We start from the raw sequence: 72089 nt of genomic DNA, 5'->3' as shown, positions 1-72089 counted from the left end.
GAACAATCTCTCCAGGGTCGAATTGATTGACAAGGCTTTCATCAAATACTCCCTCCTATCCTGTCTGGGCAGAATTGCAGACACTTTCAAATTTAACCCTAACTCGTGACTTTTTTTCAACAATGACCTGTACTTGCCAAGTGAATCTGCAGATCTCTTACTCTTAAGTTCATTAGTGCCAACATGTACAACAATATCACCTTTTGTGCCCTTAAAAGATGATCTCTGCTCTACATCATCAACTTTAGTCCCTGGCAGACATACCCTGGTCCCGTTCTACTATATTTTTGCATAATATATTCCCCGTCTCCCTGACAATAGTCACCGACAATAACTAGCTCCTGTCAGGCCAGTGCATTCTGTCTTGGATATTACCACTGTGTGTTGCCTGATGCACAGGAGTGGGCTCTGGCATTGAGTTGGGCAGCTGAGAGTTTGATGGGCCCTCATTAATTTCTTCGAGGGCATCTATCCTACACCCCAAACTCTCATAGATGCCCATCAGAACGCTGAGTTGGTGCCTATTTTCTTCACCTAGCACACACACACAAAGACATCTTCCTTGGCTAGATCATGTTCTGTTCCAGAAATATCCGCAAACATTTCACAATTTGCAGATTATTTTTTAAACTGTGATATCAGATACGAAGTTTTCTGAGCAGTACACACAGGCGGCAGAGTAGGTCATGGGTCTTGTCAATGATATACAGGAATTTTGCAAGCAGGGATAAGGAGGTGATTATCCCCTTATATAAGGCAATGATCAGGCCAAAACTTCAATGCGTACGGGTCCGGAAGCCTTACTTTAGGAAGGATGTAGAGTTGCTAGAATGAGTACAGAGAAGGGCAACAAGACTGGTGAAGGGAAGCTTAAGTTCTGCAAATTGCAGCTTCTGGAGACTAGGCACTTGCGAGGCAATCTGGTTGAGGTGTATAAGGCCTTGAATGGATTAAGCAAGCAGGCTCAATGCTGATGGGATTCTTCCTCTTGCTCAGATTACAAACCCGAGGGGGCATAGATTCAAACTGAGGAAAGACAGTTGTGGAATAGAACTGCAGAAGTTTGCCTTTAGTCAGCGGGTAGTTGATTGCTGGAACAAACTTCCATCTGTTTGTTTTGGAAGTTGATAGCTTAAATAAATTCAAGGCAGAACTAGACAAACATTTGGAACGAATGGATCAGCGAAATGGGCTTTTTTTTTTTTTTTTTTTGGCTGATGCTGTATAAGCTTACTTTCTTGCATCATGTGCCTCTACTAATGCTAATGCGTTGAGAATCGCCCCCTTTGGTTCTCCCCTGAGCCACAGCACTCCCGCTACTTTGTGCCTTTTGCTTTGCTGCTCTAGTCTGGGTCATGATTCTGTTTAAGTACAATTTAATTAACAATGAAATTTAATAAGATTAATAAATTTTATTGATTAATTGATAATACTAAACTAACAGATTCCTAATACAGTGCTGCATATTAAGCCATCTAGTTTTATGTTATCTATTAAGTTTGGGATATACGTTATGCTATTCTGTTATATCACATTCTGTTATATGACATTGCTATATCAATATGTTACACTATATCAATCTAATATACTATAACAATGCAGCAAAGTTATGAACGGAGGCTCTACAGACACTAACGAAAATCACTATCTAAATTCAAAACAAACTAAGCATGACTAGGACTATAAGCTATTTCTAGATAATAAATTAATATGACAATGAAATCAATAAAACAGCTATATATTTATCAAAAATTTAGTGTTTGCCGGAAAATCTTGCTCATAATAGGGATAAACTATAGCCACTGCTGCAAAATCTTGTCCAGCCATTGAGCTAATAGGCCTGATGTAGCCCAGTGGTCAGGAGCAAGAGTGCATAGCACGCGTTCCTTGAGTGGACCGGGGTTCAAGCCCGTGACTACTAATATTTGTATTGACGATTTATTGTAAACTCTACTGACTTGGTTGTTGTGCCAGAGTACAAACAGAAAATTTTTTAATTTTAATTTTTAGATTAAAAATTATGATGCCATCGTAAAAGTGAACAATTCTGAATTATTTGATGCCTTTATTCCAAGAATAATAATGCTGAAAAAAGTTCACCCCGCACCTGCTGAAGTTATACTTTTCACATACCTGGTAAAGGGCTGCGAATTCCTCTAGCCTCCAATGTCATTTGAATTCTGATCTTTCCAAACAAGTGACAAAAACATTATAACCCCAGGGGCTCACATCTGGTGAGTATGGGTTTGGCACACCCAGGGTCCCGAGCTGGATATCATCATTTTCTCTTTCTTGGTGGTGCAGCATAAGCCTCAGGCTTCCTTGCACTATACGGCTAATAATAATAATAATGCCATGGATGACATTTTTCAAATAAATACATTGCAACTAGAACTGAAAATGGACATTGCCTTTGTTGCTATAGTATATTTTTGCATTGCATCCCTAAACATATGAACTGAGAGAATACAAATATTGATTGAATCAAGAATAAGTACCACAAGAATCCAGAATACTGAAGTAGTCTTGGTCAGCAAACTTCTTGGCTCAACAGAATGACTTGGATTGTACCACATAAATAAACAATTTCAAGGATGATACAGAGAAAGAAAAGCTTCATTTTTTATGTACTTAACGTAAAAGTAGTATTTTATAATTCACCTTTTTCAGAAGCAATTTTTATAACAGAAGAAAATGAGAGATACAAATGATACCCATAAAACAGATCTTTTTCCTATATTATTTTCTAATACTGGAACAAAATCACTTTGAAATCATTATACGAAAATAAGTATATGAACATATTGTGCTGATGTATGTGTGTGTGTTTTTTTAAGGAGAATCTGTGTAATGCAAAGGCAGAATAATGAATTCATTGCCCCAAAGTGTTTACACAATATGCCTGCCACCAACCCTCTGAAGAAAAAATAAAAAATAATATATATAATATTTTTTTGGGGCAAACACAGCCACAGGTTTAGAAATATTTTTTCTTATTTAGAAGTACAGTCATCTTGAATTTTAGAGGGCGGTAAGTTCAGTAAAATTCAAGTTAACTGTTCTTTTAAATGAGAATTTCTTTATTAACAAAAAAAGGTACTTTGTTTTTCTGCAATTTAAAAGTATACAACGGTAGAATGATAAGTATTTGCATAAAATACTTATTAATGCTTTCTGAAAAATTATAAAGCATCTCAGCAAAAATTTCTTTCTTATTTTAACTGTCAGACTTTAAATTGTTTGTGTAATCATTTTCAATAGTATAGCTATTTTTCTTTTTTGCCAATTTTCTGTTATTCATTATGACCCTTCCTTTTCCTGTCACCCATCTCAAGTAATACTAAAAAGCAAAAACATTCACATTATTGTAAAATGTACAATAAATATAAAGAAAAAGAAACCTGATGATAAAGATAATTCAGATAAATATGCCCCTTTCTCATTCATTATTACAAAATGATTACCACTTGCACAATGAAATCTGTTTCTCTCTCTCATTGAGAAATGTATATATATAACTAAATACTACTGGACTAATATGGTATATTTTAAATGTATATAATATTAGAGTATAACAGGAGGTGAAATTAAATGATATATTACAGACTGTATCACCTAAGTAGTTTTGTCATAAGTGCTATTGTAGCTACCATTCAAATTAATGGGTGATTTTTCAACCTTTCTGGGTCGACATACCAGTGGCTAAACTACCATACTATCATGGGGGGGGGGGGCGAACAGTCAGCTCCATTCAGAGCAGTAATATGCCACTCCTGGAATGGTGCTGCTAAAAGCAATTGCTTTTATTTTGCTTTATGGAAAATCCACCACTGGTGTAGTATATGAAATCCTTTAAAATGACACGAATGTCTAATCCTTAAATCATGGCATTCCAACAAGATTTTGCACAGCAAAAAACCTATGCTTGGGGTGAGGAGGAGGAGGAGGATGTAATGTTATTTATTTTCTAAATTTGATTGTTCTTTATCGATTCATTTCTTTACAAACAGGGCTGGTGCTAGGGGTGCACAAGTGAGACAGTTACCATAGGCATCACCTAAAACAGGCACCACACTATTAATAAAATAAGTTTTACATTTAACATTCAATATCAAATTTCTACTTAAAAAATAGAAAATATCTTTTCTTATTTACTGTATTGTTAGGTTTTCACCATCTACAATTATACAAATATACCACAGTGATAGGTACAGTAATCCCTTAATGACACTGAGTGCGGAAATACATGCTGGCGTAGCGTAAAACCATAAAATTTTAGTAATCACTCTTGTAATGCAATATAGGTATTGATTATTCAATTAAAAGTATCAAGGCTTAAAATTTAATTACAGTAAACATTTACACCTCACCCTCTTGCATTTAAGGGCAATTATTTAAGAAAGAAATATAGTTAGGGAAGGACATTACATGGTTGTTTTCCATTAAGATTATTACTATAATTAATACCTTTAATACATTTGCATCTCTAATTGCATGGTCTGATACTCATCAGACCATGCAATTAGAGGACAGAAAATAGTTCAGATATCCAGCTCACACACACACACAACCTCCCTCCAGACAACAACCCTGATGTTCAGAGTATGAGAGCAAAGATCACCCCAGGCTTTCACCCACTACAAGAACCACTGGATCAAGGGCAGAAAACTTGGCACCATTCCATTGGCTAATGGTCTTAATCCACCTATAAATTAACTGCTGGCAGCAGTTAATTTATAGGTGAATTAAGGTGAACAATACCTGAATATCTGATGTACACTTCTTGCACATCAGGTAAGAATGTAATCTTTTATGTATTTGGTGTCACTTAATTCAATATCTGTTTTCTGTTATAATGGTAAGTCACACTTAATACCTTAGACTTATAATAATTCACAATTAATTATCTTATGTAATTGTAACATTAATTGTAATATTGGTAATTGTTATTGTAATATATTCAGATTTGTAGCCCTTTATATTTTTCTGCCTCTCAACAGCATGGTCTGATGATGATATTGGTAAGATGCCTGAAACGTCACCTTAAATACAGAGGTTTAAGCAATTAGCTTAATAAACTATATTACTAATTTCATGTGGTATATGAGTGGTATTAATTACAGTAATAACCTTAAGAAAGAAAATAATTTATTCCTTTCATTTCACTTAAGTGTCTGTCGAACTGCGAATATATTTTTATCAATGTGCAAAGTGTGATTAACCACTTCTTTGATTTAAAGGTAAGGTCTTTACTTATGTTGTAATAGTTAAAAATCTTAAATGCGTTCCAGAGGACATTTTAGATTACTCCGTTTTATTTACATATAGTATTTGCTTATGTTTGTAAAAATTAAGTGCTAAATTGTATTACATTTTAGTTTGTTTGTTCATTGAAGAACCTTCATTTAAATTTATTAACTTTTATTTTTTTTACCGTACTGAATTTTGCCATGGATTTATTTTATAAATTTGAAATTGTCATGGATTAAATAATTAATTAATTTCAATATTATTTTTGTGTAATTTTGCCAAAATGTGTTTGTCAATGTTTTTGTTAGCTGGTCGAAACTTTTCAAAAAGTACCTACTCTGAAATAATGGGTGGGAGCATGAAAAACTGAGTGGCTGGGAGAACATCAAAAAAAAAAAAAAAAAAAAATTAAAAAACGAGCAGAATGAAAAACAATCAGAAGCTATGGATCACTTTATATAAGAGCCAGAACTAGGGTGGGGCAAGCAGGGTGTCAGCCCCAGGTGCAGCATTTTAAGGGTGTATTCGACCAGTTATATATTTTAAAATTGCTTCATTTTTGATTTAATTACAGTCGGACTTGTGTTTAACGAAATTCTTTATAGTGAATTTTTTGAATTCCTTTTGGTAATTACATTTAAAAGTGTCTGTAGAATGAAGAAAATTTCCATATAAAGAACAGATTACGAGAGACTTAACTTTGTATGCTTTGTTTCCACTTCTGGCTTTTAGGCAATTTAAGCAGTTAGAAAGCGCAAATTAAGGGTTAAAGGGATTACCGTTGCCACAATGCAGGTGGAACATAAGACATATGCAGCCACTTATCCCACACATCAAGAAGTCATGCTAGTCAGCTGCTTTCTATAGCCAGTCAAAAGATTACGCCGTATTCCCGACACGGATAATAGCTTCTGGTCAAATTGTCTTGGTTCAAAATAAAAATAAAATTTTTATTAAAAGAAATACTGCATTATCCTTGTATGTGCTACTTATGATTCCAGAAATTGTGATTTTGTGAGAGTTAAAAAAAAATAGGGAGGAACAGTGTTTTACAAATTTCGAAAATAACAGAGAAATCCAATTATAAACTTCTATAAAGTATGGCCCGTTTTGTGATGTCACACCTCTTAATTTTCAAATATTTGTTGATATTTGAAAAATCAGGATATAAAATCTGTAATCCATTTATATTTCCAATTCGTTCATGAGTATTGTCTAAATTATCTAAATATAGAAATAGCACTATGAATTTTTCTTACCCTGCCTGTAATAGCTTCTTGTGAAAAGTCCTTCAAAGCGAGGAAAATTCAATTAAAATAATACACCATAATTGCATATTTTTAGTTTATGTTATAATGTTAAAAGTACTATATTTTGCAATATTTTGTTTCTATGATTTTATACTAGATATATAAACATAAACTATCTGGTTTTCTAATTTTTTTTGTAGTTTATATAGAATTAAATTCTCTGTAGATATAAACGAATATTTGTAAGTTTCTTTTTCTTTGATATTTTTGTTTTGTTATATTCATTGTATTATTTAAATTATTTTATTAATAAATGTATGCAAATTGTAGACTGCTGGAATGGTAATTTTTATAAATTCATAAAGATTGCAGAGGCATAGCAAGGGGGTGCAGTAGGGGAATTCCCTGGGCACCAAGCTTCAGGGGCACACACTGAAGGAATTATCTATCACAATCAGGGGAGCCAGGAAGACATGTTGCCCCTGGGTGCTGACGACCCTAGCTACAGTACTGAAAGATTGACTACCCGTATATAATAAGGTTATTTATTGTTATTATTATTTTTGGTGCAAGGGGCTGCTCAGGCCATATTGTGCCTATCAGTGATGTGGAAGGTACTCATGTATATAATTAGTGTTATAAGTACTATAACACTTTTGTCCCAGGAGTAGGATTGCTTAGTTCTGGCTCTGCTTTATATTGAAGAAAATTTCTACAATAAATAAAACTTCTTGTGGAACTGACGTTCCCCCTTCATCTTCAACTTCTCCCTTGCATACTTGCGAGAATAAAGAAAACAAATCTCCAATATGTTGCATGCAAGATGCAGAAAAAGATGTATTGGTAATTATTAATAGTGTTACTACACAAATTTGTAATGATCCATTTTTGTAGCCAAATGTTTTAAATGATAATAGACAACTTATTAAAAAAAAAAAGGATCTGTGAAAGTGTCTGATTCAGATTTTAAGTTCCCTCAAAGTGATGGTCGGTGGTTTCAACAAATTTTTATAAGAGTCCTAAGTAATAATGAAGTGATTGAAAGATTTTGGCTTGTTTACTCCATAACAAACAATGCAGTTTATTGTTTTTGTTGTAAATTATTTTTCTCTGACAGGTGCACTTGGCCAAGCAAAGTGCTTTTCAAAGTGGAAAAATCTAGGTTGCACATTAGAAATGCACAGAAAAAATAAAGAAATAGCAAATCTTTTAAAATTTGGAAAAAGTTAGCATTGTGTCTTAGTACAAAAAAAACTATAGATTCTGAAAACCAAAGTTAATCGATGCTGAAAAAAGGCATCGGAATGTTGTTTTAGAGGGACTAATTAGTGTTGTGCAATTTTTGGCATGTCGATCACTAGCATTTCAAGGAAAATCGGATAAATTATTCCATCATGATAATGGGAACTTTTTAAAATTAGTGGAAACTATGGGAAAATTTGATAGTGTGATGTCAGAACATTTACTAAAAATAAAAGACAATACCACATGTACTCATTATCTTGGTAAAGCCATACAAAATGAACTAATTAATTTATTGTCTAAATCAGTGCAGACTAAAATCTGAAAAATAGTATTAGAAGCCAAATATTACTCAATTATTTTAGATTGCACGCTTGATAAAAATCATACTGAACTGATGACTATTATTATTAGATTTATTTTAAATAAAGAAAGAAATAAATTTGAAATTAGGGGGCACATTTTGGGTTTCATACCAGTATCTGATACCACTGGTTTTGGAATGGTATTAGCAGGAGTGGTATTAAAACAATTAGAAGGTTTTGGGTGATCAATGTGGGCATGGATATGATAACAAGGGCATTCATTAAATTCAATTTGTTTAATTAAATGAAATAGCTTTATTTAATACCATCCAAGAGCTTTATTTATACTTATCTGGTTCTAATTCTAGGTGGGCTATACATTACTAAAACATGTTCCAGGAGTAACTTTAAAATCTGAAACATGTTGGTCAAGTCACATAGATGCTCTTGAACTATTGCAATATCATTTAGATGGTACATATGATGGGCTGTTGGAGTTATAAGAAAATAATGAAAAAGACACTGTCTCGTCATTTAGCAGAGTCACTAGCAAGAAAAATATTAACTTTCAAATTTATATGCTCAGCTGTGATATGGTATCCTAAAAAAAAAACCAATGTAGTTTGCAAGATTTTGCAGAACCCATGTTTAAATCTTATAGGATGTTTAAGACTCCTTAAAGAAGCTAACATAGCATAAGCCAAAAAAAAAAAAAAAAAAAAAAACCAACCCACATTACCTGTCCATTCTCTCTAACAATCTATCTAAGCCTTTCTTAAATTTATTCCAACTAATCATTTTACAACACAATGAAAATGGAAGTTTGTTACAAAAATCAAGTACCCTCTGGCTGAAAGCAACCATTCTGCACATCTGTCCTGCAACCATCCTTCCTCAATTTAAATGTGCTCCCTTACATGTTTTGTCTGAAATAGAGTAAGGATGCCTTCAATATTTAGTTTACTCAATCAATTGAGAGCCTTAAATGCCTCAATCATATCTCCTCACACAGGCACCTACTTTCAAGTGCTGAAATTTACAGAACTGAAGTCTTTCTTGGTAGCAGTATTCTTCTGTTCCTCTCACTCATTTCATCACTGTTTTCTGTGCCCATTCCAACAGATCCACATCCTCCTAAAACAAGACTTCCAGACTTGTATGCAACGTTTAGTCTCTAGAGCAAAGTTTCCGACATTCCCCCCCCCATACTTCTCCTTCAACCCATGCACGGTACTAAGTACTATAGGTTTTGATACCTTTCGTGTTTGGGGTTTTCATAAAAAAAAAATAATAAATAATCAAAGTGGTGCCTAATCAATGCCTTATACAATGGAATATTCACCTCCTCTCTGCTGGTAAAATTATTGATATATCATTGATAAAATCCCCTCAGCTCTACTAGCAACTTGTCTGCACTTCTCAGAGAACTTTCTACCTGACTTCAAAATTCCTCCCCAAGGTCTTTTTCATTCTCCACTACCTTCAGCAGAGTAACACACAGTTCATAATTTAGGGATTACTGCTATTCATATGCAGTACGTTGCATCTGTCAATGTTAAACTTTAATTGCCATTTCTCAGCTCATCTGAATAATATATTTCTAGATCTTGTCTGTGTAGCATACCCTGATTACTATTATTAATCACCCTGCCAACCTTTGTATCATCTACAAACTTAGACAATAACCGTGACATTAAATGTGCAAATTAATAATTAAGTGTGTAAATTCATTGAAATTATATGTGCAAATTAATTTGCACAAGTAATGATATGCATTAATCAGTATCATTAAGAAATATTGTAAACAGTTAGACTAATAACATTAATCCAAGGACAGCAATGCCCATTTATAACCATCCTGTCATCTACCACTCAACCATCCCTTTAACCATAGCTGTAACTTGCCCCTAATACCAAAGTGCTCCAATTTGTATAGCTGTCTTTATATATGCAACAGTATCAAAAGCTTTTCTGAAATCTAAGTATGTGATGTCAGAATTATTGTTTGCATCCAGTCCCATTGTTATTGCAACACAATATCCAATCAGATTGGTCAGACAAGATAATCGGTTAACAAATCCATGATGTGATATTTGCATAACTGTATTTCTCTCTAGATTGTCCCTACATTACTTCTGTAACCAGTGGCTCCATTATTTATCATAGAGCAGAATTCAAGCTTACAGGTATGTAAACCCCAAGGGCTCACATCTGGTGAGTATGGGCTTGGCACACCCAGGGTCCTGAGCTGAATATCATCATTCTTCTCTTTCTCGGTGATTCCCTTTTACTTCTCTCTCTCTCTCAGGGTAACTCAGAAATTTTTTTTTTTTTTTTTTTTTGGCTGGTGCAGCAAAAACCTCAGGCTTCCTTGCACCATATGGCTAATAATAATAATTACTCACTTCACCCTTTGATACTCCCCACTTGTGAACTGGAGAGAAATTTGCACAATCCAATGCAAAGGGTCCCTGATAAATTCAAGAACACTCTCATAATTATGTTCAAGAATTTGCTTATCACTTTTGCAGCTTCCTTTAATATAATTGGATAATTCCATCAGCTTCAGATGCCTTATTTACTTTTAGCTTCAACAATTTCTTTTCCATTTTTTTCTGGGCTATCACAAAATCATTTAGCTACAAGTTATAACTCAGTGTGCTTCTGGTATACAGAGTTATAACTTGAAGGTTTTTAGATATGGGAATATTTCTGGTATTCTCATTCCTAAAAACTTAATTGCAGGTTAATGTATATGCAAAATACTGATTCAGTTTGTATGCAACCTGAACAGGATTACCAATACTATTTATATTGGTCAATGTGGTTCTTCTCTTTCCTTCTAGTGCTAAAATAAGCAAAGAATTCTTTGCTACTTTTCTTTGCATTCTTAGCCAAGAAGTCCTTGGCTAAGAATGTGCCTTAATCCCCTTAGTCACCTGACTGCAGACTAGTCTGTACTTCTTGTAGGAATCCATGTCCTCTGCTAATTTATAATAATTTGACATCCATTTAAGTATAAACCTTGAACAGAATTGGTATAAAAAAGCTTAGTAGCTTCTAAGATTACTTCCCCGAATGACCTGTCATTTAGCATTTTCAGTTGGTAACATCACCAGCTGGTCCGATGGAAAGGAATTTAAAACTCTCTAAGACCACTGTAGTCATCTTTACAAAAGCAAAATCCTTTCCCGTTATCCTTGACATTATATCTTTAAGTAGATCCCACATTAATATATTATGATCACTGTCACCTAGTCATTCCTGTATCTGGATATTCTTAATGTATGAGTGGTCAGGTCACTGTTGATATTTTGATCAAGAATACTGCTTTCTCGTTGCCTCTAACATGCTGCTGTAGAAAATAGTCATCCAATAAACCCAAAACTTTCTGCTACTGTGTGAATGACCAATTCACAAGTTCAGTCAGTATTTGTGGAGGAGTAAATCTCCCACTTTGTCCAATCCTCAACAATCTTGGTAGCCTACAAAGATTCTTCCTCTCAAATACAGCAAAAATATTTAACTCTCTGCAAATAGATGCAGAAAAACTCTGTGATGATGCAACAACCCCAGGGGCTCACATCTGGTGAGTATGGGATTGGCACACCCAGGGTCCTGAGCTGGATATCACCATTCTTCTCTTTCTTGGTGATTCCCTTCTACTTTTGTCTCTCTCTCTCTCTTAGGGTAACTCGGGAATTTTTTTTTGGCTGGTGGTGCAGCATAAGCTTCAGGCTTCCTTGCACCATATAGCTAATAATAATAATAATAATAATAATAATAATAATAATACCAAAGAGTTGCAACTAAATGAAACTGTTTCATGTAACATAAGTGAACTTTCTACTTTAAGAAAAATAATATTTGGTAAGCTATTGATTGGAAAAATATGTCCTCTTTAACAATTGTTTAAATAAATAATTAATAATTTGTGTATATGGAATTACTGATTTGTATAATTTATATACAGAATTATTAATGTATAAATATATATTAAATATAAAATGTATACAGGCACTCCTCTACTTATGTACAAAGCACAAAGCTTCTCAAAATTAATAAAAATACTGTATATCGAAAATACGTCAACAGTATTGAACCACACGCACAAAGTGCCAAAATCAACTGCCATGTACAGTGGACCCCCACTTTACGATATTAATCCGTTCCAGAGACACAACCTTATCATAAAAATCTTATCTTAATCTTGAAAATATCATAACCCAATAATACATTGTTTTTTTGATAATTTGTTCCAAGACCTCGGATGTTGAAATTTTTGGTATATAACTAAGCTCTTTATCTCTCCAAAAGGTCATTTTTATAATGGGAATTGTATTAGTTTTATATAAATTTATGCCAAATAAGCACAACACAAAAATCATTTTTAACTAAAGGATGCAAAAACAAAACAAACAGTCAACATATTTACAAATGCTGCTACTGGCTGAGAGGAAGGACTATGTGGTCTGGTCAGAGACAATCGTTAGCCCTGAAATAAGTAGGTGCAGGTTAACATGATCATTAGAATCAGCTGCTTTATAGAATCAAATTTAAAAAAAACCAATCCAAACCATTAAAATGCAGTACACTTTCACCGTTTATTGTCCTGGAAATTTGGGTTTTTTCATCTAGCAAACAGAAAATCAACCACAGAACACACACACACACCACAATTTATAAACAGTATAAATGGAGCAATATGGCTTTAGTCACTGATGCTTCTAAAGAAACCCTACTCCAACACCTTTTATTGCTATATTTGGTTATAAGAATCAATTTTGAACTCTGTGATATTTTTCTAAACCATATTTCTGTAGGTCACTAACATAAAACAAAAACAATTTGCAGTTTCTGGTTTATTGGGCTGTTCTGGCAATCTATTATAAACAGGTAGTAAACTCAATCTTATTGCATTTGCATTAATATCGATAGCTGGAATTCTGTGGGTTTTTACATTATGGTGAAATGTGTTATTTCGCTTGCACATATCGTGTTAGTTGCAATTTGTGCATGTTATTAATTGCTTATCTTTTTTTTTACTGTTTTAAATTTAACAACCCAAAAAAAAAAAAAAAACCCTCTTGTTTATGGCTCTACATTATTATTCATTGTGTGTTTTTTCAGCCTCATTTAACTTTATAATGCTGTAAACAATACTGTACATAGGTTTGGTGAAGTTTGTTGGGGGTTATGATCTCGGTGAGTTGTAATATATTGTACTTGTATTTAGTATCTATAAGACTGAAGCTGGACTTACATACATGAAAAAAAAAAAAAAAAAAAAAACCACAATTAAGTATGTAAGTTGAGGAGTGGCTGTATACAGTATTTTGGGATGAGACTATGTGCTCAGTTTACGTAGCCCACTGCCCAAAGCATCTTGTACCCTGCTATGTAATTAGCACCCTCCTGGGACTTACCAGTCCTGGGGTGGTTCCTGTTGTGAAATAAACAGAAAATAATAATTTGGAAAGTTAAAGTCCACCTCCCTATCATAAGACATTTCCATCTACTGTCTCTCACTCTACCTGTGTGTGTGTGTGTGTGTGTGTGTGTGTGTGTGTGTGTGTGTGTGTGTGTGTGTGTGTGTGTGTGTGTGTGTGCAGTTGTTCGTTATACTCATCACAGGCATTTATTTGTACTATAGCAGACTAATTCCCATTTTGGTTTTCCAGTTTTATGTCACACCAAACTGCCTCAACATTGCACTGTCGCCCACATCACCTAGGTGTACATTAGACTCCTTGGTTAAGAAACCAAGAGCATTACTCCTCACCCCCAATCTCTCCTGTCCTTCCTATACACATTGTACTCACAATATTCAAATTCTACATTGCTTAGGTCTGAGTGGTACCAGGTTTCCAATATCCCTACTATGTGTTTAATTATTGACTTAACCAGTACTTCAAATTCATCAAATTAGTTTACTATACTCCTTGCATTAGTGTACAAGCATACAAAGTGTGGCAATAAAATGAACACAAGGTAGGGAGCTCAAAAATGGTTTTATTTTTATTCAAAGTAATCACCACCTGATTGAATGAATGAATGTCCTTATTATACCATTCTAAAAGTTACTGAAATCAGTCAGTGAGGGCATCCAAAGAGATGATGTTCAGTTCAGCAGTTGCATTTTTCTTTTGTCCTCAACATCCTGAAATCTCTTTCCTCTGAAGGCAATTTTCACCTTGGGAAAGAGGAAGTAGTAATAGTATTCGCCATACAGTGCAAGGAAGCCACAACTTATTCGGCACTGGCAAAAAAGGAAACCAAGTAGATAAGAAACACAAATTATATGCTTACCCCACACACACACACAGGTAAGTATCCAGTTGACCTTCGAATTTATTCAAACTGTCAGCCTTAACTACCTATGAGGGCAACTAAAAGAAAACTTCCCACAATCTAAGCTAAATCTCAAGCCCTGTAATTTGAATTTATGACCCCTAGTTCTGGAATTCTTTAAAAGGAATTTCTCTGAGGTGCTTGGTTGGCAAGCTATGTAATCCACATAACTGGAGTCTTTTCTCATACAGTTGTCCTTCTGCTGATCTCACCATTTGAGCTGCCCATGTATGGACCCTTTCAAGAAGCTCGATGTTTTTTTTTTTTTTTCAGATGAGGTCTCCACACTCGAAAACAATATTCCAAATGTGGTCTTAAAATTGCCTTATACAGTAGAATTATGTCCTTCCTATCTCTACAGGATAGTGTTTGATAAATCATTGATAGGACACCATGGGTTTTTCTGGGTGCCTGTTTACAATGTTCAGAAAACTTCATATCTGTCTGTATTGTAATTTCCAGATCCCTTTCTTCCTCCACTGTTTTTAATTCAACCCCCACCAAGTATATAATTTATTTGTGAGTTGCTATTCCCAAAGTGTAAGATCTTGCATTTAGCAGCATTAAAACATAGTTGCCACTTCTATGACTATCTCTGAAGTCTGTTCAAGTCATTCTGAAGGAGCTCTGCTTGGCACTGATCATGATTTTGCCAATCTTTACTTCATCTGCAAATTTTGACATCACACCTTCTATCCCTTGATCTATGCCATTTATGAAAATGAGACACAACAGTGGTCCAAGAACAGATCCTTGAGGGACCGCACTCCTGATATTACACCAATCTAAAGTAACCCCAGGGGCTCACATCTGGTGAGTATGGGCTTGGCAAACCCAGGGTCCTGAGCCGGATATCATCATTCTTCCCTTTCTTGGTGATTCCTCTCTCTCTCTCAGGGTAACTCGGGAAATTTTTTGGCTGGTGCAGCATAAGCCTCAGGCTTCCTTGCATCATATGTCTAATAATAATAATAAACTCCAGCAACTATTCTTGATCACCGAAGAATTCAGCAATAATATTAAGATGAAATTTGGTCTACACAAATGCAAGACCCATGGATTGCACCAGAGTAAATTAGCCAACTGAAACTACCAGCTGCAGACTGGTAAAGAGATCGAAGCAATGGCAAAGGGAGAGGCCTACAAATACTTGGGGATGATGGAGGCTCAGCAATTACAGCACAAGGAAATTAAGGCCTGCCTGACTGAAAAATACCATCAGAGACTCAGAAGCCTGCTTCTGAGATTGCTTCTTCCTTGCTATCAGCAAAGCTGAACGGAAGGAACACAATTAAAGCCATAAACACCTATGCAGTCCCAGTGCTAACATACTCTTTCAGGGACATAGACTGGACTAAAACTGAGCTGGAGGATATCATGACAAGGACAATGATGACCAAGAGCCACCAACACCACCCGAAGTCAGCTGTGGACAGACTGACCATTGCTCGGAAAGGAGGAGGAAGGGGCATGATAGCCCTAACTGAGCAACAGAAAACAGCGATTGCTAATCTGAAGGATTACTTCCAGAAACACACAGAGGCACTCCACCCATCAGGCCATAAGACAGACAAGTGGTATACCCTACTCAACCTTAGCGAGGGATTCTCCCAACCAGGAGACAAAAATGAAGCTAGAAAGATGGGCAGAGAAGACACTCCATGGTAAACACTACAATGATCTCCATCAAGATCACATAGATAAAACTGATTCCAATGCATGGCTCACGAGGGGGACGCTCTTCCCCAAGACTGAAGGATTCATGCTCACCATCCAAGACCAGGTAATCAACACCAGAAACTATAGAAAAAACATCACCAAGGAGTCCGGAGTGTCCAATGACACATGTCGACAATGCCACCTAGCCTCAGAAACGATCCAACACATCACCATGGGATGCAAGGTGATCACCCAGACTGAGTACGCTCATAGACATGACCAGGTAGCCAGGATAATACATCAGAAGCTATCAAGGAAATACCAGTTGATCGAAGAAAGTGTGCCATACTACAAGTACGAACCCCAGGCAGCTAGAGACCCCAATGCACAAGCTGTACTGGGACTGTGCCATAATAATGGATAAGACAATACCACACAACAGACTAGACATAACCCTTGTGGACAAGAAGGAAAAGGCTACCTATCTGATTGACACAGTGGTACCCAACACTGGCAACCTGCAGAAAACCCATGGGAGAAAAAAATCAGGAAGTACACAAATCTAAGACAGGAGATCAAAGAGATGCAGCATATGCAACAAGTAAGACCATCCTGATCATGTCAACCACAGGTATGGTGCCAAAGACACTACATAACAGCCTAGCAGCAATAGGTCTCCCAGCGAACACATACAAGGAACTCCAGAGAGTTGCAATCCTGAACACCTGTAGGATAGTCAGAGATTTCCTCAACCAACAGTAACACCAGACATAACATCAACCACCCCGTGTACGTGGCAGTAATGCCCGTCGTGAGGTGGAATCCCCAATCAGGGAGAAGGAATATAAGAGTAATAATATCCATTAATCACAACCCTCTGCCTTCCGCCCTGCAGCCACCCAGCAATCAATCTTAGAATCTTACCATAATCCCAACCTGTTCAAGCTTATACAGTAACCTCTCATGAGAGACCGATTCAAATGCTTTGCTAAAATCAAATAAACTATGCTAAAATTATTCCCTAAATTCAGCTCATGAGTAACTGTGTCAAAATAATCTACTAAGTTAATTAATGAAAAAAAGCCATGCTATTTGTGTCCTTCAGAATGACATATCTATCTAATGCCCCTGGATTGCTTTTTAATCACTGCCTCTAAGGTTTTTCCTATTAACCAGTCTGTAGTTACCAACCTCACTTTTAGAATCGCTTTTATGTATTGGCAATACATTGTCACTTGTCCAAACCTGAATCCAGAGCTGCCCTCATAATTAACCTCAATGGTTCAATACACTCCCATGTGCTCTCCCTCAAATCTACGTGATATATGACATCAACTCTAGGAGCCTTACTTGCCTTTATGCTCAAAGGTTTTTCCAATAAACAATCGTCTGTTATTACGACATCACTAATTTCATATGGCTCTGCCTCATTTGAACAGCCTCTTCTCAGCATGAAGGGTCTTTCATCAGTAAAGACAGATGCAAAGTTCCTGTTCAATTCATCCGCAACATCAGCTATGTTGTCCAAGACATTCTGACACGCAGTGCACAAGGGTCCAGTTTGATTAGCTTTTTTCTTCCTCGTATTTACAATACATGAAAAATTCCTTGTCTTCATTCTTTGCTCTCTTAGAAAATGCTTTCTTATACACAGCCTTGGTCTCCCTGACTTTATTTGTGGTACTATTATGGATCAACTTTTACCTATTGTAGGCTTCAGTACTTTTCATCGCTCTGTAACTGTCCCATATCTTTTTCTGCTCTATTTGACAAGCCAGCTCCGCAGGCATCCATTTCGGCATCCACCTCTTCCAGCAATATTTTCTTAAAGGCATGTATGTGTTCACGGCTTCTGTGAGTTTTGCTTTAAAGGTATTCCATAATTTAAATGTATTCGCTCTCACTCGGCAATCTGCCCAATTAATAGATGCGATATAGTGCCAAACTGTATGTAACTGTCCCATATACTGTCAAAGCCTACTCTTCTGAAGTTTTCACATCTAGTGAGTATGGACTTGGCAAACCCAGGGTCCTGAGCTGGATATCATCATTCTTCTCTTTCTTGCTGTCTTGGTGATTCCCTTCTACTTCTCTCTCTCTCTCTCAGGGTAACACAGGATTTTTTTTTTTTTTTGGCTGGTGCACCATATGGCTAATAATAATAATACTGCAACATCTTTCATCTTCAAGCTGAAGATTGCATGATCGCTTCCTGACAATGGTTCCTGTACTTTAAGCCCTATGATTCATCAGTAATGATGACGTCAAGAATATTCTTGCCCCTAGTATTTTCTTTAACATGTTGGTACAAATAATCATTAAGTTTATTTTAAAAAGTTTTTTCCCATTGCAAGTTTCCCTTCCCCTTATTCCAATCAATCTGGGGGCAGATTAAAGTCACTCATAATAAGACAGTCATGCTTGCTTGCCATTCCATTTGCATGTAAAGATTCTCGCCATATTCTTCACAATCTTCTGGTCTGTAGATTATTCCTACACTCATTGTTCCTTTGCTTCTGACTAACTCGCACTACACAGATTCTATGCTGGCAGATGTAACTTCAAGGTCAGCAAAAGCTCTTTTCACGCTCAGTCTGCCTTTGATAAGAAGCACGACCCCTCCACCCCTCCTATCTTCCTTAAATGCATTATACGTACCATAATGGAACTCGTCATCACCAATTTCCAGGTGGTGTCACATTTCTGTTAGTCTCATTACATCATCATTAGTTGTCTCGTTTGTTTGTTTATTTGGTTTTTTAGGAGCATTAGCAACTAAGGCCATATTGCTCCGGGAATATGCGGTGGTCATTCCCTGACCTTTCTGCATCCTCCGTATTTGGTGGTGACGGGATCGAACCCCGGTCTAATCAAGTCTAATCAAGAAGCATGTGTTACGCACTGCTGCTCCTTTCCACCTGGCTACGGAGGCGCCTTTTATTTTGTACACTTGCTTCAGAGTAACTGTCGGCGAAGTCAAAGAAAGCCAACACGAGAACGACGAGAAACGTCGGATAACTTATCCGTAAATTAGTTTCCAGATATGGCACTCTAGTGCTGCTTGCTCGGTAAACAGACGGTAGGTGTTATCGGTCTGGAGTAAAGTCAAGAATGATATATTGATTGACAGGTAGACAAGGCAAACAATGTGCTGATTGGTGTGCGGACACAACACACGATAACATCGGATTAGTATCATTTTAGAAGCACTAATGGTAACTTGCCTTAAGGAATGCTTTCCATAATGGTGAAAAAAGGTCAGGTTACCTCCACTTGAATCCCAGGAGCTTAAACCCCTCCTGAAATGGAGGAGGTAACATAACCTTTTTTCTTTAGAACCATGTGGACTAGCACATAAATTGTTTATTAACAAAATATTATTTTTTTTATTACTGTACTTTTATTTTTAAAGACACTCGTGTGGATACACATGTATCATAACGTCAATCAACACTTCAACAGCTATTCACTATATATATAGAATCTTTCTTTCTTTCTTTCTTTTCTTATATTATTTCCTAACCTAACGTTTAAGGTTAGGTCACTAAATATAAGGAAACTGTTTCTATTATTTCCTAACCTACCATTTAAGGCCAGGTTACAAAATATAACGAAAAATAAAGAAACCTTTTCCTTTTTTTATAACCAAACCTAAATCAACAGTATAGTAAAAACACTCATGAACTCCAAAAATCTGCTTTTAATAATGAGAAAAAAAAAACATAATGAAGAACATAAAAATGAACAGAACGAAACTTTTATTAATTTAGTTTTCATCAAAAAATCAACCGTTTTATTTTCCTTACAAATTTCTTCCATTTTTAAAAGATTTATCACTACTATTACCTGTTTACCGTTCATTATAAAACTATTATGCACTGTTCTTTACTCATACACATTATAATGCCAATAAATGACTACACAGTAGCTTGTCCTCTGTCGCGCCCACCACCAATATATCCTTCTCTCAATCAATATATCCTTCTCGATTTCGGCTCTAGACCGATAACACCTACCGTCTGTTTACCGAGAGAGCAGCACTAGAGTCCGGTGTCAGAAAGCTAATTTTCCACGTAAGTTATCCGACATTTCTCATTGTTCTCGTGTTGGCTTTCTTTACCTTAGCCTAACTGTCTTTTGGTCACGCATTTTTCAGTGGGAAACCAGAAAAACGTTATGTAAATAAAAAAATAAATAAATAAACTGATCTTTTTTATTATTTTATACTCACAGCCAAAAGTGCAACTTTTAATCAGCATTACGCCAACTTAACACTCCAGCAGATATGCTGTGGCATCCTAGCAAAAAAAAAAAAAAAAACCCCAATAAATTATAAGAGTATGATAGTATTTGTCCAGTCTGGCCTTCAGTTTCATCTGCATTGATTATTTTTTTTAATTGAAGAAGCATATCCAAAAAAAAAAAAAAAAAAAAAAAATTAAATTAAATAAAAAATCATTTACATCTCCATGTTTGTGCTGCACATGTAATGTCCACCCAATCCTCTGTTAATTTTGGTGAGCTTTTTTTTTCCCTCATTTATTTTCCCTTCAGTTTTGTATGCTGAACTATTAACAAATTTAGCTGTACGTCAGTTGGAAATATGTTTTTTTTGGAGTTAATAAATTGCTGTTACTAAAGATATTTGTTCTTATGATCCAATGTAGTGTCAGAATTAATAATAAAATTTTAAAGTGTACTGTCTTAAACTTTTTCGTGCCTATTTTCCAAAAAACCTGAATAATTCTGGTCACCACTGTACCACAATGTGCCTATTGGTAAAATATTTTCTGTGCTGGCCAAACAGCTAATACTAACTACTAACCAGTAAGTTAAAACTTGGTAGTTGTCCATATATTGCATTGAATTTATGAGGGTTTGACATTGCATGCACATAACCTACTGGAATGTTATATTTTTGACAACTGGTACTGCCTAACCAGTCCTCCATAAAGAAATCCAATGATCTAATCTTCACATTCAACAGATTCAAATCTACCCCTAAGATTCCTTTGATGTCAACTCCATGTTCACATCAGTACTGTTAGACCAAGCAAAAATCTGCCTTAGGGAGAAGACAGATTGAGAAATAAACTTGAGATGCATATGTTCTATAAACACAGAAGACATTTTTCAGATAATAGATATTTTGTTTGGAGTCTTCCTAGACTCTTAACAAAATAATTTATTGAACATGTTCAATAAATTCTTCCACAAACTTAATGGCCTTCACTCTAACATTGTATTTACAATTGAAATACAAGTAGTATAAGAAAAACTTTTCCTTTTTTGGTCATAGTCTTGATCAGACAGGGCCATGTCTTAAACGAACAGAAAAACTGGTGAACACAAATGCCATTCCATCCAGAGTTTTCCGTCTTAAAATACATTATACAAAGATGCCATTAGGTCCTTTATTCTTTAAGAGCATTGCAAGTATGCTCAAGTTAACAGAGGAAATTCAATATGTAACATCCTTAGCCAGAAGTAATGTGTATCCTGAGAGTGTTATGTCTAAAATCACTGAAAGAGAAATGAAGAATTTTGGAGATAAAATACCCAAACCACCTACAGCATTCAAACTGTTCTACATGAAAAACTGCCGTACAAATTGGAGCAGTGTGGCATTAGGGGCAAGTTAACTGCTATGGATAAAGGGATGGTTGAGCTGCAGAAGACAGTGTGATTCAAAATGGATACTGCTCTTCCTGGAATACTGTTATTAGCTGCAATCAGTGCAACTAATAACAGTAATCCATTGTTTTCAGTATTTATTAAGGATACTGATGAGATAATACGAAGCTTACTGTCTGAAATTTGAAGTGATACAAATGGTTCGGTAGGGTGGTTAATACAGGGAGCAAGGTATACTACTGCAACAAGACCTAGAAATATTATAGAGATGGGATGAGAAGTGGCAGTTGAGGTTTAATACTAATCAATGCAAGGTACTGTCATATGGGTAGTAGTAATCTGAGGATAACACAGAAGTTCAGTGGTACCACACTCAAGGGTGAATGAAAGAGAGCTACTTGTACAGTCCATGAAATTGTCTGAGCAGTATAGACAGTCTATTAGAACTGCTCATGGCATTCTAACAATATACAGGAATTTTGCTGGCAAGAATAAGGTGATTATCTCATTGTATAAGGCAGAGGTTAGCCTGTACCTTGAATACTGCATATGGGTCTGAAAGCCTCATTTTAAGGCTATGGAATTGTTGCAGAGAAGAGCAACTAGATTAGTAAAGAAAACAAATGTTGATTGACTGACTGATTTCAATTTTAATGGTGCATTAGCAGTTTAGGTCATAGTGTGCCAAGTCGAAATAAAAACACAGTAATAAATATGTTTGGTAACCTATAAACAGGTTATCACATCAAGATGGTAAATACAGGGTCTCCTTGAAATCAGCACTGATATTTATTGAGGGAATGATTCATTAAAATACAAGAAGTCTACACTCAGTTTGAAGTAGGGGCAACAGGTTTTGAGTTAGAGGGTTAAACAGATTAGTGATGTCATTTCTGCTTCTAGTGTTTTGCAAACATCACGAAGTGGGATTTGCAAATCAGATTATGGCACAAAATGTTATATAAATTGTCGTATTGTATTTTTTCATAAAACGCATGATGAAAATATAAGGGCTGCAATGAATGGATTGTTGCTGTGGTGCAGTAACTTTATTATGTGTATGGTGATTAGAAGAGCACTAACGTTAGCAGAATATGTAGACATTCACTTTGTGTATGCTCTATATGAAGAAAATACTAGGGCTGCAGCCACTGAATACCAGCATCATTTTCCAACAAGGTAACACCCTAATTGGCTTGTGTTTACCACCGTAATTCGAGGGAATGGCGTACAGTGAAAGCACATTACGATTGAGGTTGGCCCCAATCATATTTTACACAAGCAGAGGAAGAGGTGCTGGATATCATCACAGATCCCTCCATCAGCACACAAAGAATTTCTGCAAGAATGGATCATCCCAAGACCTTTGCTTAGTACACACTACATGAATGTGGGCCTTACACATACCATATGCAGAGAGTTCCAGCACTGCAAGCAGAAGATTCACTTGTATGTGAACAATTTTGTTTATGGATACCTAATCGTATAAATAATAGCCCTGACTTTTGTGTAAGTATCCTGTGAAGGCAACATTTACATGAGATACGATATTCAACGTGCACAATCTCCATACATGGTCAGTGTAAAATCCATCCTCACACCATTGACCAATCCCATTTCCAAGTGGGATTTAGCATTAATACATGGGCTGGCATTGTAGGAGATAACTTTTATTCATCATGAGTTCCCCGTTTGCCTAAACGTTGATCATTACTTAGTTTTTGCAGAGGACATTACACTTAAAGGAATATCTGGAAGATATTCCTTTAAGTGTGATGTCCTTAATTGCTTTAAGTGTACGTGCTAATGTGTTTTCAGCATTAGCATTAGTAAAGGCACACGATGCAAGAAAGCAAGCTTATATAGCATCAGCCAAAAAAAAAAAAAAAACACCACCACCAAAATCTAATTTCACCCATCCACTTGCTCCAGATGTTTGTTTAGTTCTGCCTTGAATCTATTTAAGCTATCAACTACTACAACGACAGATGGAAGTTTGTTCCAGCTATCAACCACCTGCTGGCTAAAGGCAAACTTCCACACATCTATTCTACAACTGTCTTTCCTCAATTTGAATTTATGTCCTCTCAGGCGCTTATTCTGAGCAAGAGAAAGAATCCCATCAGCATTGAGCTTGCTGAATCTGTTCAAGGCCTTATACACCTCAATCAGATTACCTCGCAGGTGCCTAAGTCTCCAGACACTAATTTGCAAAACTTAAGCCCTGCGTCGTAAGGGCAACCCTTTGTTCCATTCACTAATCTTGTTGCCCTTCTCTGTACTCATTCCAGCAGCTCTACAGCATGACGGAGTGTCTCCACATTTTGGGTAACACGCAAGAACATTAAATGATTGTTACATGAATCACTGGATTGGTCACAGTTTCTTGGCTGACATGCTCTCCTGACCTTAGCCCACTGGATTTGGATGTGTGGGAAACAAACTGTTTACATTATAGAGGTTAACAACCGAGATGATTTGTTTAATTGCATCCATGAAGCTGTAACCGCTATTCAGATACTTAGTAATAATTAAAATAAAAACATTTGTGCATAAAAAAAATGTTTCTAATTAAAGTAAGCTTTAATTAGAAATCACAAATATACATATATTACAGCTGTATCAGCTAATTCATTTCCCATGATTCCAATGTGGCATAGGATCCAGCAGAAGTGGACGTCAAATTCTGATTCAATGAAAGAAAAAAGCATCTGACAAATCTAGGAATGGACTGGATGAAGACTATACCTCACTGATAATAAAGCCTGTAATATGCCTTACCAATCAGTATATATCAAATATCTTTGGTAATGGATATCTTTGATATGATCAAGGGCTACTTCTATTGCATACAACTCTGTTAATCTATGCTAGTTTTTTTGTGGAATCTAATTGGATACTATTTTATGTGGGAGGACAACAGCTGGCATATGATTCTGACTTCAAGTCATCTGCATAGAATGGCATGGGTATCTTTGATATGATCAAGGGCTACTTGTAGTGCATGCAACTCAGCTTATCTATACTTATTTTGTTTGGGAGGATAACAGCTGATCCCACATATGTGATTCTAACTTTAAGCTATCTGTGTAGACCGGCAGATCAGAATACTGCCCTAAATTGAATGCAGAGACAGACAGTGGAGCAGCAGCCTTCTCCCAGACCTTGAGAGTGAAGTCTCAGGATGGAAGCTGAGCATGTCAGGGAGGAAGAAGTTGCCTTAGTCATTGAGCAATGTTGTCTACTGTAATATTTAGTTAATTTAACAGCCCTTGGATTCAAATACCAAAGGCTCAGTTGGCGGTCTGTCAGGTTTTATACAGATTTTCCCATCATGGCTCAAAAACTGATGTCCACATTGGGTTCTTGGGCAGCGATTTCAATTTAAAAACATACTGCAAGAACAAATACTTATATCAAAGAGACAGACACGGCTCATTTGCTTCAACATAAAGGCTTTGGAGAGGAGATTGCAAAATGCTCCAATGGCAGTCCAGATGGCCTGGATCTACACTCGGTACACTAACTCTAGCAGAAGAGGAAACCTGAGAACCATAATCACGTTCAGAAAAGATGAGCTGAGTAGAGATGAAGAAGGGTATAGCAATCTGTACCCCAGAAAAAGTTGATGAAAGGGACAACAGAATATTAAGTCCCTAGCACACCTTGTCCTTAATTGACAAATATGCAGAGAAGTTTGCTTTAAAAAATTATTCCTAGGAATTTAGTTTCTGCCACCACTTGGATGATGTTTTGTCTTAATTCAATTTATGACGAGGTTCCATTTGTGACAAAAGTGTTGCAAACGGAATCTGCATACTGGTCTTGCGTGATGAAAATCTGAACCCACTTAGTCAATGTCCCAGGAAACCAGATAATGCACTACGGGAAGCCAATTACCGAGGTTTTACGGACTGCCTAAGATACATAAAGTGGGTGTTCCTCTCAGACCCATTGTTTCATTTATAGGCAGTCCCACATATGCATTATCTGGTTTCCTGGCCAAATTGTTGGCACCGATAGTGGGGCTCTCTGAGTTTAGTGTTAGGGACAGCAAGAATTTTGTACATTTTATAAGAGAATAATCTATAGAAGAAAATGAAACCATGATATCTTTTGATGTGACATCTCTGTTTACATATATTCCAATTAACCATGGGGTATGTTGTGCAACATAGCCTTACAGAAAGATGTCACCTTAAGTAGTAGGACCCAACTAGATGTGGAGGACATTTGTAAAGGTATAGAATTGTGTTTTATCAAGCACCACTATGGTGTCTTGTAACACTATGTATAAGCAGCTTCACGGGGCAGCAATGGGCTGCCCCCCATTAGTGCGATTATTGCTAATTTGGCGATGGAGAAGCTCAAGGCTAGAATATTTAGTGATATGATTCTCCCTATGCGTCCGTGGAAAAGATATGTAGATGATACGTTCTCAATTATTTGAAAAGAGAGTGAAGATGAGGTTTTGAATTTTCTTAATAGCTTCTCCCCATTTATAGTTTATCTCGGAGGTGGAAGAAGGAGGGGTTTTACCGTTCTTGGATGCGTTGGTCTACAGAGAAGGCCCGTGTTTAAAGACTAGGGTTTACAGAAAGCCGATGTGTAAAGGTCAGTATTCACACTATAATCCAGCTCAGACCAACCATCACAAGAACAGTGTGATTAGAGCACTAATAGACAGGGCTAAATCACATTGTAGCACCTCCGAGGATAAAAAGAAGGAGTTTGAGCACGTCACGGCGGATCTCCTGAGGTGTGGCTACCCCCACAGGATCATAAATAAGTACAGTAAACCCCCGCGAATAGCGGGGGTTACGTTCCTGAGAAATGTCGCGAATACCGAAAACGCGAATACTGAGTTATGGCTCCCATAGTAATAAAGGGGTTCCGTTCCAAAGTATGAAATATATAAGAAAAACTAGTCTAAAACTTTGTCTATGTATGTATTATATGTACCTTCATAATATGACTATGTACATAGACAGTACATAGTGAAATGCAAGCATATGGCATCGAAATGAAAATAAGAAACAATTAAATATTAAATGTAATAAAATGATTTTGCTAGCAAAAAAATTTATCCCGCCAGTGCTATCACCAGTTTCGCTAAAGTGTTGATAAAGGAGTTTTGCCTTTTCACGAATGATGAGTGAACTTAACGGAATTTTATTTTGAGTTCGGTCTTTTATCCACAGATTTTAAGCTTTTTCCATTCTTTCTAATTTAACATCACGAGTTACAGAGCAAATTTTTGAAGCAATTAGCGTGTTTTCACGGATGCTACGGCGGATTTTTTCTTCCGATTTTTTGATTGATCGTACCGTTGACTCGTTGATTTTATAATGTTTTGCCACTGAGGAGACACTTTCACCGTTAGAAATTTTGTCTAATAACTCAATTTTATTCGCTAATGTCATCACCTTCTTTGATCTTTTCACATTTCCCTTGTTATTCGTAGCCATATTTTTGTACGGGTTAGAAAGAACTTGTCCACAATAAAGTCACTTTCTTCCGTTAACACACTGGAAAAGTCTGTTTTACACTGCAAAACGGTAGAGTTATCATTTTTGTAAGCATATCAATTTATAAATTGATAAATTTTTAATTTATAAATTAAAAGCAAATGACGAAACCTTCCATGACAAGCGCATACCACATACTGAACAAGGATTAGCGAGAAACATCCACGCTAGCGATTTTGTCACCCCTCTCCCCCCACCCACTGAGCGCTGTTTTGACCGGGAAAGATAATTTTAGCCACGCCCATGCGTTTTTAGGGCGGAAAATATTCACGGCGCTTTAAAATTCACATTTTTTTTTAGTTTCATTTTATATTAAATCGGCGATCGTGAAACCGCGAATACAGATACCACGAATAGCGGGGGTTTACTGTATATCAAAGAAGAACAGAGGAGAGGTGAGATATTTACGTCGATAGCCACCGCATATATTCCCTATTATCCGGGTCTAACCGAGCGAATAGCCCGTGTATTACAGGATCATCAGACATGCTGTGTGCAGCTACCAGGACGTAAGTTGCACACTGTTGTCACAAATGAAAGATCCCATTCCAAAAGAAAGTGTAAGTGGGGTCGTTTATAGCATTGTCTCCGGATTGTGGGGGAAACAAAACAGCGTCTAAAGGATCGTCTTGGGGAGCACACAAAGGCGATAAGGAATGCAGATTATGCAAAATCAGCCGTGGGGGAGCATTATTAGGAAAAGCAACATCAAATTTCCCCGGACGAAGCTATTATCATCGACCGGGAGCATAGGTTTTGGGACTGCAAGTGGCTTGAGAGCTTGCGGATTAGTTCCATTGGGAGCAACATTAATAGAGAAAGGGGTAAGCGGATTCATCCCCTCTTTGAGACAGTGATCTTTGGAGGGGATGAAAGATTCCACCTGACCCACTCCCGAGCCACTTCCGGTTCCGTTACGTATGAGAACAATGCACGTATTATTGAATCACTTGACATGGGCCGTGAACCTGCAGGTAAAACATCCCCACTCGCAAGTGCCAGCTTAAAATATCAAAATTACAGACTTTCAAAGCTTTTGTATATTTTCCTAATAGTCCTGTGTGCACAGTATTAAGACTGCACTGCAAAAATAAAGTGTACTGTTGAGAAAGAAGGCAGAGCCTTTGAAAGCTTCAGATTTTAGCGCTTTTAATTCTGTATATTTTATTGTATTTTCTTCTTTTTGTTTTATATACCTATTGTAAATAGTAATTTATTGTAAATTAGTAATACCAGTTTAATTTTATTAAACTATTAATTTTGTTTTTGTTTTATTATTTCAACGCATGGTTGGTGTAAACTACTAAAAATTTATATTACTTGATTTTCTGTTTGTCTTTTATGCAATCTCGATAGTCTTTTTCATTCTCGCGCACTTGTTGCTACCCCCGTTTTTTATTTTCTTAGGTTGGCTTGCTCGATAGTCTTGACAGTGCTCTGCATTTGAATTTGGCATCGTTGACCACTCAGCTATAGCAGTGTGGCATTCATTCCCTTTCGCTAATCAGAAAATTATTGATGTGAAAACATCTATAGCGGCACCTAACAATGGAATGTAACGATGCAAATTGCAACAATACAAGTATTTGTATTGTTGCAATCATACTAGTCAACAAATGGCTACAATCAAATAGGTAATTAAGCTGTTGGTTTGGATTTCGCTTACCTCTTCCAAATGTTGATTCGGTAGAGAAAGTTACAGGCGTGAGCATAAAATGTTACATCGTTCATAACTTTGGTTCTAGCTGTTCGATTTCAAAATGGTCCTGATTTTCGTGAAAGATGTTTTATGTGAAAACATCTTTCACGTGTATAGGGTACACATGCCTTTTTTTTGCTAATGTGTGCCAAAAACCAGTAAAACATTCCTAAGTCTTTTGCTCGCAAGTGCCAGCTTAAAATATTAAAATTACAGAAAGCTTTTGTATATTTTCTAAATAGTCCTGTGTGTACAGTATATGTTAAATAAACAAATAACAAAATTTTACAAAACAATACCATATTTCAGCATATTGTATTGTATAAATATCAGTAAGGCATCTGTAGTTGAGTGGTTACGAGCAGGAGTGCAATAGCACATGACCTTTGAGTAGACTGGGGTTTAAGCCCCTGACTACTAAATAAGGTTGATCTGCCAACCTACACTAGCCCAGCATGGCAGATTATGGTCCATTTCCTTCAACACAACTTGTTGAGGAGGACTCCATCCTGGCAATAAAATCTTCAACAATGGCTGAAGATTTATTTTATTTATATATCAATAGTGGTTTGTTACAAGTTGCAGGTTGCAGGTTCACAGTCAGGTAGACTGTGAACTGCAACCTCTGCCCAATCGGGCAATGAGCTAAATGCTCATTTAGACCATAGTTACATTACCTATAATAACAATTACAGATGATGATTTTTGAAACTAGAAATTTTAAAAAGACCTAATGGAGCCTGAAGAGGGTTTGAAATGTTAAAGTAAGACAAGATTAACTGGTTATTTGGAAAAATTATTTTGTAGTACTACACACAAGAACAAGAAAACTCAAATATCTTATAGTTGGCACACTGGTAACCTAGGGCTTGCAGTTATTCTATGGCTTTAAGGTTTTCAGGGGTGGGGGATACAATGTGATTATTGTCAAGTCTTAGAGGCCCCCATTACCTTATTTTCAAGCACTCAAAAAATGTGTGCGCTAGTGCATCGCTAATAGTAATTTATGTTATTTTTGCTAATAGCAATTAAATAACAGATGTTATTTAATTGCTAATGGCTAAGCTTTTTTGAACACCAGTAAATAATTTATGTGAACATGGTTTTTTTTTTTTTTTTTTTTTTTTTAAACACTTTTTACTATCGGGATAATGGCAGCCTCATGTTTTCTTTCTGGCCATCATGCAAACATCAATAAACCATTTCCCTCGATGACTGATCATTTTATGGATAATAAAAGTAATAATTACCAAAGAGCTAAGTACAGTTTTTATTTGTTTAACTCTTAAATTGAAAGTGTTCAAAGCGTCTTTCTGCCTGTTTTATCACATGCTTTGGCAGGGAATACTTATGACTGTCAAATTAATTCAATAATACATTTTCAAGCCAAGGTACATGACATCAAAGGCAACTTGAACTTGTCTCAAGTTTGTCAACTGATCATCTTGCCATGAAAACAGCACCCTTCAAATGGCTCTCCAGAAATAAGTCAATGGGAGCGCAGAATCACCAATAAAGGGACCATGCAGTAGAATCTCCTTTCTCGATCCACCATCAAAGATATTTTGTGATAAAAACTCTAACAGTCTTGTTAAAATGTGTTGAAATCCAGAGTGCATAGCTCAAGTGTGTTTTTTAATTGTTAATGGCGAAGCATCCCAACTCCTCCCTGAATTCAATAGGAATTTCAGAATATATTTACCTGCTTCCTAAAGCGTTTTTGGTCTTAAATTGGACTGAGAAAAACCATTTCTTTGTTTTGGCAGTTCTACAAATACAGAAACTAGGAAGTAATTGAGTTTCTTAAAGGTGGTAAAATAATATTTTCTTTAGATTACATGAAAAAACAAATTTTTGGAATGATGTTTATATGATAGTCAGATAAACACTATTACACAGAATTCAGTCTTCAAATATCAATCTGTCAAAAAAAAAAAAAAAAAAGCTCAGTGAGAAGGTAAATCAAAACACTATATCAAAGACTCAATTTGATTTCTGTGTGTTCATTGAAGTGCAACAATATTTGGCTGAAAATAACTAATAAAATGTTAGGGCTAAACTATGAAAAATTTAAACTACTCAGACAGCACTGTTTCAAGACTATTCTGGTCTCTCATCATTGGATGTGTGTAGATGCTGAAGGTGTAGGAGCTGATAACAATATGAGAGATGCTGACAGGTGTATATCTTAAACTGATAAAATTTTTGGGCTAAAAGCATCAAACTATAACACAGTTTTGTTCAAATTCATTATTTGTTCATAACAGAGTTTTAAAACAAACTGAAGTCTGCATGTTAGGCATCATTACCATAACATCTCATATTGTGAAATTCATAATGGGTTGTCTATCTCTAATGCTTCGAATAACTAAGATGTCCCCAACAGAAAAGTCTACTGTTACTTTCTCTAATTCTCAACCGAGTACCACCACTCGTTCTTTTAGGGGATGTCTTTTTCTTCTTCCCCTGTTTTCTATCTCTATCCTCACCCCCAGATGGCACAGTTTGGCTTCTCATCTATGGTCAGATAGGTAACCAAGGTATAAGAACTGATAACCCAGTTGCAATTTATTTACACAATATGAGAGATGCTAAAAGGCGTGTCTTAGACTACTAAAATTTTTGGACTAAAAGCCTCAAACCATGACACAGTTTTGTGCAAATGCATCATTTGTTCATAATCGAATTAAGCATTGTTATTATAACTTCTCATATTGTTAAATATTTCACAACAAGTTGACTATCTCTTATATTTTGAATAAGTAGCACTTCCCCAATAGAGAGGTCTACTGTTACTTATTCTCAGTTCAGTACCACCAACCAGATGGCACCATTTAAAGACTATTTAACCTACCATCAGTGGACAGGTAGATATGCAAGGTATAGGAGATGGCAACCCAGTTGTGATTTTTCACACAATAAGAGAGATGCCAAAAGGTGTAAGTCTTAGTAATTTTAATAGTGAAAAAATATTTTTGAATAAAGTAGAAAGCAAAACACAACTAAATTGTGTCTGATTACTCCATATAAGTTTTCTTCAGTTGGTTTGGCACTCAGAGGCAGAATAAATGGCAAGAGTTCCATCATCTTTGTTTTCTTCAACTTCGTGATCGGTTGTTTTGTTGGGAATAATTTCTTGTTTGCAATAAATGACAATTTTTTTAGCTTTTAAATTAAAAATTTGAAAATCCATAATCTTATAGGGTCTCCTTATAAGAAATTTCAAGAGAACGACTTTTCCCGTACTGAATCCACTGCATGTTTAATCAGGTGACTTGCAAATTTTTCAGATTTTCCCCCATCTAGTGATGCTCTTTTCTAAGGGTGTTGCAGAAAAAAATTCTTCAGACTGCATTCTGATACCACGTCCTTTATTTTAATACTTTATGTTCATACATGCCCAGAACAGTAAAATTACACTTGAAAAATATGAATATTACCAATCTCAAGGTTATCCAAAACAGTTCCTTAGTAGTAATTTAAATATGATCTCAGTTAGTTTACTAAAATTTTAGTTTTAAAATGACTTAATTTGCTTGCAAAATAAAAGGAGGAAGGAATAAGGAACATATATGTGGGTGTAAGTCATGCATTTAAAATTTATGACTTGAATCACATTGATTCTCACTAGCTCATAATATACATTTATAGGAACTTTTCTCCTTATTTTTAGCTTTAGAATATGCTCCTACATTTGTTCCATGTAATTCTGAAATACTTGGTATGATAGAGAGAGAGAAAAAAAAAAAATATATATATATTTAATAATTTTTTTATTTATATATATATATTTTTTATAAATATACAAAAATATACATTTTCGTATATTTTTGTATATTGGTGATTATTGGTAATTACTTTCTACTTCTGACTCTCACTTTCTCTCTCTCTCTCTCTCTCTGGGTAACTCAGGAATTTTTTGTTTTGGCTGGTGCAGCATAAACCTAATGCTTCCTTGCACTATATGGCTAATAATAATAGTAACATCGGTTATTTTATCTATAAAAATATTTTGAATGAGCAACATGGTTATAAAATAGTATAATTTTAGGCCAAGATTGATGCTTATTAATTTATGGCGAGCTACAATATGGACACAGAGTCTTATGGATATGTATCAGAACAGTTAAATACATCTCACCTTACAAAGACTATCTCCCATTCTGGAACAAAACAAAACAAGTACATTTAAAATTAACACCAACAGAACTGTCCGTTATGAACCCTTTAGCACAAAATCCAATGTAATAAATGATTAAACTAGATAAATAAATTAAATATAAAATTACAACTGAAATTATAAATAAGGCAAACTTATTTATACAAGGTGTGGCTATTAAATAACAAGACTGTGCATGCAGCCACTACATACCAAGCACCACCTGTGAAAGTCATGTCCCAACACACCCATTTGATTTGCAATGAGAGACAGGTTTTCATTACTTTGTGTTTTTGTAGTTTGCTAGAAAAATGACAGACGAAAGAATCGAACAACGAATCAAACTCAAATTTTTAACAAAACTAAAGAAAATGCCAACTGAAAGTTATGAGTTGTTACATCAAGTTTATGGGAAAGATACTATGTCAACAACACACATGTTTAAATGGCATAAAAGAGTTTTAGAAAGAAGAGAAAGCATGTGGAAGACAATGAATGACCAGGCCATCCAGTATCCAAGAAAACTGATGAAAATGTGGGCCAGGTAAGGACACTGATTAAAAGTGATCATTGTTTAATATTCAACTGGAATGGTTTCATCAGAACTCAATATAGACAAAGAAACAGTTTGACAGATTTTAACAGAAAATATAGGTATGAGAAAAGTGCAGGCCAAGATGGTGCCATAAAATTTTGAATGAAGATCAGAGAATTAGAAGACTCCAAGTCTGTGAAGATGTTTTGAAAAAAAATTAAGAAAATCCAGACTTTCTGAGTACTGTAATTACTTGCAATGAAAGTTAGCTGTTCCAGTATGACCCAGAAACTAAAAGATACTCAATACAATGGGAGACTAAACAATCCCCCAGACCAAAAAAACAAATTACTGTGTGTGAACACGAACCTGACTCACCAGACCTAGCCCCCTGTGACTTTTTTCTCTTCCCTAAGCTGAAAGGGAACCCATTTTTGGTCCATTGAAGACATTCATCAAAAACCAACCAAAAGTGTTAAAAGGCTTACAGGAGATGATTTCCGGAAAGGTTTCTATGTTTGAAGAAATGCATGGAACAGTGTGTGCAAGCCCAAGGCAATTATTTTGAAGGAGATAACTTGCAGAGGTACAAAATATTTCATTATATTTATTTTATTGTAACAGCCTCATTATTTAATACCTACACTTCATAATTTGATCATAAAATTATAATTTGTTTATTATTATTTTTACCTATCTCTGCCTAGTTATTGTCTATTGACTAGATGGATAGAGGTAAAAAACAGTCTAACCATCCAACCTAAGCTAAACAGAATAATAATACATACAACCTCCAATAAAGTACAAGTCTGCAGACAACACTTAAGGAAATTACTTATTTATCTCAAAATAGCTAGTAGTACCCAGGATTAAATATCCTTTGAATAAATTATTATAGTATCCAAAAAAAAACTGATGAAAATGTGGACTGGGTAAGGACACTGATTTCTATTTTTATATACACCAATTGTTATAGGTTCCAGGTGAGTAAATCACATTCTCAGTGTGGCAAGACATGTATGCTGTCTTAGAACACAGAAACCATACAGAAGAAATGTGGCAAAAGTGTGGTGGAGCAGAGGTAGTAATTTGGAATATGACCCCCCCCCCCCCGAACTAATTGGTAAAGTAATATTATTACACCATGTCAGTTGAATTTTTTTTTTTTTTTATTTAAATTTGAAATTTGTTGTATGAGATGTAGTGCCAGCATAATATGACAGGAAGCCTTCTCTGATTGTAGAGAAATTAAAATTTGGTGCTAATGCTTCTAATTGCATGTTACGTATCGATACATTCTTAAAAACACTATCAAGATTTATAATAGTCTTTAAGTCTATTTTTTTAAGTCTTTAAGTTTATAATAGTCTTTAAGTCTATTTTTTTTAAGTCTTTAAGTTTATAATCATCTTTAAGGCTATTATAATAGTCTATTAGTGTTTGCCATTTTTGAAATGCAGATCTAATTGCTATATTCATATGGTATTTATAAAACATACTGGCATGTTATTCATAATTAATTTATTTCTAAAAACAGATAATGCTTTCACTATATTCTGGCATACTGCAAATATGTTCTCCTGTAGGAATGTGTTCTAATTACATTGCTGTGAACTGTTGTCCCTCCCATTTTTTTGATTTATTAGAATTCCAATTTGTATGTTTGATAGGCATAATGATTCCATATATACTTTGCTAGAATCAAGTTTTTATTTCTAAATCTAGTAACCTGGATATAGCATTGTTGATACATTCAACCTTAAGATCTAGTAGGTATGTGCCTTTGTAGTTTCTTCATAACTGATATAGCATGAACTAATGGCTCCCACTGCTATACATATACTTTGCATGTAAGTATTATCAGTATTCTTTATATAACTGTTGAATACGTAAAATGATAGTGGAATGTTCCAGAATCTGCTACTACAAACTAGTACATCATGGAATTCAACATAATTATTTAGTACTGCTCTGAAGGTCAGGAGATATTTGTAAACCGATTTTGAAAGCAGAAAGTATAATACAATCAAAGCTTTTTATGGCGACTCCTTTTTTGACATATATGTGGTAAGTTCTGGCCGATTTACCATAAATCTAATGTTATTTTATATTCATTTTATTGATCTTGAGAAATAAACAAATTCTCTATAATGATCCAAAAATTCCACTTATTTTATATTTTGCTTTTTTTATTTATTTTCTTAATTTTTTTAAAGACTAAGTGCACAAGGCATAATTCCATATGGGTTTAAATTAACTATATAATATCGGTATAAATACACCATAGTTAACCCGTAAAATTAAACTACATACGCAGTGTAAAGGCATCGTTTTAATTATAACTCATTGTGGCTACCTTCATCAGAATGAGATCCCAGACATTGCACTACTTCGAATAAGTCACTACCACCACTCAGATGGCATCGTTTCAAGGCTTCTTGGCCTATCACTGGTTCAGGTACCCTGGCATGCCATCACAGTTTGGAAGTTAATTCCACAATATGAGAGATGCCAAATGGTGAACAAAATAATACTGTATTTAAAGACTAAATGCACAAGGCATAATTCCATATGGGTTTAAATTAGCTACATATCGTTGTAAATACACCATAGTTAACCCATAAAATTAAACTACATACATAGTGTAAAGGCATCATTTTAGTTGTATCTCATCATATGAGATATAATTAAAACGATGCTTTTACACTACGTATGTAGTTTAATTTTATGGGTTAGCTATGGTGTATTTACACCGATATTATATAGTTATTTTCTTAATTACAATATTCGCATATCAAAATGAAAGAATGCTCAATGGTGAATTCTAATTTGAAGTTCATTTCATTATACAGTAGGTATAGAGCGTATTTTCATCTATGTGGCTCCTAACAATCAAGAAGCCTCGCTAATCTCAGAAAAAATTAAGATTTTACAAGTTGTAGATAATGGCATGTCGAGAAATCTGCTGAACCATGTTAGATTAGAGCATGAAAGATGAAGTATCTTTATCTTGAAAAGGTACTTTCAGAATAGCTAATAGTGGAAATCTTTTAAAAACTAAGGCTGAATATTGATGATTCCCAAAATTTAAGACTCATCATTGGCTCTCTCTCAAAAAATTGTGTGGCAAAAGTGCAGTCATTGACACTGAAGCTATGAATAGAGGAATACAGGCAGTGCTCGCTTTATGTGTTCCCAGGTTTACGAGTTTTTTTTTCTTCAAAGTATCAACGAAATCGAAAATATGAACATTAATTGCAAAAAATGAATGTTAAACATTCATAAATACTGCATTTCAAACCACGCGCATAGCTATACAATACAGTTTACCCAGCTTTACGATATTAATCCATTCCAGAGACACCATCATATCGTGAAAATATCGTAATTTGAACCCAATAACACATTGTTTTTTGGTAATTCGTTCCACGACCTCGGAAGTTGAAATTTTCACTATATAACTCTTTAAAAGGTCGTTTTTATAGTGCAAATTGTATTAGTTACCAATTCAAATCATTAAAATGCATTACACTTTCATCGTTATCATATGTTCTGTTATAAAAACTAATTTTGAATGCCTTTGTGATATTTTTCTAAAGCACATTTCTGGAGGTCATGACCATAGAACAATAAAAACAATTTGCACTTTCCAGTTTATTGGGCTTTTCTGTTACTGCAAGCAGTTATAAACGGGTAGTAAACTCGATGTTACTGTATTTGCAAAAATACCGATAGCTGGAACTGTGTGGTTTTTTATGTTATTATGGTGAAATGTGTTTCACCTTTACTGAAATCTTCAATCGTATAAAAAACAAAAAATGAAATTTCAGAATCTTCTCTTCATTCCTTTTTTTTTTTAAAACTTCGTAAACTTGTTACACCGTGCAAATCGTGTTGGTTGCAATTTGTGCATTCCGTAAAAAAATACTTTTTTTTTTTTTTTTTTAATGAAAACCCCAAACATGAAAGGTATCAAAAACTATATTTTTTTTGTACCGTGCATGGGCTGAAGGAGAAGTATGGGGGGAGGGGGATGCCGGAAACTTTGCTCTAGAGACTAAACATGGGTTTCACCACTTCAAGCCTCCAATAAGCAAAGTGGTGGTATTTCACCTTATGCATGCTATTGAAATTTATGAAGAAAAAAGAAGATTATCTTGGAAATAAACACTTCTTGAAGCATTTCTGAAGAAGACGACTCCTTGTGCAACAAATCAACAAGTGCCGAGCCAATAATAAGTGATCAACGAGTGTGCATTTAGTCGATGATGAAGAATAAACATTCTTTAAAATTTGTAAATCATAAATAATGTCTTTATTATTATAATTTGCTTGATTTTACAGGCTACGTTTTAATTTCTTTGAATAAATCAATCATTGTTTAAACAAACTAATTAGCTAACTTATTTCATTGTTGAGAACGTAACCCCTATTTTTAACATTATGTCTATGGGATTTAATTCCTGCTTTACAAGCGCATGCTAAGAAGAATTAACTCATAAAATCGAGAACTACCTGTAATCATTTAAAAAAATGTCTTGTTGAAATATGACTAGAATGATATCTTCAGTGCTTATGAAATTTTTTTTTTTTTTTTTTTTTAAGTTTCTACCACATAAAATGCTTGCAATTAAAGGTGAGAAATGTAGGGAGGAAAAAAAATAAAATAAAAGGGAGCTTTAAAACATTAGGCCCCAGAAGCCCAAATGTTTTAAAGCTTTGAAGATATTGCCATCTATGTGTCAAGCAAACCAAAGGGGCTTGGATATCACGAAAAGCCTATGAATTATGGATCAGAGACAACAGAAAAATTCTACCATTTGTGGAATCACTGTTAAGTATCTACAGCCTAATGACATCAATTATTCAGTAACTCGATCAAGTTGTAATTCAGTGCTTCAAGGGAAACTATCAAAACTATCAAAGAATGCTATTAAACAATATTGTGTCCTCTTGAAAGCAAAATATAATGTCTTAGCATAGGATAAAGCTGACAAAAAAGTGATCACCGATTGCTTCAAATGCACTGGATCTTTCAGTGAATGATACGAGAAGCCTTGCATACTTCTTTCTCTATTAATTGTGAACAGTTGGATAATAGTAAATAAATTTTTGAGGATGTGTATTATCATCTAAACTTAGGGGGAATGTGTTTTGAAGGCTGCACTGCATAGGATGTGAAGACATAAGTGTTTTTCAGGATATAAACAAATGAAGAGGAACTCATTGAAAATGTAATGGAACCTGAAATTTGGAGTGTATGAGGAAGAAGGGCAATCTACTGTAAGGAGTTTCTTGAAGGACACTCATAAAGGATTAAAACTTATATGTTGCTTTTTCCAAGTGCAGCCTAATTTCAAAAGTGAATTAAACAGTATCATGTGTCTTCATAATTCTCTTTTAAAACATTCTTTGTCACTAAACAGTGAATTTTTGACATATTATGTCAAAAATGTCTGAAACAAAAAAAAAAAAAAAAAAACAAACACACAGATAGTGTTCATATATACTATGTATACAGTAATTGTAATTATTCTATACACATAATTTACAAATTAATCTTACTACGCTATACAATCAATGCAAAATGTACATCCTTCATTTCCTTGTTTAATACTACAGTACATAATCTGAATTAGATTATATTATACCGTATTAGTATAATAATATTTGGTGTTCAAAATTTTGTTGGTGGAAAAAACTCAAAGGTCGCTTGACAGTGCTCACATGCACAAATATGACAGGAACTGATTAAAAAAAAAGTTTTTTTTTTTAATCGGAAAATCGTTAAAACCTCGTTTTTCAAAAACATAAGGAAACTTCCTGTGGATTACACTGCAAACAAGAAAGCTTTGGATGACTTTGGATATTTTTCAGCGATATGTAAATGATTGGAATAAGGAGCTATTCAAAAAAAAGAAAAATATTTTATTGTTAGTTGATAACTGTCCTGCACATCCCCAGATTCAAAATTTGTCCAACATTAAGCTACTGTTTCTGACACTTAATGTGGCATCGATTTTACAACCAATGGACATAGGTGTAATCCAGAGTTTAAAAGGACTTTATAAAAGATTCCTAGTTTTACATCTGATCAGTCAAAGAGAACAGAAACTTATCGAGTCTATATCGATATTGGATGCTATAAATTTATTGAATGATGCATGGAACAACGTTACTTCGACAACCATATCGAATTGCTTCAAGAAACTGAAATTAAATTCAAATGAAATTTCAATTGTAGCTGAAGAAGATGGAAATGAAGAAAACAACTTACCATTATTATGTAACAACGTTGTAGGTTTTAATACAGATAACATCGATGAATCTGTGCAAGTCAATGACAACTTATTAACTAGTAGTCTTCCTACAAAAAGTGACATTGTAGATGCTGTGCTCAACAAAGATGATAACAACGATGGTAAAGACGACACTGAAAGTGAATCAAAATCAGTGCCGACAATCTCACAAGCTCAAGGTGCAATGGACACATAAGTCAATTTTTTTAAAGGAAGTGAGGAAAAGAAATGAGACTTTTAATGCATTGAGTGTTTTTAAACGGAAGCTTAAGAAATATCAAAATGAAATCTTTAAAATGAAACATCAAAGTTCATAAATAAAGAGTAATTGAAATAGTGTTTAGTATTAAGTGTATGGTTTTAAAATTACAGAGAAATAAATTGTGTTTAGTATTAAGTGTATTACAGTTTATAAAAGCATATTAATACAAATAATATGTAAGTATATACTTATATTATTTTTCTCTCTTTAATATTTCATTTGTTTTTTGAATCTATCTTTTTATCAAGTTATTAAGAATTTTAAAAAAATAGGAGGTAGATTTAACTCATCACTGATATAAAGTGTTCATTGTTTAATGGCCCCAGGGGTTTCCCCACCTCCACTATCACTGATATAGCGAGTAATGGGTATAAAGAGGAAATTTTGCCGGTCTCGATGCTTGTTATAGAACCCAGTTCGACTGTATATCTTTAATGATATTTTTGTAAACTTTTAAATTGTTTCATTAATTCTAAGGCACTTGTATCAGATCTAAGGGACACCAAGAGCTTTTCTTGGGAGAAAAAAATTAGAAGGAATGTTCAGAATAGTGAGTAAAATTTATCTACTTTACTTTAAAGAACCATTCTTTTTTGCCCATTACTTCTAATGACTCTAGGGGTTCTCATCTAGTGAGTATGGGCTTGGCACACCCAGGGTCCTGAGCTGGATATTGTTATTCTTCTCTTTCTTGGTGATTCCCTTCTACTTTTGAAACTCTCTCTCTCAGGGTAACTCAGAAATTTTTTTTGGCTGGTGCTGCATAAGCTAATATTAGCCATATGCAGCTGGTGCTGCATAAGCTAATATTAGCCATATGCAGCTGGTGCTGCATATGGCTAATAATAATAATTGGTCCCACTAACTTTTTAAAAATTTGGTGTGCTATTTAAAAGTGAATTTCCATTTCTTTCAACATTAAGAGAGGGTATCATTCCTGAGCTGTAATAATATTAGCTGTAATGGAAATGAAAAACCCACAATATAAAGGTTTTTTTTTTTTTTTTAAGACAGAGAAAAGCTGTTATGATAGTGAACTAGAGAAAGAGTCAAATAAAGTAAAAAAATACATATATGGGAAATAGATTCTGTTGTAAATCCATATAGCTGGCAGCTATGTATCACTAATGCCAAATTCATTGCAAGAATTCCAAAGTGTTAGAGTATATAAAAATTAATAATATGAACAGCACAAACTATATGACCAAACACATGCAGATGCCACTCCACGACTGTCGTATACTATGCCAGAAGTCCCCTACACATTTCAGACACACCGATATAAATCTCTTGGATCTTTCTGTGCAGCAGCATGCAATAAGCCAGTATTAGTCATGGACTGGAATTTAGAGACTTCCAATGAAAGACAGTGGTTGAATGCCATATCAGTAATCTCCAAAAATCCATTGTGTCTGTGTTATTCAAAGCTGGTACACTGTAAGTCAGGAGACCTCAAACTTTATGACACCACTACTCCCTAAAGTGATAAATGAATTTGTGCAGCCCCAACTAATTATTGGCACCAATGATATTAAAAGTAGGAGACCGGCAGAATTACTTAACAAGTACAGGTCACTGTTGAAAAAAAAAGCCGTGAATTAGGGTTGAATTTGAAAGTGTCTGCAATTCTGCCCAGACACAATAGGAGGGAGTATATGATAAGAGCCTTGTCGATCAATTCGGCCCTGGAAAGATTGTGCAAGGCTCAAGGGGGTAGAATTTTTTTCAGCCTGGTCTGTACTTGTTAACAGGAGAGACTGCTTCTACAGGGATGGGATACACTTAAATAGAAAGGGTGCAAGAATATTTGCTGATGCTATCGAGGCAGTGTTAAGTGGGTCGGAAAACTGCTAACTTGGGGGGGGGGGTACAAGGACTAATAGATTAACAATAGCCACTGGCAGAGGTGAAAGTGATTCTTGCACTGCTTCTATTGGAATGAGCAGAAGCCTGGAAAACAAGATGCAGGATATTTCAGAGACTGCTGGGAGTCATTGCGGTACAAGCAAACACATGGGTTGTGTTAGGGTAGCCAAGAATAGGTACAGGTGTATATATACTTGTGTGTACACCAATGCTAGGAGTTAAGTAAATAAATTTGATGAATTTGAGGTATTGCTCAAAACATCAAAGGCAGATATTGTTGGGATATCAGAGATGTGGTGTCACACAGATATAAGGAATGCAGAACTGGAATTTGGGGGATACAATGTGTACAGAAAGGATAGGAAGGAAGGAGGGGTTATGCTATTAGTTAAGAAACACATAAAATCCAAGGAAGTGAAGCCAGTCGACATCACTGGACACTGCAGTATTGAGTCAGTTTGGTGTGCCATAAGCATTGGGAGATCAAAATTGAGAGTAGGAGTGTGCTATAGACCTAATGACTCTGATGAGTATAATAAGAAACTGTACAGGGAAATAGAGTGGGGTAGTAAATCGGAGAGTCTTATAATGGGGGATTTCAATTTCTCAGCTATTGACTGGAATTTGTGGGTTGGTCACTCATACACTAGCAAGGTTTGTTTGTTTGTTATTTGGTTTTTAGGAGCATTAGCAACTAAGGCCATATTGCTCTGGGAAATGCGGTGGTCATTCCCTGACCTTTCCGCATCCTCCATATTTGGTGGTGACAAGCTCGAACCCCGGTCTAATCAAGAAGCGTGTGCTACGCACTGCTGCTCCTTCCCACCTGCCTATGGAGGCGCCCACTAGCAAGGCTTTTGTGGATTTATTGGATGATTGTTTTCTACATCAGCATGTTCGGGAGGCAACTAGAGGGAGTAATACTCTTGATTTGATTATCAGTAGTGATTCTTCATGCATTAAGAATCTGCAGATAAAGGAACCACTAGGTGGCAGTAATCACAGTGTGCTGAAGTGGGATTTACACAAAGAGGTAACTACCATCAGGGGTAAAGGGAACGGTTTTTGCTTTCGTAAAGGCGACTGAGATGGTCTGAGACAGTGTTTAAATTCTATACAGTGGGACCAACTGATGATGTTACCAACAGCAAATTCAAAATGGGAAGCATTCAAAGAACTTATCTTGAAAGCTACTAGGCTTTACATGCCAACTAAGAAATACTGTTCAAGGTTTAGGCCTAAATGGATGTCAGATGAACTAATGAGACATATGGCAGAGAAGAAAAATGCACGGGATACATATAAATTACATGTGACACAGAAGCCTATGACAGATATAAGTTGATCTGTAACCAAGTTACAAAGGATGATAGGCAAAGGCAGATTACGAGAAATCTTTCGCAAAGGATGCAAAGAAAAACAGCAAAGAGTTCATTTTTTATGTAAACTCTAGTAGGAAGGGGATGAATCAGATTGGTCCACTTGATATCGATGGTTCAACTGTTGATGATCCTGCTCAGGTAGCTAACAAACTAAATGAATATTTTGCATCGAAATTCACACACAAGGAGTTATTTAGCGAAGGGAATGCCAGAGGTGTATTCAACTCTGTCAGTAAGCTAGATAATCTTGTAACAACTGAGAGTAAAGTGGAGGAGAAATTGTTGAAGATAAACACAAGAAAGGCACCTGTGGTGGATGGGATCTATCCAGTTATATTAAAGGAGGCAGCAAAGGAAATAAGCAAACCCTTAGCCATAATTATGAGAGCTTCCTTGGACTCAGGGGAGGTACCCATGGACTGGAGATGTGCAAATGTGACCCCAATTCACAAAGGAGGATCAAAGGCTGACACAAGTAATTATAGACCTGTGAGTTTAACTTCTGTTCCAGAAAAATTAATACTGGTTAAAGAAGCATTGCAGAATCATCTAGACAAGACTTCAGTTATAGCTCGGACACAGCATAGTTTTGTTAAGGGAAAGTCTTGCCTGACCAATTTGATTGGATACTGTGATGTGGTCACAAAGGAACTGGATGCAGGGAATAATTTGATATCATATACATGTATTTGAATCTTAGTAAGGCTTTTGATACTGTTGCACATGGAAGACTGCTGCACAAATTGGAGCAGTGTGGCATTGCAGGCAAATTGCTGCTATGGATAAAGGGGTGGTTGAGGGGGAGAAGACAGAGAGTGGTAATCAATGGACACTGCTCATCGTGGACTAATGTTATTAGTGGAGTCCCTCAGGGTTCAGTGTTCGGTCCATTATTGTTTTCTGTATTTATAAATAATATTGATGATGGTATATCAAGCTTAATGTCCAAGTGTGAAGATTATACAAAGGTTGACAGGGTTGTTAAGGACGCTATGCTGCTGCAACGGGATCTGGAAAGGTTGAGCAGATGGGCTGAGAGGTGGCAACTGAAGTTTAACATTGACAAATGTAAAGTACTACATATGAGAAACAGCAACACCAGGGCAACTATCAACTCTGTGGTACTACGCTGACAGTGGTAGAGAATGAAAAGGACCTGGAGGTAATTGTGCAGGCAGATATGAAGTTCTCTGAGCAGTGCAGACGAGCCATGAGTAGCTCATGGTGTCTTGTCAATGACATACTGGAATTTTTCTAGCAGGGATAAGGAGGTGATTATTCCCTTGTATAAGGCAATGGTCAGGCCACACCTTGAGTACTGTGTACAGGTCTGGATGCCTAATTTCAAGAAGGACGTAGAGCTGCTGGAATGAGTACAGAGAAGGGCAACAAGATTAGTGAATGGAACAAAGGGTTGCTCTTGCAAAGAAAGGCTTAAGTTCTGCAAATTACATTTTCTGGAGACTAGGCACTGGCGAGGTGTATAAAGCCTTGAATGGTTTGCGCATGCTCAGTGCCGATGGGATCCTTCCTCTTGCTTAGAATAATCACCTGAGAGGGCATAAATTCAGACTGAGGAAAGACAGATGTTGTTGTTATTTGGTTTTTAGGGGAATTGGCAACTAAGGCCATATCGCTCCGGGGATATGCGGTGGTCATTCCCTGAACTTTCCGCCTCCTCCATATTTTGTGGATCACGGACTTGAACCCCAGTCTAATCAAGAAGCGTGTGCTACGTGCTGCTGTTGTTCTTGCCCATCTGGCTATGGAGGCGCCAAAAGACAGATGTAAGATAGATGTGCGGAAATTTGCCTTTAGCCAGCGGGTAGTTGGTTGGTGGAACAGACTTCCATCCCTTGTAGTGGATGTTTATAGCCTAAATAAATTTAAGGCTCAGGTATTTTGAATGAACGGAGGGGTGAAGTGGAAGTGTTTTTTTTTTTTTTTTTTTGGCTGATGCTGCATAAGCTTGCTTTCTTGCATCATATGCCTATACTAATGCCAATGCATTTGGGTTAGAGTTGGGCAAGAAGCAAATGTTTAAAATTATTGGATAATTTTAAACATTTTGTAAAACAGATACTTAAGTATAAAAAAAAAAGTTCATTTCAAAATAATATTCTATAACAAATAATATTTTAAAGAATGTAATACTGTCACCAGTTCACAGAATCATTGTACCTCTGCCAACCATTCATAAGCTTAATAATTGTACTAATACTCTAAGGTTTTACGCTACTATGCGTGGAGCAAAAAGGAAAACTGCACCCAGGGTTCAGTCCTGGGCCTCTTCACTTGGAATATTCTTGGATGAGATCGTTGGCTGCAGATTATCTTGTTTTTCTTGTAATTCGAGAATTAGACAAGAGCATCTAATGTTCTGGACAAGATGACAACATGGTCTAGTTTGTATAAACTTGAGATTTTTGCTAATAAAATAATGCACATTCTCTTCAAAGGCAGGCTAAGTATAAATTGCTTTTCCCAATGTTAAGAGCTGGGGAGTAGAAATATATCTCTCAAATATTTCTTAGTAGTGATATACCTACTGAGAGATATTTACTATAGTAATATCTCTACTATCACTACTATAGTAATATCTCTACTATCACTACTATAGTAATATCTCTCAGGAGGCATATCACTACCAAGAGATATTTGGCACTGTACCTGAAGGCCCATCAGTTCTTACTGAGTATGCAAAATATTTAAAGTCCAAAATAAAAAACTATGCTATGCCAAGCTCTAGAGGATCATTAGAGTGGACTAGGTGAAAAAGGGATGCTCAATGAATCTGTTGTGACTGCCTTTTTGCACCCATCCTCAACTATGCCTCAGTGGCTTGGTTTCAAAGGGCTGGAAACTCAGTGATAAGGAAACATCTTTTAGGAGCCCAGAGATTTGCTCTTCTTTGCTTGTGCATGTCATATGGTATCAACCGATACACTTCAGGTGATTGTAGGGAGTCCTGCTAACTTCTTGGTTATGAAATCGGGACTTATAAATTGTACTAAAAGAAATATACCAGTTGAGATCCTAGGTGTCATATTATGCCCTGATGAGACATGGCTGCATACTCGGCATAAAATTAAGAGCAAGAAAAAGTGAATATTACACGAGTTATTTACTATTTGGCAGAACGTATCGGATAAATATGTTAAAGGCTCACAGACCTACAGGTTTATCTCCAGTGTTCAAACTGTTAACCCAAAATGTAGCTCATGGTTGCAATTTAGCTTATATGTAACTTTTCTCCAGGTGGAGCATGACATCAGCACTTGTGGTGCTTTAGTCTGCTCTTCACATCATGTTGGACTGTCATAATTATTTAGATCAATGTGCTGATCTTGAGACAGTGAGATGACTTGCTTGCGGACAGAGAAGATTTAGCTTGACTCATCATCATCAGCGATTTTCAATCCACTGCAGGATGAAGGCCTCTCCAGCAACTTTCCAGTTCCTTCTGTTTTGAGGATTGGCCATCCATTTACTACCCACAAACTCAAGAATTTCATCTATCCATCTCCGCCTTTGTCTTCCAGGTTTTCTTCTAGCTCCTCTTGGATACCATTCTGTTATTTTCTTAGTCCATCTGTCATCATGTCTTCGAGCTATGTGTCCTGACCAAGGCCATTTTAGTTCTTTAGTTTTGATAACAATGTCCTTTACTTGAGTTTGCTGCCTAATCCACGTGTTTCTCTTCTTATCTAACAGTCTGATTCCCAATATAATTCGTTCCATTCTTCGCTGTGTAGTTCTCAGCTTCTCTTCCATTCTTTTCGTAAGTGCCCAAGTTTCACTTCCATAAGTCATGATGGAGAGTATACATTGGTTCATTATTTTACGTTTCAGACAAACTGGGATATTGCTCTTCAGTATGTGACTATATTTCCTGAAAGCTATCCATCCAAAATTTATTCTTCTCTTGACTTCCAGCCATTTATCATTATAACAGCTAATAACTTGTCCCAGATAAGTATATGACTCCACCTTTTCAATTACTGCTCCTTCAATCATTATTTCCCTTTCTGTGGCATACTTGTTCATCATTACTTTTGTTTTAGCCATATTCATCTTTAGTCCAAAATCCTTACTAACTGTGCATAACTGATTAAGATTTTCCTCTAATTCTTTGGGATCATGGCTTATGACCACAATGTCATCTGCAAATCGTAAATGGTTTAGGTACTCTCCGTTCACATTGACTCCTTTCTGCGACCAGTCGAATCTTCTGAAAGCTTCCTCAAGGGCAGCAGTAAACAGCTTCGGAGATATTGTGTCTCCTTGTCGAACTCCTTTCTCGATTTTAAATTTCCTACTGTCTTTGTCTAGTCTAATAAAGGAGGTAGCACTCTCATATATTTTCTTCAAAATCATAATATATGGGATATCTATGCCTTGTCTTTCCAGTGCCCGAAACATTGCCTTATGCTGTACGGAGTCAAATGCCTTTTTATAATCCACAAATGCCAGGCATAATGGTGTTTTATATTCATTTGCTTTCTCCATTAGCTGTGTGATATTACGTGAAGGTGATCCATAGTTGAGAATCCTGTCCTAAAGCCAGCTTGCTCTTTCGGTTGATTCTCATCAAGTATTCTTTCTAATCTGTTAGTAATGACCCTTGTGAACAACTTGTAGATGTGGGATAACAAGCTAATTGGTCTATAATTTCCAATTTCTGATTTATCTCATTTCTTATGCAGCAAAACTATGATCGCATTATTCCACTGCTTAGGCATCACACCTTTCTAATGCACTTTGTGAAGAGCCTTGCCAGTTTTTGTGTTATGTCTCTTCCTCCCAATTTTAACAACTCTACAGTAACTTCATCTTCCCCCGGGAAGATGCTGTACGGAGTCAAATGCCTTTTTATAATCCACAAATGCCAGGCATAATGGTGTTTTATATTCATTTGCTTTCTCCATTAGCTGTGTGATATTACGTGAAGGTGATCCATAGTTGAGAATCCTGTCCTAAAGCCAGCTTGCTCTTTCGGTTGATTCTCATCAAGTATTCTTTCTAATCTGTTAGTAATGACCCTTGTGAACAACTTGTAGATGTGGGATAACAAGCTAATTGGTCTATAATTTCCAATTTCTGATTTATCTCATTTCTTATGCAGCAAAACTATGATCGCATTATTCCACTGCTTAGGCATCACACCTTTCTAATGCACTTTGTGAAGAGCCTTGCCAGTTTTTGTGTTATGTCTCTTCCTCCCAATTTTAACAACTCTACAGTAACTTCATCTTCCCCCGGGGCTTTCTGATTCTTCATTTTCTTCAATGCATGTTCTACCTCATCAGGAAGAATATCGGGTATGTTGTATGTGTTGCTACTTTGCAATCCATCTTCCCCACTGCTGGCATCATTCCCCTGCTCCTTGTATAATTCTCTATAGCAGTCTTCTGCTATTTGAATTATGCCTTCTCTGCTGTTTATAAATACACCATCACTATTCTTCAGTTTCAGTATCATTTGTCTTTCTGTATTACTGCTCATGGCTGCTGATTTAAATCCTTTGTTTTTCCTTAATGCTTGTTCTACTTTTCTTGTGTTAAATCTTCTTATGTCCTCTCTGAGTCTCTTTCTAATGGCTTTGCATAACTCAGTATACTCAATTTTCTCCCTGTCAGTCTTTTTCTTGCTCTCCATTTGTTGTCTTCGGTTCATCATGACAAGTGTTTCTCTAATTTTTTCTTCTTTGGATTTCTTTTTCCCTATAGGTTTTTTGGGCTTTATCACTTTCAGAAAGTTGTAATATTCCTCGTTGATATCTTGGTCCTGAGCAGTCTGCAGAAGCTCAAACTTGTTCTTAAGTTCCAGTACATACTGCTTTTTCTCCTCTTCTGTTATCTCAAAGACCTTTGTATTATTTACTCGAGTCAGTTTTTTCCCTTCCTTTCTTACATCTATATCAAGTGTACATCTTACCATTCTGTGATCACTTCCAAAATTTACCTTATTCAGGACGGTAACATCATTCACAATATATCTTTTGTTAGTGAGGATGAAGTCAATCCATTTGGACTCTTCCCTGTCCAGGTGCCTCCGTAGCCAGGTGGGAAGGAGCAGCAGTGCGTAGCACACGCTTCTTGATTAGACCGGGGTTCGAACCCGTCACCACCAAATACAGAGGATGCGGAAAGGTCAGGGAATGACCACCGCATATCCCGGAGCAATATGACCTTAGTTGCTAATGCTCCTAAAAAAAAAAAAAAAAAAACCAAACCAAAACTCTGCCATGTCCAATTTCTGTTCACCCTTTTCGTGAAAAAAGTGTTCATTATTGACAGTCCTTGAGATCAAATTCCACAGGTCTTTCACCTCTTTCATTTCTTTCACCAATTCCAAAATTTTCAATAGTTCCCCTTTCTGCACTGTTTTGTCTTTTTCCAACCTTAGCATTGAAGTTCCCCATAATAATAGTGTAGTGGGTTTTCTGCTCATCTAGAAGACTCTCAATTTCGGTGTACATTTCTTCAACCTCTTCATCGTCATGGCTCAATGTTGGTGCATAAATCATTATAATCTTTAGCTTGTACCTCTTAGAAATCTTGAGTATTAGTCTTGTCACCCTTGGTGATGTACTTTTGAATTCCAAAATGTTGTTTTTAAAATCTTTATGGACCAGAAACTCAACTCCACCTTCACTCCTTTCACTGTTTCCATTGGTATAAAGCAGATTTCCACTTGATAAACTTATAAGTGATTCATTTCTTCTTCTTGTTTCAGCTAAACCGATGCTATTCCAATTCACATTTTCTAATGACTGTTTTAACTGACTTGACTGTTTTAACAATTTTATAAGTAAAGTGTTCAAAAGAAGGGCTAATCTTAACTGCATCCCATTGAAGAAACACAGAGCAACTTTTGTGTTGCACAATGTTCTAAGATGTTTTGCATTTGAAATTAACTTAAAACGTTAATTTGAAGTTAAAGTTTTCAAATGCAAAAACACCTTACAACATTGCTTAAAGCTTTGTTTAACTTTGGTAAACAATCTGTTTACACTGGAAGAATGTTGTTGCATCATGTTGGCATTTGTTTTCTATATTTAAAACCAGATGCAACATTGTGTCTACACTGGAATAACAGTTTATAGTTTGTGGAAATATGTGGGACAAAGAAGATATTTTAATGGCAGCCACTGCTTGTGATGTAATTTGTGCAAGTACATCACAAAAACAAAAGCACAGGTGTTGGGTTCTTTCAAGTCTACAAAAGAGAAATGTGTATGGTGGAAATGAATTACTAAGGGATTTGAGGAATGACGACCTCTTATAGGGAGAGGTATGTATGGTTGGGAGCTTCAAAAACTTCATGCATATGTCTAGTTCTGACATGGAGTTATAACTTGGGTAGACTGAACCGATAATATGAAAAGCAGACACAAACTTCAGGGAAACTATATCATCCCAAGAACAATTGAAAAAGAATTGTGCACAAACTACTTGGAAATAAAATGGGCAGCAGCTCCAGATTTTTCTATATTATGGTATTTCCTGCAGTCTCTGTAAAACGGAGTCACCAAGTTACTCATTTTTCTTTTTGCCGCTTCTTTATTTGGACATTTTGTAGCTATACATTATTATGCACTGCAGCATAATTTTTTTGCCACTCTGCACTCATATTTCATTTCTTTGGGGTTCTTCCAAACACATGGATGTTGTTTGTAATTATCAATTAAATTAGTGCAATTCTCTGAAGGATATTTAAATGCTGTTGTTGTTGTTGTTTTGGTTTTTAGGAGCATTAGCAACTAAGGCCATATTGCTCCGGTGCGGTGGTCATTCCCTGACCTTTCCGCATCTTCCGTATTTGGTGGTGACGGGCTCGAACCCCGGTCTAATCAAGAAGCGTGTGCTACGCACTGCTGCTCCTTCCCACCTGGCTACGGAGGCGCCTGGATATTTAAATGCCATGTCAGTGAACTAATTACTTATTGCAACTAACTACAATGCACACACACACACACATACACCTTTAATATCCATGGTGATGCAACACATACAGGTCTCAACTGGTAACAAACCACCCACACAGAAGAAACATTTGTTTATGTAACTGAATCTTTATGTGTTCCATTTTTTTCTTCTTTTGATCTTTACCACTCTAAACAGAAACTTGCAACAAACACCAACTTTTTTTTTATTGCAACATCAACATAATGCAATGCAAAGCAACTTACAGCAACAAATGCAAACTTTTAATTTGCATTTGTTGCTGTTGTTATAAGTTGCTCTATGTTTTTTCAATGGAGACAGCTTTATATTTACACTTAAACAGTAGACACCCACATCCCAGTGGTTCACTGGGATAAAACCCAGCCTACTGCCTTTTAAATGGGATAAGTAGTGTATTTGCATTTCAGTTTTTCATTGTGTTCTGAGTTTTAATTATTTTATTATTTATATATTATATTGAATTAACTCGCTGGAACACAGAGTATAAGTTAAAAAAAAAAATTGTGTACAAGCCTTGGCCTAGAAAGCAAGTTAAGCTAATGGTCTCTCAAATGAACACCTTCCAGCCAGAGGCGACATCTCAATGACAAAAAAAGGATTGGTAACCTCACGTCATCTGTAGCAAACTTCATGCAGACAGTTATGAGCTTAATGGATGATTAATAATTGATTGTTCTGATAATCAAAATAATCAATTATATGCAGATTAGTTGATAATTTTTCCCCTAACTTCTTATTTTTTAAACAACCTTATTCATGCCAACTGTGAGTTTGCCAAATATAGTAACTACAAATAAAATGCACTTTTCTTTCAAGTGTATTACCATTTTATATTTTTAATACATAATAGTTTTTCTTTATTTTATTTTTTAATACTTTTCTTTTTTTTAATGAAAAACCCAAATATGAGAAGTATCAGGACCAACAGTACTTAGTACCATGTATGGTTTGTAGGCTGAGATGACAAAAGATACGTGTTGATGTTAGACTTGAATTTCTGTAGATTATAATTTTTGGGAAATACGTGAGATGGAAGGTTGTTCCAAAAAAGAAATAGAAGGGAAACAAGGAAAAGAAAGTTAGTTTTGTGGGTTTGGAGATTGGCCATGGCACATATTTGAACTGATTTGGAAGAAACTGGGAGAATTATAGATGCAAAATCAGAAGAACAGTGCCCATGAAAGTATCTACAGAAAAGGAATGCAGCAAAAACTAAGTGTTTAAGATACAGAGTGGAGAGAGATTTTGTAGGAGAAAGGTCATTAATTGACTTCAGTGCCCTCTTCTGAATGCAGTCTAGAAGCTTGAGAAAGAGGTTTTGGGGGCACCACCCCCAGATGTGGGAACAATATTCCACATTAGAGCAGATTTCAGATTTGTACAGAGTAAGTAGTTTTCTTAGAAGATTGTTTGTTTGTTTGTTATTTGGTTTTTGTTGTATGTTATTTGGTTTTTAGGAGCATTAGCAACTAAGGCCATACTGCTCCGATGGATATGCGGTGGTCATTCCCTGACCGTTCCGCATCCTCCGTATTTGGTGGTGACGGGCTCGAACCCCGGTCTAATCAAGAAGCGTGTGCTATGCACTGCTGCTCCTTCCCACCTGGCTACAGAGGCGCCCCAGTTGATTGACACTGACCTCGCTCCATCAGAGTATGGAAGGAGCCTTTGACAAATATTGATGATTTAAAACTGTCAACTGGACTTGGCAAATGTCAAATGTTTAAGGTATTAAAATAAAATAACTTGGAAGCTTTGAGCCCAGAAAAACTTTAGGCTCTTATATCTTTTTCTAAGGTAGAAGCTTCTTCGTAAGTTATTTTATTTTAATGTTATATGATTTGCTTAGCAAGTAATATTCCAGACCTATCAGTAACCATCCTGATTTTCAGACCTAATCCAAATTTATATAGGACATGGTGCTGGAGAAATATCAACCCAAATAATATGTTACCACCTGGAAACATGTCATGGAAGAAAACCTTTACTGAAATATTTGCTTCTGTTACATATTTTTGTGACATTCGCTTTATGATACTAATGTAATTTCACAGATTCAAGTATACCTTCTGGTTGTAGTTTACCAGGTAATAAGCAAGGAACACATGGTTCTCCATATCTATGGTTTAAGCCAGTGATGATGAACCAATGGCATGTGCAACACAAATCGTATGCATAAGAAGATATACTGGCACATGGTCATCCATAAATATAGTATAAACATTTATACTATAAAAAATATTTTTTATTTGAAGATAAATTAATTTTATGGTATATCAACTACATCTGGAAAAATTATGTCAACAAAGTTTTCATCAGAATCTTTCAAGTATTGTTAAAATATTGATAAAGCCTATTTACCAATTTTTGCTACTTTTTGACTATGGTGCCCAAATATTGTAGTATTTTCCCCCTTCCCCCAGCTCATTTTTGGCACATAGGCCAAAAAATTGTGTCCATCACTGGCCACCTCACTCTTGTCATTAAAAACAGTACCTATGACCATCAATGTACACTATCTTTTAGTAAAGATAGTGTACATTGATTCTCACTAAAGATGTTTTCTTCTTCTTCAAAATAGATTCAAATGCAATCCCGAATTGTAGCATTTATTATGAACTATGATTGAATTTTATAGAGAATCTGCTAATACCAGTTGTTGTCTCCAACCTTTGGCTTTAGCAAATAACGAAAGGTTGTCTCATCTCAAACAGATTTGAGACTATACAAAAGATATGAAAAGAAATAATTGTGGTTATTTTGTCATGCAAAATAAAAGATTTATGGACCTTAATCATGTTCACAGTATTCTTCATGGGCTAGATCCATCAATTACAAAGATTAAAATCCCATAATATACCATATTATTGATAATTAACTTTTAATTTGTGAATAAATTATGAGAATAAGTAGCACATTACAGGATCTATGCCAATTGCAAGTCAAGTGCAACTCCACTCATTACTTTCTTACAGTGAAACTCCTCACAGAATAAAAGTTCGTCATCAGTATGGAGTTTAAAGACACACAATACAGCACTGAATTGTGTGTCTTTAAATTCCACACTTCATAGCATTAGGAAAACTTTATTCATTTCAGGAGAATATAATTTTGCAAAACAGACTGCCATTTGCTATTGGCAAGACTAAATATAATGGACACTACTTATTGTGATCACATCAGGACTCTGCTAATGATAATAGTAAATGACAAAACAAGAATGAAGCTGTTCAGCATTGTTTATTGATGCAGAGCAGAAATGTGTACATAAAAAGGTGGAAGTGAACAGAAACAAAACATTAAAATCAAGCAATATAAAATACTTTGACTATCCACTGTTTCTTCAAGAAAGTCATCAATAAAAATTAAACTGTCATAATGTTTTTGGAAATTCATACAAACCAGTAAAAACAAATAAAAAATATATTAAAATCAAGAATTAGAAAAAAAAAAAAAAAAAAGCGAGTGGGGGAGATGTTGCTACTCTTCTGAGATTATCACACAGTCAGAGGAGTTCCCAAGACAGAGAATGCAAGAAATAGTACCATATTTAACAGTTACATGATCTTGAATGATGGTCACTCAAAGTGTGTGTGTGTGTGTGTGTGTGTGTGTGTGTGTGTAATTATGAACCCTTGTGCATGACCACCCGGCTATAGTGGCCTTGTTAGAATTCAAGAACAAAATTTGGATATTACATAGTCACTTGCACTGTACATACGTAAAGAGCGATAAGGCAAAAGAGGGATAACATAAACCAAAGTGCTGATTACAGTGAACATTGTTTTTTTTTTATGTATTATAAACATCTGATCGGGACTTCATAAAAGTGATAACATTAAACAAATGATAGCATTATCCGTGATGACAAAAAGTGGCATACACTGTATATTCATATCACTTCAAACAATGTGTATGTCTGAGAGATGGTATTAGTTTGTGGATGACTATTTCAGCTTGAAACAGCTGGAACGTACTGTCTTTAATCTTTTAGATGATGAATTACTGCTGTAATCTACCTTCTAAGAGAAAAAAAATGTCACACATCCATATTTTCTCATTATAATGAGAAGCACCCTGCTTTCTTACAACTTCTAATACTACACTGGCGCTTAAAAGGTAAGGAACAAACACAAAAATATGAATACATTTTTAAAATACAAATAAATAGAACTGATTATTCAAATTGTGTAAAACAGTTTGTTTTCACATCTCCTGTGAAATGCAGAGGTGCACTATCAATTTAAAGATAGCCATCATTATGAAAATGTCAGAAAGATATCACTGAATGATTCATTATAGAGGAGAACAACACAGAGAATAAAGTCAAGTTGAACTGTCCAGGTGGCTTGATGTGACTCATAACATTATAGGCAGACTAAGAAAACAGTTTGAAAACATGCAAACTATGTCTTGAAGACCTGCCTGAATCCATCTCTGAATCACCTCCACTGCAAGATTATTTATTGTTTGTAACTGTGAGGAACAGAGAGATTTTGCAGCATGACAACTTGGTTCAGAGTCTGTTGGATTTACAGAAGGGATTGTATCATAGTATACTCCTATCTATAAAGGCTTCATGGAAGAGATCTTTAGGAAAAATAACCAGCTGTGTGTATTCTCTTTTGATCCCTACATACAGAAGAGCCATTTGAATTCGTGCTGACACCGTACAAGACCTAAGAGTAATGGGCTTTTATGCACTTCACTGGTGAGCCAAGATAGTCTTCAACTGGATTCTTGATGCACTTTCAGCTGGAGAGAATTGGAAACCTAATTTCATCCTGGTACCATTGCAAAAAAGAGAGAGACATTTTTGAAGATTGTTGTTGAATTTGTGGCTGGAAACATGGTCAATGACTATACAGATTTGCATGTGGTCCCACAAGGAACTTTTACATTTGTTTGTAAAGTAACAAGATGCAATCCTTGGCTCTTATGCTCACACTTTTACAGGAGAAATTAGTTCAGACTTTCTATAAATGGAAGTTCTTACAGAGCTCTCCTAGACAACCAATACTGCTAGAAAAAGAATAGGGAATAAGAATATGGTCAGCCATATCACAAGACCTCACTCCAATAAAATGTCTGTGATGCTCTAGGAGGGACTGCTGGTTATAGGTATCTTTTCAGAAACATTATTAAGCATGAATGAGCAATCATGCAAGAATGGGAATAGATACCTGCAGAACAAATTAACAGCAATTTTCAGCATGAGGATTCAGTGTCACACATGTATTACTACCTGTATGATGCCTCTATTAGGGATATGTTTTAAAGCACACTGACATGCCATTTTTGGTTACTCACAGAATCATTTGAACAATTCTGCAATTTCAAAATTTATTCAGTCTCTGTGAATCATTAAGACAGCTTAAAACAAATGTCTCACTAACATTTGTCATATTCTAAAAAGAACGGTTTAAAATTTATTTACATTTTTGTTTCTTAGTTTTTGGGCAACACAATACAGCTTTAATGTATATAAGTTCTTTTTGAAATTTCTGGTAGAGGAACCCTTTTTCATACAGAGAATTGAAGCATATATATTATGCTGCTTATATCTGGAGTTTTACTAATGAGGAGAACTCTTTCCCTAAAAAGCAATACATAAAAACAGGGGTGAACAAACACACAATATTTCATTTTTCCATTGATAGAACTAGAAATCAATCCATTCCATTGATAGAAAATAAATCAACCAATCACATTGCAAAAATATAGACTAATTTTCAGCAAACAGCATGAAAAGACAGACAATGTACAATGAAACAGCTGACAGTGAAGGTTGCATTTATTTTGATATTTTTAAAAGCATGTGCAACACAATTATACCACAATGAAAAAACTGGTTTTATCATTACTTTTCAAAACTTTCACAGATCCTTGATCATCTGCACTAATACTTCATAAATACATTTTAGCAAAGTGCTGACATTGTACAGACTAAGCCAACTGACAAAGATATTTAACCCATAGGAAACATATGTGTAAAATGATTATAACTGGTGTTCCAAGAGTCCAACACAAATATCTTCAGTCCCTACTGTTATTTCTAATTCTTATGTGATTATTAAATCCTTTCAGTCTCCAAAACAGAAATTATTTTTATTAGATATATACCTGTTCTGCAATTTCAGCAGGTTCTATTCTTACCTTTTTCAATATGTTTTAGGTGTTCCTCCAATGTACAGTTTACTCCACCCACATGTATTTTTATAAATAATGCATCTTTTATCAAAATAATCTGTTGTTGAAATAGTTTCCCATCCAATCCACTTGTTTGAAGTAACTTCCAACCTGTAATTTTTGGAAATTTTTGTTTTTTGGTGCCATAACCATTTTTATGAAACTGATTTTTCTTATTTTATACCTGTCTATAGTTGAGTGTTTTTAATATATTTTGGGAGGTACAAATCTTCACATATTCTGTATGCCCAGTACATTACTATTTTAATTATTGCTTTCTTAATATTTATTGGGTGATTTGAATATGTTTTTTTTCTGATATACTTGTTCGCTCAGCCTATTATCAGTTTTGACAGCTATCATATCTAAAATGGCATCTTGTCTTCTGCATCTAATTTACTAGTTAAAACTAATTGATCTGTACTTGTTATCCATAAATGAAAAAGTGTCTATCAATTTAGTTTCAATATGTTCCCATGTCAAAAAAATATCATCAACACAGCAATCCATAATGACAGTTTGAAGGGGGACATGCCAAGTGCCATTCTCTTCAAAGGTCTCTATGAATATGTCCATCATAAAGGGAGAAAGAGGGGCTGCTCATGGTTAGGACCAAGTAGGTCTAGAATTGGCCAAATTCACATAAACAATTTGATCTAACATGGCCTAAACAGATTGCACATGCTTAAGCCAAATTTTTGTCTAAAACTGGCATTTATATATAATTCCTTTTTTTTTTTTTTTTGCTCATGCTGGAAATTTTCATGGAGACCTTTGGAGAAAATGGCACTGCTCATTATGGGTCTGCTTACATTGACAGTTTTTTGATATGGGAACGTAAGGAAACCATATTGAAAGAATTTTTGGTATTTATGAATAACAGACACAAATCAACTGGTTTTAAACTACAATTAGGAGTGAAAAATGAGCTGCCATTTTCAGATACAATGGCAATCAAAATGAATAAATTATAATAAGCTAAGTATGCAAGTATATCAGGGAAAAAAAAAAAAAAAAAAAAAAAAAAAAATGGGCAGACATGAATTTTATTTCAAGCCACCCAATAAATATTAAGAAAGGAGATAATTAGAAAACAGTAACATACAGAGTATATCAGGTATGTGAAGATTTTTACCTCCCAAGAGAACTAGAATATATATAAAAAAAGATATTCCCAGATATTGACTGGAATTTGTGGGTTGGTCACTCGCACACTAGCAAGGCTTTTGTGGATTTATTGGATGATTGTTTTCTACATCAGCATGTTCGTGAGGCAACAAGAGGGAGCAATACTCTTGATCTGATTATCAGTAGTGATTCTTCATGCATTAAGAATCTGCAGGTAAATGAACCACTAGGTGGCAGTGATCACAGTGTGTTGAAGTGGGATTTACTCAATGAGGTAACTACCATCAGAGGTAAAGGGAAGGGTTTTTGTTTTCGTAAAGGCGACTATGATGGTCTGAGACAGTATTTAAATTCTATACAGTGGGACCAACTGATGATGTTACCAACAGCAAACTTAAAATGGGAGGCATTCAAGGAACTAATCTTGGAGGCTACCAGGCTTTACATACCAACTAAGAAATATTGTTCAAGGTTTAGGCCTAAATGGTTGTCAGATGAACTAATGAGACATGTGGCAGAGAAGAAAAATGCATGGGATACATACAAATTAATGGGTGACATGGAAGCCTATGATAGATATAAGTTGGTCTGTAACCAAGTCACAAAGGAGATTAGGCAGGCAAAGGCAGACTACGAAAAATCCTTGGCAAAGGATGCAAAGAAAAACAGAAAAGAGTTCTTTACATATTTAAACTCAAGAAGGAAAGGGATGAATCAGATTGGTCCACTGGATATTGATGGTTCAACAGTTGAGGATCCTGCTCAGGTGGCTAACAATTTAAACGAGTATTTTGCATCTACATTCACGCATGAGGAGTTATTCAGGAAGGAGAATGATGTAGGTAAAGTAAACATTGGCAGTGAGCTGGATGATTTTGTAATAACTGAGAGGAAAGTGGAGGAGAGATTGTTGAGGATAAACATAAAAAAGGCACCTGGAGTGGATGGGATCTATCCAGTTATATTAAAGGAGGCAGCAAAGGAAGTAAGCAAGCCCCTAGCCATAATCATGAGAGCTTCTTTGGACTCAGGGGAGGTACCCATAGACTGGAGATGTGCAAATGTAACCCCAATTCACAAAGGAGGATCAAAGGCTGACACAAGTAATTATAGACCTGTTAGTTTAACTTCTGTTCCAGGTAAATTAATGGAGGCACTGGTTAAAGAAGCACTGCAGGATCATCTAGACAAGAATTCAGTTATAGCTCAGACGCAGCATGGTTTTGTTAAGGGCAGGTCTTGCCTGACCAATTTGATTGGATACTATGATGTAGTCACAAAAGAACTGGATGCAGGGAATAACTTTGATATTATATATTTGGATCTTAGAAAGGCTTTTGACACTGTTGCACATGGAAGACTGCTGTACAAATTGGAGCAGTGTGGCATTGGAGGCAAATTGCTGCTATGGATAAGGGGATGGTTGAGTGGCAGAAGACAGAGAGTGGTAATCAATGGACACTGCTCAACGTGGACTAATGTTATTAGTGGAGTTCCTCAGGGTTCAGTGTTGGGTCCGTTGTTGTTTTCGGTGTTTATGAATGATATTGATGATGGGATATCAAGTTTAATGTCCAAGTTTGCAGATGATACAAAGGTTGGCAGGGTTGTTAAGGACACTACTGACGCTATGCTGCTGCAACAGGATCTGGAAAGGTTGAACAGATGGGCTGAGAGGTGGCAAATGAAGTTTAACATTGACAAATGTAAAGTACTACATATGGGAAACAGTAACCCCAGAGCAACGTATCAACTCTGCGGTACTACACTGACAGTGGTGGAGAATGAAAAGGACCTGGGGATAATTGTGCAGGCAGATATGAAGTTCTCTGAGCAGTGCAGACGAGCTGCAAGAGTTTTTTGATTTGGAAGTTGTTGGCGCATCGGCTTCTGTGGCCATATTGCACCTCCCAAGGTTTTTGCAGTACATTGATCCAAGCCCGAGGCGGGAATCGAACCCGCGACCTTTGGGTTGCCAGGCAGGTACTTTACCCACTCGGCTAGCCCGGTCGGCGCTGCAAGAGTAGCTCATGGTGTCTTGTCAATGATAAAGAGGAATTTTTCTAGCAGGGATAAGGAGGTGATTATTTCCTTGTATAAGGCAATGGTTAGGCCACATCTTGAGTACTGTATACAGGTCTGGAGGCCTCATTTCAGGAAGGATGTGGAGCTGCTGGAACGGGTACAGAGAAGGGCAACAAGATTAGTGAATGGAACAAAGGGTTGCTCTTACGAAGAAAGGCTTAAGTTTTGCAAATTACAGAGTCTGGAGACTAGGCACCGGAGAGGTGATCTGATAGAGGTGTATAAGGCTTTGAATGGTTTGAGCATGCTCAATGCCAATGGGATTCTTCATCTTGCTCAGAATAATCAGCTCAGAGGACATAAATTCAAATTGAGGAAGGACGGATGTCGGATAGATGTGCGGAAATTTGCCTTTGGCCAGCGGGTGGTTGGTTGGTGGAACCGACTTCCATCACTTGTTGTTGAAGTTGATAGCCTAAACAAATTTAAAGCTCAACTGGACAGGTATTTCGAACGAACGGAGGGGTGAAATGGGAGTGGTGTGTGTTTTTTTTTTTTTTTTTTTGGCTGATGCTGAATAAGCTTGCTTTCTTGCATCATATGCCTCTACTAATGCTAATGCTAATGCTAAAGCACCTGGATAAACAAGGGATTCACAGCTAGAGACATTGACCACATGAATGAGCATTACTTGATCAAATAAGAAAAATCTTATTTTCAGAGAAGTGGCTGTAGTGCCATATATTAAAGATAGAAGCAAAAAAAAAAAAAAAAAATATGGGTTACAGGTTATTTTTGTAATTAACATGTTTCTGTCAAATTTTTTTAAATTTTGACAGAAACATGTTAAGCTAAGCTATACATACGATCTAGAGTAAATATTTGTGCCAACACTGTGTCAACTCAACTAACATAGTTGGTATGACAAAATTTATCCATGAAGTATAAAATAAATAAATATATTTTTATATTTATACTCTGGGACAAATATATAATGCCAGAGGAGGTCACAGATGTGCATGTACTTTTGAACCCTTGCATCTGAACTTGGCTACCGCAACTGACAAGTACATGAAATCAAGGAATTGGCAACGGTTCCTTAATGTAATACTGGTTTTATTATCGTGGATAATAAATATGAATAATTCACTTTTTATTGATAGAAATAAACCACAAAGAAATGGCTTGTTTAAAAGCATGATCAAAAATTCAAATTTTATTATACAGAAATGTGTATAATAAAATAGGCAATTAAATATTCTACTTAGCATTTTTATACTTGATTCTGCCTTTGTTCTATCTGGAATAAAATAACAGAAAAGAAGTGGTAGTCAAAAGAGAAAATTTTACAAGGGGCTTGTGTGAGCTCTGTCTGGAACACTCCAGGTGCCACCTATTTGTGAATTTGTATATTTTCCAACTTATTTCCATTTCTACAGCAGATATAAGAAAAATATCAATTACAAAAATGTACATCTTAATCAGACAAACATTTTCTGTCTAAAGCATATTTTATGCAGAATATTTTTTAAATGTAAGAATCTGGAAAATCAGCCAGAGTAGCTTGAGTTACAATATATATTTTACTTGTTTATGTAATTAAATGTGTTCAAAAAAGTGTTGATGCACAGATGCTGTGCTTCTAATGGTTACAGTATATCTGATGATATGTACAATCTATACCAGGCCTTCTTAAACTATGGGTCGCGACCCATAGTTTAAGAAGGTCGCGTAGCAAAATTCTGGGGTCGCGAGAGATTTTAATGTCAAATATTTAAATACACGATTTTATAACATCTAGATGTGTATTTGTGCAGTCACACTCACACACCTTCACACAAACAAAGGGAGGAATGCGCGCGCACACGTGCAGCGAGACTATGATTCAATAACACTGACTGTAATGTGAACTAGTGTAGTATTGACGCTCTTCTAGTGTAGTCAATTGTCAGTGTTCCGCCGTAACGAGATTTTAGTTTTTTTTTATTTATTCGGTAATTAATAAATCAATTATTATATGCAATATGTTATTTTTATATATTTATTGTATTTTAGGATCAAAATAATTTTTGGCCATGGATAAATGGCTGAACTTAAATAAGAATAACAATGACGCAGATAATAATGCTACAAACTCTTCTCAGGCAGGACAAAATATTGAAAAACAGGCATCTTATGTGCGAAAAAGAAAATATGATGAGTCTTTTCTTCAATTTGGCTTTACATTTCAAAATTGTAAGGGTAATGAACAACCTCTTTGTTTGATCTGCAATGAATTATTGGCTCCAGAGAGTATGAAACCATCAAAATTAAAAAGACATCTTGAATCAAAGCATGTTTCGTATGTCAATAAACCAAAAGAATATTTTGAAAGACTGTATAAATCTTTAAATAAAGAAAAAAAATCCTTTGAAAAATTTATAACCATTAGTGAAAAATGTTTACTAGTGTCATTTGAAGTTTCATACTGTATTGCTAAAAATAAAAAGCCGTTCACCATTGGAGAAGATCTTGTATTACCTGCTGCTATTAAAATGGTAGAAATACTACATGGAAGTAAATATGGCGATGATATTCGAAAAATTCCTTTGTCGAACGACACTGTCTCGAATAGAATTTCTGATATTAACAAGGACCAATTAGTGCAACTTATTACAAGAATTAAAGAAAGCCCAAAATTTTCAATTCAGTTGGACGAAACAACTGATATTACTAAATTGGCTCAGTTGTTAGTATATGTCAGGTACGTTTATAAAGAAAGCGTGGAGGAAGAATTGTTATTTTGTCGTCCTATGGAAGACCATACTACAGGGAAAGACATATATTGTAAAGTTGACGAATTTTTAAAAACTGAAGGTTTAGAATGGAAAAATTGCTGTGGAATATGCACAGATGGTGCAAGAGCGATGACCGGCAAAAATTTTGGTTTTAAATCATTTTTTCAAGCTGCTCAGCTCATTATGATCATATAACTTTTACTCACTGCCTTATTCACGGAGAGGCCCTTGCAGCAAAAAAATTAGCACCAGAATTGAACGATGTGCTTCAGGATGCTGTTAAGATTATAAATTTTATTAAGAGCCATGCCCTTAACAGCCGCTTATTTTCAAATCTCTGTAAGGATACGGATTCCAACTACACAACTTTATTATTACATGCAGAAGTAAGATGGTTGTCAAGAGGTCAAAGTTTAAGAAGATTATTGCTATTAAAGGACGAGATCGAAATATTTTTAACCGAACGAAAATGTGAACTTGCTGTTTTTTTTTCAAAATGACTTATGGCTATCCAAGCTGTGTTATTTGTCAGATATTTTTGCGAAATTAAACGATCTCAACTTGTCTCTCCAAGGAAAAAATTGCGATATATTTACTTCGAATGATAAAATTGAAAGTTTTATCAAAAAGATCAACATTTGGAAAAGTAGGGTAGAAAAAAATTCGTTCGAAATGTTTTCCAGTGTCGACAATTTTATAATCGAGAAAATTCATTGTAAAACTTTTATTGCAAAAATTATTGTAGATCACTTAAAAGCGCTAGAAACACAGTTCCGTACATATTTTATATTAAATATTGATTTCCAAAAAATAGTTTGGATTCAAAAGCCGTTTTGGATTGGCTTAAGTGAGATTGATCACCTGCCACTTAAAGCTCAAGAGGAATTTGCTGAGCTTTCGAGTGACTCAAACTTAAAACTACAATTTCAAAAAAAGTCCTTGACTGAATTCTGGATCGGAACTAGAACTGAATTTCCCACAATCGCTGATATGGCGTTAAATGTACTTCTGCCATTCAACACCACATATTTATGTGAAGTTACTTTCTCGGCTTTAACACATTAAATCCCAGTATCGTTCAGCGGTGTCAAATATTCCACCAAGATTTAATTTGTTATGCAATAAAAAACAGGCACATCCATCTCATTAAATTTTTTACTTTAATTTTAATTTAATACTTACCACTCAACGACTGCGTTCGAATATATTCGAGCGAACTAAGACGGTCAGAATCCCCTTTTATTTATGTTATTGCAAAAAATGCAATTTTGATGAAAAATAGGGCATATAATTTTTGTAACTATAATAAATACAATTTTACAATTTTTTGTGCAATTTTTAATTTTAGATTTTTGTATGTTTCAAAACGAATTCTAAAACTATATATTTTCATATGTATATGTATATTATTACCTAATAAATAAATCATCAAAAAATATTAATATATCTTTCTTTTATATTTATATGGGACTCACCAAGAAACTCGCAATCATAAATGAGGTCGTGAATGAAAAAAGTTTAAGAAGCCCTGATCTATACAGATACGGTTTGCCCAATATATGTACATATATCAGAAGTTACTTTTAGTTTTGTGTCTTTGGCGCACTATGATAATTTTAAATGACTACAATAATTCTACACTCCTCTGATTCTTGTAATCATCCTGGATTATGAACAGAAAATTTATTTATTTATGAGATTAGAAGCTAATATGACTCAGAGAGGACATAAGAAGATTTAACACAAGAAAAGTAGAACAAGCATTAAGGGAAAACAAAGGACTTAAATCAGCAGCTGGTAAGATGGATTGAAAATTAGTAACGCATACGATATACCTGATATCCCCCCTGATGAGGTAGAACATGCGTTGAAGAAAATGAAGAATCAGAAAACCTCGGGGGAAGATGAAGTTACTGTAGAGTTGTTAAAATTGGGCGGAAGAGACATGACACAAAAACTGGCAAGACTCTTCACAAAATGCATTAGAAAAGGGGTGATGCCTAAGGAGTGGAATAATGCAATCGTAATTTTGCTGCATAAGAAAGGAGAAAAATCAGAAATCTGAAATTATAGACCAATTAGCTTGTTATCCCACATCTACAAATTGTTCACAAGGATCATTATTAACAGATTAGAAAGAATACTTGAGGAGAATCAACCGAAAGAGCAAGCTGGCTTTAGGACAGGATTCTCAACTATGGATCACCTTCACGTAATATCACAGCTAATGGAGAAAGCAAATGAATATAAAACACCATTATGCCTGTCATTTGTGGTTTATGAAAAGGCACTTGACTACATACAGCATAAGACAATCTTTCAGGCACTGGAAAGACGAGGCATAGCCATCCCATACATTATGATTTTGAAGAAAATATATGAGAACACTACCTCCTTTATTAGACTAGACAAAGACAGTAGCAAATTTAAAATTGAGAAAGGAGTTCGCAAGGAGACACAATGTCTCCAAAGTTGGTTACTGCTGCCCTTGAGGATGCTTTCAGACGATTAGACTGGTTGCAGAAAGGGGTTAATGTGAATGGAGAGTACCTAAACCAGTTACGATTTGCAGATGACATTGTAATCATAAACCACGATCCCAAAGAATTAGAGGAAAACCTTAATCAGTTATGCAGAATTAACAAGGATTTCGGACTAAAGATGAATATGGCTAAAACAAAAGTAATGATAAACAAGTATGCAACAGAAAGGAATATAATGATTGAAGGAGCAGTAATTGAAAAGATGGATTCATATACTTACCTGGGACAAGTCATTAGCTGTAATAATGATAAATGGCTGGAAGTGAAGAGAAGAATAAATTTTGGATGGATAGCATTCAGGAAATATAGTCACATACTGAGGAGCAATATCCCAATTTGTCTGAAATGTAAAATAACGAACCAATGTATACTCCCCACTGACTTATGGAAGTGAAACTTGGGCACTCACCAAAAGAATGGAAGAGAAGCTGAAAACTACACAGCGAAGAATGGAACGAATTATATTAGGAATCAGACTGTTAGATAAGAAGAGAAACACATGGATTAGGCAGCAAACTCAAGTAAAGGACATTTTTATCAAAACAAAAGAACTAAAATGGTCTTGGGCAGGACATACAGCTCAAAGACGTGATAACAGATTGACTAAGAAAATAACAGAATGGTACCCAAGAGGAGCTAGAAGAAAACCTAGACGACAGCGACGGAGATGGACAGATGAAATTCACGACTTCGTGGGTAGCAAATGGATGTCCATTGCACAAAACAGAATGAACTGGAAAGTTGCTGGAGAGGCCTTCATCCTGCAGTGGATGGCTGATAATGATGATGAAAGATGGAGAGGATAGGATTGATCACATACGTGCTTAAACATTTGATCATAAGTTCCACTACCCTATTAGCACCTGCAGTACTGGTGAGTGGCATTGCATTAATGGCTTTTATTAAATTATAAAGGCCATCTGTGAGGTCGGAAAAGGTACATGCAACATTCTAGCAGTCACCGACCGAATTGATGGCGGACACGAAAGTCTAAAAACGTTTTCGAAATTTTAAGGAGATAAAGAAAAACTGCCCTTGTACAAAGTAAATAAAGTGACTGGAGAAAGAAGAATATTCTTCTCATTAACCTCTTCCAGTTAGTTATGTAATTTATTATATTTAGAATAAATTTAAGTCTGAAAGGAGACCTATCGCTTCACTTTAATTTTATAGTCATCCTTCTTTCTCCAATCCCTTCATTCTCTTCGTAACAAGGGCAGTCTTTACTTAACTGATTAACAGAAGGAACTGGAAAGACCTTCATCCTGCAGTGGTTTGAAAGTAGCTGATGATACCATTTTGGCAGTATTCTCAAGCACATTGCTAATTTTAGTGCTTTTACTAGGTGGTTCATAATTTTTTTTTTTTTTTTTTTTTTAATGTAAATCCCAAACACGAGAGGTATTAGAACCTATAGTACTTAGTATTGTGCTTGGGTTGGAGATTGAGAAGACGAAAGAAGATATTTGTTGACATTGGACTTGAACTTCTGTAGACTGTAATTTTCAGGAAATACGTATAAAGGAAGGTTGTTCCAGAAAATGGCAGTTGAATGAATAAACGAGGAAGATGAAAAGTTGGTTCTGTGAGTTTTAAGTTGGACAGTAAATGGATGTTGGCAGCTCGTATTCGGACTGTTTTGAAAGAGAGAGAGAGCGGGAATTATAGAAGTCAATTCAGAAGACAGTGCTCATGGAAGTATCTGTAGAAGAGGCATGCAGCAGAAACAGTACGTCTATGAGAAAGCGAGTGGAGAGACTCTGTTAGGGATGAATCATTAATTGACTTAACTGCCCTCTTCTGAATGGAATCAAGAAGACTGAGAGAGGTTTTGGGGGTACCACCCCAGATGTGGGAACAATAGGCAGGGCGGAGTTCCGATTTATACAGAGTGAGCAGCTGTTTGGAAGAAAAGTAACGCCGAGAGCGAAAGAGAAAACCAAGTTTTTTAGATGCAGAGGAAGCAATATTTGTAATGTGCTTGTACCAAGAGAGATTAGAAGTCAGGGTAATCCCCAAAAGAGATATATCATTTTGCCTAGAAATCGGAGTGTCGCTAAAGATAAGCATAGGAGCAGAAGAATCCTTTTTGCGAGATATAAGACAAGACTGAGTTTTAGAAGGGTTGAAATCAACTAAGTTGTCTTTGCCCCACTGGAGAATTACCTGAAGATCGGCATTTAAGGAATTGGTAGCAGATTTTCGAGAAGTTGAAGCTGATTGAACAGGGCAAGGTTTCTCAAAATGGAAAGTGGAATGCAATGTGCTATCATCGGCAAAACTATGGATAGGATTTCCAGTCAATGGAAGAAGGTCATTAATATAAAAGAGGAAAAGAGTGGGGGGAAAGAACTGAACCTTGGGGGACACCGGCATTAGTGGAGAAGTTAGAAGCCAGAGAGCCATCTACCATCACCCTCAGTGAGCGATCAGAGAGAAAACTGGATAACCAATTACTAAAAAGAGTTGGCAAACCATAAGATGGTTAGTTAGTTATTGGAAGTTTAATGGTGCATCAGCATCTAAGGCTATCGTGAGCCAACCATAAGATGGAAGCTTGTTTAGAAGACCTTTATGCCAAATACGATCGAAAGCCTTTGAGATGTCAAGAGCAACTACTGTACTTGTGTTTCACTGAACTTTTCCATTGAATTAGTCAATAAATGGGTAACATAGGCCAGAATATCACCAGTGGATCGACACTGACGGAATCCATACCGGTGATCGTTGATTAGATGGAAGTTTTCTTGATAGTTTAAGAGTTGGCGGTTAATTGATTTCTCCATTACTTTAGAAAGAGTAGAAGTAATTGCAATGGGACGATAATTGCATGGGAGGGATTTGTTACCCTTTTTAGGAACTGGCTGGATATGAGCAAATTTCCAAGCAGAAGGAAAAACAACTTTGGAATAAGAAAGTGAAAAAATGTGGCAAAGAATAGGAATAAGTTCAGGAGCATAGGTTTTGAGAACAAGTGGAGAAATACCATCAGGACCTAGAGCTTTCTTAGCATCAAGATTCGTCAAAATCCTTCTGACTGAAGACCACAGGAGGTATTGAACAGAGCGTGTTGGGAATGGTGGGAGATGTTTTACCAAGATTAATATATGAGTTGGAAGAAAAATGGGATGCTAGCAGGTCAGCTTTATCCTTGGCTGAAGTGACAATAGAACCATCTGGTTTGGACAGAGGTGGGAGCAGAGATGGGCAAAAGTTGCGGCCAATAGCTTTGGCAAGGGACCAGAATGCTCGGCTACCATTAGGGCAAGAAGCAAGTTTAAAAGCAAGATGAGTGAAAAGAGAAAGTGTGGGCCCCTGAAACTGTTGGGTGCAAAAAAAAAAATAATAAAATAAAATAAATAAATAAGTAAAACCTATGGGACAAGGCAGGTGGGTTGATTTGCAACTTTAAAGCAGTATCATGGCTCAGACTATTGCTTCTACTGATGGGAAGGAAGCAACAACTCTCATTCAGTTTTGGAAGGGGATATAAAATCCTTATGACAGTGAGAAATATTGCTGCAAGCTGGAAAAACAGAATGCAATCCATTGTGAAGAGTTGTTGGAGAAAACTTTGCCTGGCCACAACTAGGAAGGTTTCCAAAAATCACAAAGACCATTTTAGACATGGTCACACAACCTAACCTGGGAGTGATGAACATGTGAACGAGTTGTAGGTACAAATGCAAATTGAAAAAGAGGAATGATACTGATGATGAAATCGCCACTTCCCCTAAAAAGAGCCTGAACTTGAAAAATATAAGAGAAATTATGATGAAGATGGAGGAGACAACAGGAGTCATAGAGGATCCCAAACCTAATGTTGATAGAAGTAGTAATGATGTTGGAGGCCCTCGCAATATTACTGTTTACCATAAAATTCCACATGATGAAAAGAAAGCAAGTTGTCAGCTTTTTATGAATGAATTTTTCAAAAGCGTTAGTTCATTAGGTGTGTACATTGATTGTAATTGTTCATATTTCATTTTAAAAAGTCAATTATTTACAAATCTTCGGGAATGTATCCTGGCAAGTTACACGAGTTTATATAGAAAATGAAAGTTCGGTTACATGGACAAACAAAGAATTTATTTTTTTCCCCCTTCAGGTATTTCTGATAAATAAAGTAAATAATACAGTAAAAACAATTAAATCAATTTGAAATGCTATCTATACTCTATTCACTAACTTTAATTCTCACAATAAACAAATACACATCATTGAATAAAACTTGGTCAATTGCCAAGGTACCACTGTATATTTTAGCTAGTAACCAATGACAGCTTTACTCAATGATGCATATTTATTTATATCAGAATCAAAGTTAGAGTCAGAAAATAAAGATTAATGGCATCTGTAAAGAACGACTGTTATCATGCAGCATATTAATATTTAAAATTTCACATGACTAGTGTTTAAAATGCTGTTGGACAATTGTTCACCAAATGATATCACGGATAATATTCATTTTGACATTTCTGGGGAATGTCAAAATGAATATTATACCTTTAGCTTTTAAGAGACTGATAATCAAAAAACCACAACAACTTCCAGGATAATATGAGGTGTACAAAAAGTTCTGCATCTCAGGTATAAAATATATATATATATACTACTATCAGTTTTAATTTTTATTTTCCCGTACAACTGTTCTTGTACTTCAACACATTTGCTCCATTTATCCTACATATTTTAACATCTACTAAGTAAAAATTTGACACTTTCCAAGCAGTTATTAATAGCTACCTTGAACTGCACCATAATCTGCTTCCATGAAGGTTGGACTTCCAATTTCTAAACAGATAACATTCTTGCTCCAAAATTTAAGCTGTAGGATAGACAGTTTAGCTTCTCACAGTGACATTCTCTAATGGCATGCTGAACAATTCTACATTCCATTAATGTGTACACTATCACAAAGAAGCAAAACACCTTTGTCAATTTTCCCTACACGAGTTTATATCCCATAATGCGTAAATATTAATTAAGCACAGTGGTCATCCTTCACCATCATGGTACTTTTCGGTAAACAAAATAATAATCAACTAATAATATTTTTAAAACTGAAAAAGACCATGGCTATAATCTTACCTACTGAGGTAAAGTATGGAATTTTTTGTGTATGGATGATGATATGCACTTCTATTTTTTAATTGTATTTTTGTTCCAGAGTCTATAGTGAAACACAGGTTACTGTGGTGAAAACATGAACCCATGTTTCACCACATTAACAACCTGAGCAAAGTAACCTCAGTCCTTAGGGTTGGAAGTGTGCACGGCGCACGCACACATACATACATCTTTAGCATTTTCTGACACCATTGTACGTCTTATTATTTTCTATCCATGTTCCAATTCATTGTACCATCACCTGGCCATTGTTTCAAAGGGGTAGTTTCCTTCCAGACACAAAAAAGTGATAGCAGACCAAAACTTAAGATCTAAACAAAGTAATGGAAATATTAGAGTTGCTCAGATGTTTCCACTACTTTGTTGCCTGAAGAAAGGAAAAAAAATTTCATTAATCTTTTATAAGTGCACTTTCTGAAAGTGAATGGGCTCTCTATAGCTAGTTTTTAATTAGAGTGGGCTCTGTGGAGTGAGTTTCTTCGTGAAATTTTGTTAAACTGAAAACCTTATACATAAATTCTTTTAAATATTAATCTTTTCTCATTTTGACTTGATTGCCCGGCACTGACGTAAAATTATTGTCAAAAATTAAACCTTAACCATAAAATATAGTTAAGAAAATAAACTTGTTACTTTTTTTTTTGAAGCAATCATATCAACTACACCAGGGATGGCAAACCAATGGAAGGTGTGCCTTGAGTAGCATATATGAAAAAATATAGGCACTTCCACCCATAAATAAGTTTATAAAAAGTTTTTTTATTTTTATTTGAAGGCAAATTTATTTTAGTCTATCAGCATCAAGCAGTGAAAAACATAGCTGTAATCATACATTAGAAGCAAGTCCTCACTAGAAGTATTCACATACTGTTACCTTTTGTATAATAACAGTAAAACTTAGTTACT

This window comes from Mastigoproctus giganteus, chromosome 3 (assembly GCF_048544385.1).
Source record: "Mastigoproctus giganteus isolate SK-2022 chromosome 3, ASM4854438v1, whole genome shotgun sequence".
NCBI lineage: Eukaryota > Metazoa > Arthropoda > Arachnida > Uropygi > Thelyphonidae > Mastigoproctus > Mastigoproctus giganteus.
The sequence above is the reverse complement of the archived record's forward strand: the minus strand, read 5'-3'. Positions refer to the sequence as shown.